Here is a 71,183-nt window from a genome sequence, read left to right on the forward strand (position 1 = left end):
ATGAATGTGGAATCTACACGACTTATATGTTTAATGGTAGACCCGTGAGAATATGCCAACCTGTAAATGGACTCTCGCACTAAAATGCAGCCATTTTTAGCTCGGCTTCTGAGGCTCACAGACACTATGAAGCCCAACAATGGGCCCAATGGGAAAAAAAAAATCAGGATTTGGTAGTATAAAGTGTTCCCTACTTATATTTCTAATTTCCTTAATGAAAATAGACAATGTTAAAATTTATAATTGTTCAAAAACCAATCCTATTCTGCATACAGCTTAAAGGATATTGTAAAATAGATTCATTGTACAGTAGACTTGTCAAAAAACCGACACCACTGGGTTAGAAATTATGACGACACAGGGCACTCGCTTTTCCCATCTGCAAAATGGAGTAATTAATATTAACCACGCACTCTGCAGCTCGGAACAGCATTTGCAACATTCTAATAGTTGCGAACTTCCAGGCCCCGTGGGGTAGTCTCTCATTCAGGTTATTGTTTCCTTACTTAGAGGCGAAGTAGATACAATGGCTCGGCTGTTTCTTCAGCTCTTCTGTTTTCTGGGAAGGAACACCTGCCTGGAACGCACCTAAGGAGCGATTCCTTTGTTTTCTGATAATTAAAGTACGGCGGTGTTGATGGCCGACATCTGGATCCACTTTTAGCGCGCTCGCTGTGTTTTTCTGGGTCCTCGGAGACTCGGGAGGTATAAAGCAGTAGATGGGAATGTGTGATGCGCTTCATTTCGCAGCGGCAATTTACTCCTGGTTTGTTGTCTCCCCGCCACGGTGAGTGGGGGCCCCGCCGTTGCCCTGAGCGCTTAAGGGAGCCGAGCTGAGCTCCGGAAATTTAATACGCTATATAATGCCTGATTTATTTTTATTCTGACTTTGACTCGACTTGATAAACTCGCCTGGGACCTTTGTGCAGAATCAATACCCAGGGATTAATTTTTTTTTTTTTAGTTTTAGACAGTTTTTAAAAAGTTTATTTTTGACATTTTTAGATTCATAGAGAACATTAAAGTTCACGTCTCCTGCGTCTAATTCCACTAGAGAAAAAAAAAGAAACTTAGGAAACCATTTTAATATTACATATCATTTCCACCAGAGCTTGTTTTCTTTCACTATACACCTTGGTTTCAAATGATAATTTCTTAGCCTGTTCCACACAATAGAACCTATTCTGACTATGTGTACAGAAAAGAGGGGTATTTAAAAAGTACCAGGAAACGCAGAGAGTCCCTGGGACGCCAGAGAAGAGTGATCTGATAAGCATGGTGACAGTCAACACTAACCAGGGTCAGCAGTACAGGGTCCTTCTTCTCCGTAATGGTGACCTGCAGCATTGGTTGGTGCCTTGGGTCATGTAAGAAGTCCTCAATTCAATCCTCAAAAAAATGTGGGAAGTTTATAGGCTGTGGATGTATGTAACTCACTAGTGACGTGCCTAAAAACACAAAGCCTCGATTCTAATTCCAGTACATGAAGGACAGAAGGTGTGAGAATACCATGACAGATTCCAGATGAGTCAGTTAAAGAATGAGGCCTCAGCATTCTGTGAGTTCGAAGCCAGCCTGGTCTATAAGAGCTAGTTCCAGGACAGCTAGGGTTATTACACAGAGAAGCCCTGTCTCAAAAAACCAAAAAGAGAAAAAAAATAGGCCATGCCCAATCTGCTTTCTTTCCTCTCTGCTCTGCCCTCTTCCAGGTGCCTCTGGAGCTTCTCTCTCTCACACTCACCACAAACCCTCCCGCAACAATGTAGCACTGGCAACAGCCGATTCCTCACTATACCCCCGACAAACAGCACTCCTCTACCTTCGTGTTCAAGCATTTTATTTGAAATTCCCCAAAAGAAATAACTGACTTGTGATCTCTCTACCTCTCCTGGTTTCTTTACTAGAAGCCCTGACTTTGGCAATCCCACAGCCCTGTGCCCCTCTCAGGAGTCATCTTCTTCATAACGAAGAAAACACGGGGTCATAGACATTTTATCTCCTGAACGTCTTTCAAGAATGTTGCTTTTCCTTTACGGCCTATTCCGATCCTAAACCACTCACCGAAACCACCTTGACGTGCGACTGGCTGGTCTCCCTTTCAGCCAGCAACCTCGGTTCATGCGGATCATTGTCCTTGAGCTGTTGGGGTCGTTTAAGAAGGATGTTATGAAATTTACTTGCTTCAGATGTACAATGCAAACTCTTCTGACTGGGTGTACGGAAAAGAAGTTAATTGAAAGAAGGTAGGAAACCCAGAGAGTCACTAGGAAGCCAGAAAGCAGTGATGTGATAAGTTAATCATTTTCATGCTCGGAAGCCTCCCTCGACCTGGCCAGTCACAGTGGCTGTCACCAACACCGAGTCTGCTCGAGGCTATTCCCGTGGCTCAGAAAGGCCGCTGCTGCACCTGCAGTTCAGCCCTATCAGAATTTCTAGCAATTATGAGATGATTATGGACATTGTGAAATTTACTTGAGATCTGCAAACGCCTCTGCTAGCAAAACGTCCCCAAAGATGCGGCTACATCTTAGTTCTTCAGTTGCATCCCTAAAAATGTTCTCAGATCCCAACACAAGTACTGAAAACTTTGGAAGTCTCGCCTGTAGAGTTCTTAGCCCTTCCTGCGAGTGCACAGGCTGCTAACTGAGCTGGGTAGCATGCACTGGTTCCCTTTCCAACATCCAAACAACGTTAAGTATGCTGGGCTCTCTGTTCTGTCCCACAGCAAGAGAGGAACTACAGGAAAAGGCTCGTTCTCTTGTCTGGCTCGCTGGCTCATAAGCTATTATTAAGGCAGCGGCTTTGTCTTTTACCTTTGGAACTGCAACACTGAGCAATATGTTGGGTGTGAATATTAGGTGATTAAAAGCCAGGTCCCATGTGCTGTATCAGTTGTGGAGAGGACAGTCTAGATAAACCAAATACATATAACCCAAACAGAAGGCATAGCATAGGATACAACCCCAGAGCACTCTAGGGCTCCTTCTTTTGTTCCTACTTTAAGGAAAGAATGTTTAATTCCAGTTTTAGGATATAATGGGGGCACACAATTGTGAAAAGTTAAAGAAGAAAAAAAACATGGCAATTGAGAAGATTAACAAGAGGAATTTTAATACTTCAAGATTCCCCCAAGTTGGAGGAACGGTTTGGGCTCCAACCCTGATCGCATAAAATGGAGTGTAATATAAACCTAGCAAGTGGTCCCACTGAGCATGTAATAAAGCCCTGGAAGAAGCTGACGATGCAAGCTAGGTATTAAACGCTGGCTAAAGAGACATCATTGCATTTCGTAGGAACTGCAGGAGGCGACAGGCCATGATTAGCAGAAGAGTACTTCAACAACAGCGCTGGTCCAGGTGAGAAGAACAAGGCCATTTGCCATCGTTCACCTTCAGTCACATGCAGTAAGCAGATGGCTGTTCAAATGCTGGCTCCATTAGTTATTACTGAGATGACCTTGAACGTGTTATGTAACCTGGCTAAGTCTACAGTTCCTTGCTTATTAAATTTATATAATGAGATGTTCGGTGTTCAGATAAATGACTGATTTATTTCAGCTGCAAAGAGTAAACATCCAGCCCAAATTAGCATAAATACATAAACTGTTACAAGATTACTGACTAGATCAATGGAACAAAACAGAGATGTAGGCTCGTACCAATGTAGTGATTGATCTCTGGTAAAGGGACAGGACAATGCAAGGGAAGAAAATCCATTTTTTTCCAAAGATGGTTGAGCATTTAGAAGAGCTAGCTGTGTATTCACCTGAGTGAATGTCAACATGGGACATACAAACTTCAGAAATGTTTTTTTTTTTTTTTGGTAACTCAGAATTTATCGGGGGCTTATATCTAAAATGCAAAATTATAAAATTCTTGGAAGATTATGGGGGGGGGGGCTACAAAACCTTTGGTTTGGCGATACCCTCTTGGTATCGAGATGATGTGTAGAAGAAAGAAGAGACCCCTGGTAGTCTAGTTTGCAGGGAGCCGGACAGAGTCGCCATTACAAGATGGCGTTGACATCCTGTCCCGTTGGGAGCTGCGTGTCCCCTGCTTCCCGCATGCATGGTGGATAAGGGCCCTTGGACCTATCCCGATGCAGTCTGGTGACAGCTGATGGTGGCAACCAATCACAGGGCGACCCGTGTGCCTACTCCCTATATAAGCAGCTGCTTTAGTGCTCTCGGCCCCCCTCGCTTCCTGCTCCCCATCAACCAAGAGGCACTCCAATAAAGCGTGATCTGAGAAGAATCCTCCTGTGGTGGTCCTTCTTCTGGTCGAGAAGTTCGCCGCACTAGTTAAAGTCTTCCACCTGGTGAAAGACGTTAATGTAACTGCAACATTTTTTTTTTTGTTTTTTGTGTTTTTTTTTTGTTTGTTTTTTTTGAGACAGTTTCTGCAGGATACTTCTCCAGTGAAGGACTGGTATCGAAAAGAATGAAGAACTCTTACACTGAAACAAGGTATCAGATAAGTCAATTAAAAACGGGCAAAATGTACTCTAAAACTGTACTAGGAAGTGCGCCACAAGCTATTTGTGTCACATTTTGGCCGCAGAGAGGCCACACACCTTGCACCTGTGTCCCTAGAACTTGAGTGACGCTCACTTAACTCAAAAGCGATGGATGAGGGATACAAATGGCTCAGTGAGTAAAAGTCACAACACCAGGGCAATCCCTGCAATGTATGGAGGAAGAGGAAAGCGACCCCTAGAAGCTGTCACGTATCACCATGGCACATGCGCACCTGTGCCTATATACATAAATCACACGCATGCATGTGTGTGCTCACACAATTTTTTTCTTTGTGTGTTTGCTTGTTTTTAGTGTTTCAGGACAGAGTTTCTCTGTAGCTATGGAGCCTGTCCTGGAACTAGCTCTTTTAGACCAGACTGGCCCCAAACTCACAGAGATCCACCCGTCCCTGTTTCCCAAGTGCTGGGATTAAAGGCATGCACCACCACTGCCTGGTCTGCACACCCAGTTTTTAAAGTAACAAGTAAATGTTTTGGTAGAGAAAGTTTTGGGACAGGACAGCATTCAGGTGGTGGCGTGGTTACCAGTCACAGCTCTTACTCGGGTTTGCAATGAGAACAGACATAAAACTACAGTTTGGTAAATAAAGGAGCATGGCAAGTTTTACGATCACAGACTCCATGGGATCAAACTATATCCATATATATATATATATATATACATATATATATATATATATATATATAGAGAGAGAGAGAGAGAGAGAGAGAGAGAGAGTAGGTGGAGTCAGAGAGAAGCATGTAACTGTCAAAGGAGGCAGATGCCATGGAGCTGTCCAAGAAGCAAGAGGTAACAAACCACGAGCCTCGTGGCAATACATAAAATAACAGAAATGGGTTAGTTTAAGATGTAAGAATTAGTTAATAAGAAGCCTGAGCTAATAGGCCAAACAGTGATGTAATTAATATAGTTTCTGTGTGATAATTCAGATCTGGAAGGCTGGAAACTAAAAATCAGTCTTTATTTACAGCCAGGAGCGTAAATGTCTCTTTAGGAAAGCTGCACACATGGTACAGAGCTAGACTAAGAGAAATTTCTTAACCTGAGGGTGGCAGAGCTGGAGGCGGGGACTTTGCAAGGCTGCTGGGGCCCAGATGATTCCGTTACAAGCCCCAGACGTTAGAAATGGAACTGAAGAGGGTGGTACTTGCCCTGTTAGATATCGGTCTTACTTTGACCTGGTATTTCTTTGCTATTCCTCTATGGCTCCCTCTTGGAATAGGAATGTTTATATTGTGCCAATGTATGTTGGGGTATGTCATCTTTAAAACAAGAAGCACTGAGATTGCCATGAGTCTCAAAGGAGATGGTTTTTAAACAGAGCTAAGCTTGTTAGACCATGCAGACTTTTGAAGTTGTAATGGATCTGTTTTATATTATCAGATAGTTGTACACTACTTGGGACCAGGGCTACCATGTTGCCATTTGAATGTGAAACATTTGCATTCGCTCCATTGTTAGAACACTGGGTTTCCAACATGTGATGCTGTTTTGAAAGGTGTGGAAGCTTTAGGAGGTAGAGCCTTGGCGGAAGAAGTGGGCCATTCCAGGAGGGCCCTGGATTTTACATCCTGGTCCCTCCTCCTGTGCATTTCTTCTTGATTGCGGACACAGTGTAACTGGCTGGATTGTAACAATGTAACCGGATGGACTGTAACAATGTAGCCGGCTGGGTTGTAACAATGTAGCCAGCTGGATTGTAACAATGTATCTGGCTGGACTGCAACAATGTAGCCGGCTGAATTGTAACAATATAACCAGCTGGATTGTAACAATGTAACTGGCTGGATAGTCATAATATAGCGGGCTGGACTGTCACAATGTAACCAGCTGAATTGTCACAATGTAATCAGCTGGATTCTCCTCTTCCTCTCTGCCTTTAGGAGCTATATCTCCTAAAACGGTGAGCCACAATAAGCCTTTCTGTTCTTAAGTGCTTTTATCGTGTTCTGCCATTACTACATATGGAAAATCTGTTCAGTGTTTTTTAAAACTATCAAATGTTCATCAAAAGCAGTTCCATCATTTTTATTAGCAACGCATGGGCCTCCTACCTTTTCCACACCATTGCCAACACTGGTTAGTAGATGTTGTAGCCCTACTAGTAAACATGAAGCAAAACTAGTAATGGTTTGGATTTGCATTTCCCTAGTGACTAACGTTGAGTGCCTGCTAACAGGATTATTGTCCATTTGTATGTCTTTTGTTAAATGTCTATGTAGAACTTTTGTTTATTTTTAAACCTGCTCTATCTTCATTACTGAGTACCAGAAATGTCCATGTTCTGGGATCGTCTTTTTCACATTTGACTAATATCATTTGAAATATCAAGTTGTTTTATATAGCTAAAATTCAGCTTGTCTATTTCCCCTTTTGACTCTTTTTATTTCGTATTATTTACAAAGCATTGGCTGGCTGAGCCCAGTAACTTTCACTTTCCTATGGTGAGCCTTAGGCCAGAAAGTCTGGTAGCTTCTAGAAACTTCAGGAACCAATGCCATGGCTTGTCCTCTCAGTCAAGGACACTGGTATAAGAAAACAGAAAACCAAAGCCACTTCTCCAGAAACCTATCTGCCACTCTCTTTTGCTGAATTTTCTTGAGCTGGGAATCCTGAGAGGGTGGGCTGGCCTCTAACTCTTCCATCTTTTAGCAGTCTCTGCAGGATTGGGACTCTCCAGGCTGGAATGGCATCCTGCCATCCTGGATCTTCACAGCAGGCATCACCTCCTCGTGGTAACTTGGGCTATGCAGAGTCACCAGGCTCTGAGAAGACCTGCTATCCTAACCCTCTCCATTATGACTGTAGACACCGCTTTAGTCAACACAGCATTGCTGTTTTGAAATGGAAAATTGTGAGTCTTCCAACTTTTTCCATCTTTCCCAAGAGGGATGTAGACTGTATTTTGAATCCCTGGTTCTGTGCATCCCAGAACCAGCAAAACAAGACGGGATTTTTAATGTGGGTGGCACTGAATTAACAGATCGATTTTGAAAGAAGCAGCAGCTTTAGCAATCTAACATCTTCTGAACATTAGCTTTGTTTCTAACAATCTAACATCTTCTGACCCATGGACATTAGCTTAGTTTCTACCTATTTACATTCTCTTTAATCTTTAAACAGCTCTGTGGCTTTTAGCATGCACGTTCTACATTTCTTTCATTAAATGTACTCATCAGTATATTTTTACTAGAGTAAATGAAATTTTTATTACTTTATTTTTAGATTTTCCATTACCAACAGCTGAAAAACACTTGATTGTTACATATTGATTTTGTAACACGGCTCAACTCATTTATTACTTTCAGTAGGTTCCTTAAGATTTTTCCATAGACAGTATCAAGGCATCGGCACAGATTTATGTCTTCATAAATCCATTTATGTCTGGATTCTTTTTTCCTTGCCTAATTCCTCTGCTTAAACTTACAGCGTGATACTGATTAGAGGCTGCAGGAATAAGCATTCTATCTTGTTCTATTTTTAGAGTGAAAATATTCTATCTTTTAGCCATTAAGTGTTACATTATTGTAGGTTTTCATAATGGCTTTTATTAGGTCGAGAAAATTCTCTTTTATTCCTGGTTCACCAAATGGTTTACATCATGAGAGTATGCTATGTTTTGCCAATATTATTTGTGTATGTCTATTAAGATGTCTATGGTATTTTTAGTTTTATGATATTCATATGGCATATAATATTGATTTTCCGATGTAAAACCGATCTTTGATTCCTAGAATAAATCTCAAGATTTATTCAAGGGAGCAATCTCTTTGTTGTGTCCTTTTGAGACAAGGTCTTACTGTGTAGCCAGACCGGTCTCGAACTCGTAATCCTCCTTCCTCAGTCTCGTGGGCACTGGGGTTATAGGTGCACACTACCATGCCCAGCTACACACCCCACTCAGTTATGATGCATAATTCTCATTACACATTGTTGGATTTCAGCTGATAATATTTTGTTGACAATTAACTTGTTTTTAATTGATTATATTTTCTTGACAGTGAGTCATGGGTAATGTATTTAAATACTGTTAGTTAACCATTATATGCAGGGCTGTGTACGTGTGACCGTGCAGGGCCGTGCACGTGTGACCGAGCAGGGTCGTGCACGTGTAACCGAGCAGGGTCGTGCACGTGTGACCGTGCAGGGCCGTGCACGTGTGACCGAGCAGGGTTGTGCACGTGTGACCGAGCAGGGCCGTGCACGTGTGACCGAGCAGGGCCGTGCACCTGTGACCGAGCAGGGCTGTGCACCTGTGACCGAGCAGGGTTGTGCACGTGTGACCGAGCAGGGTTGTGCACCTGTGACCGAGCAGGGCTGTGCACGTGTGACCGAGCAGGGTTGTGCACGTGTGAATGCACGTGTGACCAAGCAGGGCCGTGCACGTGTGACCGAGCAGGGTTATGCACCTGTGACTGTGCCACAGGGAGTTTGGCTCACTTCAGTTTGCTTCTTTGTTCTTCAGCTCTTCTTCTGTGTCTCTCAAAGGCCTCAATTATCTCAGAGATACTGAGACTCCTTTAAGATATTTAGTATTTGTTACAATTAATTTTCTTTCTAAACACAAGTACGTCCTGTTCCCTTCAACGTAGGACTGTTTCTGTAATCAGTTAACCTGGAGAACCAAACCATAGGACTCAAAAGCTACATTAGCAATACAAGTCCTACTTGAGCCTGGAGCCTGGAGCATAACAGTCCTCTGCCTAGTGAAAGGGACATGTGACTTGCAGAACTGAAGTCCAGACTGGCTTCCTTGGTGGGATTACAATAATCATTGTACAATTAACCTCCATTTCTTCTTAACTAGCCATTTTATAAAGCAATGCTTTGTAATAGCAATTGAATATTTTTTTGGTTTGTCTTACTTTTCTATTGCTGTGATTAAACAAATAAACAAACAAACAAAAAACATGACCAAGGCAACTTACAAAAGAAAGCATTTAATTTGGAGCTTACGGTTCCAGAGGGTTAGAATCCATGACCATCGTGGTAGGGAGCATGGCAGCAGGCAGGCATGGGGCTAGGGCTAGTGTAGTTGGTGAGAGCTTATGTCTTGATCCAGAAGCACGGGGCTGAGAGCAAACTGAAAACGTGTGGGCTTCTGAAACCTCAAAACCACCCCCATTGATGCGCCACCTCCATGAGCACACATCGTAATCCTTTTCCAACGGTTCCACCAGATAGAGACTAAGTGGTCAAATATGAGTCTATGGGGTGGTGCGGGGGGGGGGTCATTCTCATTCTAAACACCTGTTATATTTATTATGTCAGATGGAAGCCAATAGTTTATATCCAAGTCGATTGACAAATCACACGTCTCTGACGCCACTAAGAAAATGGTGGTTAGCGAAATTCACTACAGGAATTTTATTTTATTATTTGCTAAGTTGTTTCTGCTATAAATACATGAACTTTTAAAAAGCAGAATATGGCTGGGAGGTGACTTAGTTGGTACAGTACCCTGTTTCTTTCTCCAAAGTGTGTGAGGACCTGAATTGGATCCTCCATCATCCACAAAATACAGAGAGCCCAGCGACCCACATACATAATCTTAGAGCTTGCAAACCACTGGGCTCCTTGGCTAGCCCAGTGTAGTCCACTCCATGAGTTGAAGCTCAGGGAGCTGCTGTCAAACAAAAAGTCAATAAATAAAAAAGTTAAAAAGATGGAGACGGAGGACACAAGACACTGCTCTCACCTCAAAGGAGAACTGAGTTAGTGAGCTGAAGTTTTACAGTATCAACATAGAACATCTTGCATAAATCAAGTCTTTCCAATACATCGGTTGAAATGTCAGGTGGAAAAATCTCTTTTCTGGCCCCTATGTAATCTGTGAACTTTCTTAGCTTCTGGGCGGGTTGAAGCTGATGCCCTGCTAAGAAGCTAACAAATTCCAAAGGTCTCACCTGATATTTACCAGGAAGCTGGCCATTCAGGGACACTGGAGGGGCTAGAAAAGGCTAAAGGCAGCTCAAGATAGATTATAACGAGGCTCCAGACTTGCGACAGTATAACTTGTCCCCAGTCGCTCAAGTTCTAAGCAGTTTTTCACTCCTGCAGAAACTTCAATTTAAGTTTCGACTCCTTTCCAGAATTCTCACTCCTCACACCCAAAGTCCACCTCAGGCCTACACCGGTAAACAAACCCACGTTCACGGTCCGCAGTATGTGCGCACACACAGCGTTAAAATAACACTTCTTAATTTAAAAAGAAAAATGCATAAACTGGCCCAGTTCTATTCCGACACAATTAGACATCAGAAGCTGCTGTTCTCATAGCTTTCCTATCGTTTTCAAACTGGTTACAAAACCCTACATGGAAAGTCCTACAGGCTGTACACATCCGCTACAGTAAATGTGCCAGCAAGCAGGGCAATCCTCAGTCTCCCCGGTGCCCTGCTCCCTCTACCAACGGGAAATGAGCACACTCTTTTTGCAGGATAAAGGAGATTGCTTCCGCTAGGGGGCACGCGAAAGACTTCCAGAATTACCCTGCTCTGTCCCTGACCACATAAACCTCACCGTGAACTCCTACACCCTACTCGATCGCGCAGCGACCCCGAGCAGCCGCTACCGCGCAGAAGCCCGAACCGCAGCAGACTCCAGGCTCCGGGCTCCGCGACTTCACTCCGAACTTCCCGGCGGGAGCCTCGTCCACCAATCACAAGCGTCCTTCCGCGGGCCCCGCCCTCTCTCGCCCCGCCCCCCGACGCACGCGGCGCGCTGACGCCGGCGGCGAGCCGGGGCCGTTGGGCAGCGGAGGCCCCGCCCTGGCCGCCCGGTTCGCGGCCCCGGCGGCTCGACCTCCCTCCCCCTCCGCCCCCGATGAGGTTGTTCAGGCGGCGGCCGCGGTCCCCGGCGCTGGTGCTGCTGCTCCTGCGGCCGCTGCTCGCTTCCTCCGGAGCCTCGGTGCCCGGCTCGCAGCCCCAAGCCATGAACGCGGGCGGCGGCGCGCGGGGCTGCTGCCCCCGCTTGCAGCGCTCCACCGTGCCGGGCTCCGACCCGCAGCGCTGCAACGAGCTGCTGCTGCTGGCGGCCGGGGACGAGGCGGCCCTGGAGCCGCGGCACCACGTCCTCTACTTCCCGGGGGATGTGCAGGTAACGCGGGCCCGGCCTCCCCGACACGCCCACGCGGGTTGTCACACGGGAGGCGGGCGGGCGGGGTGGGGGTGGGGAAGGGACCGTGGAGGCCGCGGTTTGTCTGTCGGTCCCGGGGCCGCTGGGGTCGGGGGAAGGAGAGGCGTTGCAGGGAGTGGGACACGCTCGCTCAGCTCCAGCCTTGTCTGGGACAACGGTGTGCGTGCTAGGCACGGAGCACAGTTTGGAAAACGCCGTCTCACTAAAATACAGCCGTTGATCCGTTACTGAAGTGTGACCTCATCCGTAACCCTCAAACACGGGGTGGAAGAAATGGAATGGCCAACCATGCTAGGGATGCTGAGGCCCGTTTGAATGCAGCGCGGTGCGGTGTGCGTCCTTGGTGTTGCTGGGTTCACAGCTGCAGAGCTACGTCCACGCTGGAGCTGTCCTGGAAGCCGGGTTTTCGTCTAAAACTGCGTTGTGTGAGGAATACATTAACCAACCACGTGAGAGTATCTGACTTGGTTAACAGGAAGAGGCAGGGCTCTCTCTTTAGTTGTGTGCCAGGTGTCAGTCACCCCAGGTGACTTGTGTGTCCTATGTTGGACAGCGCAGATCGCAGATCCAGAGAGCCTTTCCGTCGAGCATCAGCCAGCCCAGAAAGTTCTGTTAGCGCTAGCGTAGACGTGCAAGTTAGAATAGAACAACCGGATGCTTTCCCCGTACTAGGATTTGTTCAAAACTATCATTGTTTTAAACTTGGTACTTGAGGATGATAAACCTAACGATCATAGTGGTACTTAGTATCTTCTCTTGCTCTCAAACTAATCCATTGACTTGACTGGTTGACTGCTATAATGGGACCTGGAAAAAGAACAAAACTCGGATTTAGATGTAAGGAAATCTACTCAGTTGGTGCCTTTGTACTCTGAATGCAACAGATATGTTGCCTCTGACATTAACTTGCAGAGATTTGCGACCAGCAACTAAATGCGTCTTAGTGGTGGTGGTGGTGGTGGTGGTCATGGCGGCTTCGTACTTTGTGGCGTGAGTGTGCCAGACAGAACATCCCTCTGTCTTCGAATGGGGCCCAAAGTGCTGCAGGTATGGTCTGAGTGGCGGCTTCTGTTGCGCCGTTAGCTTCCTGGACAACGACAGAGTGGTCATTGTGCTCAGTGTGGCATGTTTTAGAGGTTCCAAGGCCAAACTGCCTAGACCTAACACTCCCTTCCGTGCGCTTTAGCCTAAAGCCTGTGTGGAAGTCAAACCTCCCCTCTGTGGGCTTCAGTCAAGGTTAAATACTGGAAGAGCCCAGCGAGTGCCACCCCTCCTCCCCTTCAGGCACTGGAGTGCTCCAGGCGCGGACTTCTCTATGCCTTCACTCTTGTGGCTCTGTCTATTGTTCCCTGACAATATTTATTTCGTCTAGACATAAGCTGGATGTTTATGGATTCACCAATTGCATGCCAGTTGCTTCCTTTGATATTTAGTAGCCGTCTAGAACCGAAAATCTATTCACTCCTCCGCAGTCTTCCTCGTCCAAGTTAATGAAAATTCCGACTTAAGTCGCTCAGCTCAGAAATTTGAAGTCCTCCTAGGTGGATTTCCTACCTTATCTCTAACCCAGCGCTAACTGCAGCGCCTCCACCGTGCCTCTTAGTGCATCTAAAACAGTGGAGGTCTCCTTATACCGCCCCTTTCGAAACCCTCCATATGTATCTTCCTCCGTAGAAAGAGCCAGCGGCCCCGAGTACCAGGATCGCCAGTGTCATCAGATCTGGCTTTCCCGAAGAGTAAATGACCGTGAGAGTATGTCTTGACCTTATTCTCTGGGGTCATCCAGCCCTTTCTTAAGCCGTTCCCTTCAGCTGGTTCCTAGTCCCTGCTTAGTTGGGCTGTGTACTTTATTCCGCTGGTGCATCTTTAGAGATGTGCAGCTTCTCCTGGTGTAGCTCTCCTCTTCCTTCTCAGGTGGTTCAGAGGGTAGCTCATCAATGGCATGACTGTTTCTAAACTCTGGGAACCATGAAGTTTTCCGAAAAGATTCTTTGGCCCACTTCAGTGTAATCTGGGCTGGACCTCTGCAGTACCTGCAGGTCAGCAAGCGTCTAACTGGGCTGAGCCCTCCTAGGTCCACCTCACTGGGCATGAGCAGAGACGCAGCCTTTACCTACTTCCTGCAAGCATAGTGAATGCAGTTTATCCCAGTAAGACAAAGATTCGAAAGAAACCCCTTTTAGTCAGTTAACTGTAGTTAACAGCCTGGGTGCATAGAGAGTTTGACTATGGGGTGTCTGGGCCACATCTCAGGGTAGGGAAGCACCTGCCCATGGTTCTTGGGTCTGGATTTGATGTAACAGTAAGGATCCCAGTGTTCATTTTGCTGCTCAGGTCGTCAGTATTAACACTTTTAGCCCCTTTTTGATCATGTAACTGGAGCTGGTGGGGGCTGATGTTTAGATTTACAGCACCTGCTATGAGGCACAGCCTGAACTGAGTCAGCAAATCTGTTTCACTTGGCTCATTAAATAGTAATGCAAGCAATTGTATAGGTGTGGGACTTTGGAGTTCTCAATTATAATTAGCTTGCATATTTATTTGTTATTTCTCGATGGCTTCACTGTGTGTAGCCCAGGCTGCTCTTGAATTCTGGATCCAATCGGGCTCAGCTTCCTGAGTGCTGAGATTACAGGCATATGCTACCACACCAAGCTTATGAAGTGAACTAAGTAGGAGGCAGGAAAAACAGCTCAGTGTCTTTCTCAGCTACGTAAGGAGTTCAAGGCCAGCGTAGACTACCTGACACCTTGTCTCAAAGACAAGATGGCTTCGTGGGTAAAGGTGATTGTTGTCACGCTGGACATCTGAGTTCAGTTCCCAAGACTCACAGGGTGCAAGGAGAGAAGCTTTCCTGCAGACGTCCTGTGGCTTCCACACACACCGGTACACACAAAAATAATGTTTAAAAACAGTAACAGAAAGTAACAGATAAGCCCTTCCAGAGCTAAACTGCTTATTTTATGACGGTTTTTGTATAATAAACCTGGATGTGAAGAAGGTAATGGCAAAATCCATAAAAAGTCAACTTAAGAGCCGCTTGGAATATATTTCAAACATACACAGCTACTAATAGACATGTGGCAAATGATTAATGAAGTAAATTATTAGGAGTTGAACATTACAGTGAGGAAGTTATCAAAGGGCATAAGCATAGTTAACAAAAATAAAAAATAAAATAGCCAGCAAACAGAAAAATGTTTAACCTAACTTGAAATCCAATATGAAAATTAAATCTAGAACACTGCATAATCTTATTCTACCAGGATTTTAAAAATGAACCATTAGCATTGAAGCGAAGTAAGAGTGTGGAAACCAGTGTGTTCTGTGCATTGCCAGAGAGTGTGGAAACCAGTGTGTTCTTGTGCATTGCCAGAGAGTGTGGAAATCAGTGTGTTCTTGTGCATTGCCAGAGAGTGTGGAAATCAGTGTGTTCTTGTGCATTGCCAGAGAGTGTGGAAATCAGTGTGTTCTTGTGCATTGCCAAAGAGTGTGGAAATCAGTGTGTTCTTGTGCATTGCCAAAGAGTGTGGAAACCAGTGTGTTCTTGTGCATTGCCAGAGAGTGTGGAAATCAGTGTGTTCTTGTGCATTGCCAGAGAGTGTGGAAATCAGTGTGTTCTTGTGCATTGCCAGAGAGTGTGGAAATCAGTGTGTTCTTGTGCATTGCCAAAGAGTGTGGAAATCAGTGTGTTCTTGTGCATTGCCAAAGAGTGTGGAAACCAGTGTGTTCTTGTGCATTGCCAGAGAGTGTGGAAATCAGTGTGTTCTTGTGCCAGAGTGTGGAAACCAGTGTGTCATTGTGCATTGCCAGTGCAGACTTCACTGTTAGTTCCAGGGGTATTTTACTGGCATTCAAATACTGTGATGCAAGTCTGTATTGCTATAGAGTCATGCCTTTTAGAATATTTTAAGAGAAAATTATATCTAAGCTTATGGTTGCTTGGTAGAGACCATGAGGTAAGGCTTCTTCACTTGAAAGCCTTTCGCGGTTTGAATGTTAAGTGTTCTGTACATTTTTCCTATTAAAAATAGACTACTACCAAAATTAACTCTACCTACAAATATATAAAGAAAAAATTCTAAGTTCAGCAGTGTTAGAAATGATTAAAATGTACACAGCTAGCAGGTCAGTGTTCTCTAGTACATGTGTACATGCGTTATGTATATGAGGAAATACTGTATGGTCAGAACAAAAACACAGCATTACTTTATACAGACTGCATCTAAACAAACAAAATCTGTACAAAAGGCAAATGATGCACAGACAAGAGCAAAGATCTAGATAGTAATAATTTTTAATACATCTAAATTTGAGCTGTCCCATGCCTGTGAAACTGAACAAGTTCAAAAGAAAACCACGGAAGGCAATTTTGTAGTCTCGATCACCAACTTTAACTTGTGATTATTTAACACCTGGTGTCCCCTCACAGGAGTTTTAGATGTAGTTACGGATTCGCGTTAAGATTTTCTGTGCCATCCTGCAACTTTGCAAGAGAAATACTGGCGTCAGGCATAGCAGTCAGGACGCTGGGAGAGTCTCCATGCCTGTGACAGACTCATCCCAGAGAGCAGGACCACAGCTCACTGGGAAGAAAATATTCCTAAATTATGTCTTGATCAAAAGATCTGTAATCAAATTTATATTTTCAATTGAATTAGGGAACTTTATTACATATGCACTAAATAAAAGTTATAAATGATTTTTAAAGCTAAAATTTATCTTTCTAGATTGTTTTATTCAGAAATTCTTAATACTTAGTGCAAGTATTAAGTGCAATACCCTGTCTCTTAATGAAGTTAAGGCCAAGTGAAGTGTTTCATTCAAAATCTTAGAGCCAGAAAGCACTAAAAGGTTTTAGGTTTTATTTTGAGTACATTAACCATAGGTCAACAACCCTTGGAAAATAATGCAAAGCTTTATAGGTAAATACACTTTTAATGTGTGTTTATCTTTCTTTTCAGAATTACCATGAGGTCATGACTCGTCATCCTGAGAATTATCAGTGGGAAAACTGGAGTCTAGAAAATACTGCCGCCATCCTGGCCCGCCGTTTCCCCAACAGCTTTATCTGGGTGGTCAAGTGCTCGCGGATGCACCTGCACAAATTCAGTTGCTATGACAACTTCGTGAAAAGCAACATGTTCGGCGCACCTGAGCACGACCCGGACTTCGGAGCCTTTAAGCACCTGTATATGTTATTAGTTAACGCTTTCAGCTTATCTCAGAACGGCTCGCTGTCCAAGACGAGGAGTGTTTGGAATAAGGACTGTAAAGCAGCTAACTGTGAGTCTAATCCTTCTACTTCTCGTAATGGTGGCCAGGAGAACGAGAGGACCTGTGGAAACGCTGGCGTGGCCGCTGTGAGTTTTTCTCCACTGTCACTGAATGGCGCCTCGTTCACTTTGGTTGGATTCAGTAAAGGCTGCGTAGTTTTGAATCAGTTGCTGTTTGAGTTGAAGGAAGCCAAGAAAGACAAGAACATAGACACTTTCATCAGAAGTATAAGAACAATGTATTGGCTGGATGGTGGTCATTCTGGGGGAAGCGACACTTGGGTCACATATCCTGAAGTCTTGAAGGAATTTGCTCAAACTGGGATTACTGTCCACACCCATGTGACACCGTATCAGGTACAAGATCCAATGAGGTCCTGGATTGGCAAGGAGCACAGGAAATTTGTTCAGATCCTTGGGGATCTGGGCGTGCAGGTGACTAGCCAAATTCATTTCGCAAAGGAAACTCCCTCCATAGAGAATCACTTCAGGGTTCATGAAGTGTTCTGAGACCTAGCGTGCTTCCTCAGCGGGAAAACTGCGTCCTTTGTCATGACTACAGGTGACGTAATGTCAGGGTAGTTAGATGCATTGTCAGCTTGTGGGCTAAGAAGATGAACATTCCAGAACTCTTGAGTGTCTTACACAGTAGGACTCCTTGCTTGTACATGTGGGCAGCTTTAACTTTGGGTTGGATCAGAATTAATTTGAAATCCAGAAGGGTCGTGTGTGATAATTCTATGTCCTTTGAAAACGGAAGAAACTTGGTGTTAGTCTTAGTGTTTGTGTTGAGAACAGCCAATCTTTTGAGACCTCTTCTCCACTAACGTTGGTAATAACAGCAGTTCAGCCGTTGACCAGACATTTCATTCTTTCTCTGTCCAAGGGTCCTGGGGAAGACTTGCACCCTACATCCTCCCTCCCGGGAAAGTTTTGTGAGCCCCTGAACTCATTCTCAGTTCTCCCAAGTATTCGGTTTTTTTTTTGTTTTTGTTTTTTGTTTTTTAAAGTTAAAATATATTTATTCCTGCATATCCAAGATCATAGAGTTGTACAGTTGGTTTTTAAAACATAGTAGACTAAGCACTGTAACTTAATTCTTAATTGACAGTTTTTAATTATGTTAGTTTGCTGTCACAAGGAGACAGATTCCGCAGACCAAATCAGTGTTTCTTCAGAGGCATGGTTTTGTCTGCCAAGAGAAAATAGCTTTCTTTGGCCAAATGTAAAATTACATTGAGATAAGAAAGGTTACAAAGGAAAGTTTGAAGACACAAATAATTTAAATTTTGGCCCAGAAACTGAATTTGCTTAACACTGCTACATAATTTGGGTGAAGTTTCCTTCTGCCCATTTTTCTTTACTAGATAAATGCATTTTGAAAAAAAACCAAAATCTAACGAATTTCAAGCAGTACTGGAACAAAGCTGTGTGGCTATTGAAAGTGGCACTTTTTATTTATGAATAAATTTGGTTATTCCATGACCTCTAAAGTTTTAACCAAATAGGGAAATAACATGCTGCTTTGGGATCGAAAAGAAAATGTATCCTAAAGCGTAGTGTTAGTATGCAACATGTTAATTTCTTGATCTCTTCCAGAATTACATTTAAATCACTATTCTCAGTATTCACTCATGCCAGATGTTTGGAATGAATGTAGTTCTGTCGACTACAGATGAGTGTCTACATTTTCTCAGTAGTTGTCTGTTGTTTCACTTTGAATGTCTTTTGAGACTAGCACTTCCCACAGTAGACCAAGTTACCTGGTTCTACCTGATCGTGTATTTCCTTAACTTAGAGCCCTATGATTGGGTGACTGCATTCAACTTGTTTAACCATCATCAAAGGTACCACTCAATGTAGAACAGCTGAATTCGAATGGTCATATGGAGGGAAGGCTTGTCTCGGTCCTTCAGTCTCCACTCATGGGAGTGTTCCATTGTTGCGGTGAAGTGGACATTGATCCGAGGGACACCTAAAACTGCCATGGCCTCTGGAGACAGTGTTGAGTAGTACGAGTGCTTTGGAGTGGAAATGGTTGTTTGTCCCCACACAGGCATTTCTGTGTAAAACTACAGATTCGTCCTCTTCCACGTCGGTTTTAAAACTGTATGCGTTAAATCTGTTACTGTAAATGTGGGTCTTACTTGAGTGCCTTTGTAAAGTCACCGAGAGAAGCTGTCCTAGAGATGAGAACTTTGTTCGCACCGCAGCATGGATGTGAACCTGTATTAAAAAGAGTAACCCACAGAAAGGCCGTTTGGATGTGTTTGTCCACCTTGCTACTGGGTCTGCTTCAACTTTCCTGTCTTTTCCAGGCGAACAGCTGTCCTTCCACTGAGTACACTGGTTAGCTGCTCCATAACTGTCCGTAGGACACTAGAGGAATTCCTAAAACCTCTCCCTTTTCTTTGCTGCTCATCTTAGCTATCTATACTCCTTTATCCCCATAAACGACTGTTAGAGTATAGTGTGGTTCATTTCATTTCTGCAATGTCCAAGCACCCGCCTAGTCTAAGGAGAATCTAAGCCACAAGGATCTAACAAGTCCCAGCAACATGTTAGCGGTGAGACAACACAACAGACCAGAATTTAGGAAGGAACATCTTCTACAAAGTATCCCATTCGACGTCCTCTTAGAGGAAGGTGAATTAACAACCAAGGGGTAATGATCTCATGTGTAACTGAAGTGGACTTTGCAGTTCTCAGTGATGGAGACAGCGTCTCCTGGCATGTTTAAGAAACCCAGTGATGACTTCCGCGTTTGAAGCAAGGTTAACACCAGAGTGCCAGCCTGTAATTCCTCTTGACCCACCTGCCAACCAGCACTGGCGGAAGGAGTCACCACAGCCCGCCTTTCACCTCCCTGAACGACCTACCGTACTCCACACCTCCTAAGAGTTAACGTCAGCTTTTTGTAGGTAAGTAGATGTGCCTTGTTATTGGTTCTGTGTGTAGATGTTCACAGAACTGCTACAAAAGGATAAAAGAAACCTAGCCTTGTTGACTGTCTCTTGGTATTTCGTATACTTTGAAATCATGGAATACCTGCTCTTCATGACCTGGGCCAAGACAAATACTGAGTCATGCAAAGCTAACAGTGTTGAAATGTTTTGAACACGATGTACAGGTGTGTCTCCCACGGCCTCTCGGCCTCATCTCAGCAGCTGCTGTCACTAGGTTGGCTGTGTACCCAGCAGAGCTAATCCTGTCTTTGTAAACGTTTACAGAGCATACACTGTACAAACGGCAGAGGTCTAAAGGTTTTTGTGTATTAAACTGGACGAATTCGATGCCAACTCGTATCCGGACTCCGTGGTTGCGTATTTTGTATATATTCTGCCATCCTCCCATTGACTGTTGGTTTCATTTATGTTCATATCTGCATCTAGTAAGCTGTATATTTGCTTTGTTGGGAGACAATGAACTCGTTCAGCCCTGGACCAGCTGGAAGGATGGGGTGTGACTCATGGCCACCACCACTGTAATGTTTCTGTAGCCGCTCAGTTAACCAGAATCGTCTCTGCACTCCAGGGTGATTATGTGATTTCTAACACACATCCACTCAACAATTAAGTATTTTGAATCCAATGAATTAGTTAACGTTTATGTTATTCACTTGGCCTTAAACCAAAAGACGAAAGCATCTTTATTTAAGAATATGAGCAGGAGAATTGTCTGAAAACTTCTCACAGGATTCATTGCAGTGCTGTAGACTTCAGGAGCCAGCAAGTCTCAGAGGAAGATGGATGACTAGCCTCAGTCAGGTGCTGGTCCCTACCTGACTCTGTAGACTGTGTTATAATCGCTTCACTTTCAAGGTGAAGATGAACAGATCCTCCGGTTCCCTCGGCTACCCAACAAGGTTCTGTGTAGGTCAGTTGAGTCCTGGTGACACCTTTTCTAGGTGCTGGGTCTGAACACAGGTACCTGTGCTATGGGAGTGCTCTACCACCGCGTGTTCCCAACCCTCTATACGACTGGCTAGTTAACTCAAAGCTAACTAAATACTGTGTGAAGTCAGGGTTCACATCTTTCCCTTTCTGAGAAAGTCAGTGCTTTGCTCAGGCTAAGAAGATGAAAAAAGAATCTGATTAGACATGGCTAGTGTACAGCGTACTAAAACATTTTTCCCAGTACACATTTTACCTTTGCTCATCTCAGTAATTTCAGTTTTACTTCCAAAGATGACTAGGAAAAGTCATGATTCTTATATACTTTTCCTTTCTTTGTTCAATGCCTGAAGTTACTCCAGCTCTAAACAGGGCACTGGTGGATGAGCTTTAACAGTAATGGTTTCCTCTGTAATTAAAATGTGTTTAATTGATGAGCTCAGATTACTTTAGATGGACACATGTACATTAAAGACCATTGTTCTTCAATGGCACTGAGTAATAGTCATAAAGAATAGCACACACACAAATGGGTCATTATCTCCAGAGATTACATCCATTGGCATCCTCACCTGTCCAGCTATTGAAGTTTAGATGTAAGTACTAACTAAAAAGAGAAAGACAACATCAACGTGGCAGGAGAGGCCAGGGGAGACGAGATACACCATCAAATGTGTTCACTGTTAGCATCCTGTAAGCTTTACTAAGTATCTAACCCGTTCTGTTCTCTCATACACTTCGTGCCTCACGGAAGAACATCCCCCTCTGTTTAATCTTACAGCGTGTGACGATGGGCTCACTGACGGACAGGCTAAGCCACTCAGAGCATTAAGGCCACGGGCTTGGTAGGAAATGCTGGAAAGCGGCTGCGTGGAAGAAGCCTGTGGATTCCGGCCAGGAGACTCCACTGCACCACTGCATACAAATGAAGACACACAAGGCCCCAGCTGCTACTGGCAACCATCCAGGACCACGAGGGCAGCTAGACCTAGGATGATGCCAATCCTGCGGCTGAGTGGGGTGGGGGCGGGGCGAACAAAGGTTTCTGGTGGACTAATAAATCACTGCGAAACCAGGGGTCATTCCACCAGCAGACTTCATGTAGTGATTCAATACATTTTTTTATTAAGTAGGAATTTACTTCTTTACGTCTAAGAACTACAGAATGGTTCCACTAAGCACTCTCAGCCTGTACCAAGTAGAAATCAGATATGTATCTCCTTTTATACCACAGATCTGAGACTGATTTATCCAGTTTTAAAAAAAAGCATCTTTAAATGTTTATATATTATAGTTCTTGAGCTGATTTTTATTTATTTAAATTTTTACTACAATTAGTTCATTTTTCTTTTACTCCAAGTTCTTGCTGTAGGCTTTGTCTTGAATACGCAGGACCATTTGGCGTGCGTAGAAGTCCCTGTACTCCTCTGGTAGTTCAGCCAGTGTTTTCAAAGCTCTGTCCAAGATTTGCACAGCTCTGGACGCGGCCACAGGGTCTTTGTTGCCATAGGTGTCTGTTCTGTCGTAGCATTCCGATGGAAGGTGCTTCCAAAAGACATTCACTCCGACTCCAAACGCCTCAGAAGTCACATTATGGAACCATAAAGCTGTACAATGTTTTTTTTAAAAAAAAAAAAGTTAAAAATAAAACTTACAGTTTAAAAAAAAAATAGTCAGTGAAATATCACGACTGCACAGAGCAGGCTCCTGGGGCTGCAGACCCTGCTTTCAGTCAGAGTCACGGGCACAGCCCTGTTCTAAACCCCTTAGGGATTTTCATTTTCCCCACCTAGAATGAAAGACATAATAAAGTGTATTTGCTTTGCATTCTCTGATTGGGGCAGGCTTCTGTGTTACATGTTTACACTTCCTGACGCACACAATCACATCAGAACATGGAGTGTTTTGTACACAGAGCATTTTAGTTATGTGAAGACCATGCCTGGTCCTTGGTGATCCAATTCCGTCCTTGTTCTCAAAATCTTCCTGTTCCAAAGGCAGTCTGGTCCCCTGACTTAACGTAGCACACACTGTAGCTTCAGGTCTTAGATTCTAAAACCAGACATAGACCAGTCCTTTACCATAAAACTATGAAAACCACAGTCGGCCCTTTGGTGGTGAAGAAGAAACCTGACCACACTAGTTAGCTACTTTTCATTTTCACTAGCAAGTTTACTGTTTTCCACTAACATCTTCACAATGTACACGCTATAAGAGTATTAAAGAACACCTCCGTGAGCAGATGGGGCGCTTACTATGCCAAAGTGTTCAGTCTTATGAAGGAGGGTTTAAATCTTAGAAACACTTGTTCTAGGAGTGTTCATGGAAAAACAGTAATTTATAAAAGTCGTCTTCAACATTTTGGTTTTAATTATAAGGTCTTTCAGAATCTTTATTCACTTGTTAATATACCAGAAAAATATAACCATTCTGATAGGTAAATCTAAAGATGGAAATCTTGTTTTACATTAAAATATATGCAAATACTTAATTTCCAGATAAAATGAATATAGAGTAATAGAAAACTACATAGCTCTAATCATGTTCTAAAGACACAAAAAACAAATTTAATTTATTAAATGGCAATAGACTAGATAAAGGAGTAGCTGCTGAAAAAAGTACGGTACTAAGTCAGTGCATCACGGCCCTGACCAGACGTGTGAAGGGTGCTGCCTTGGAGGAGTACAAGACTAGCAAGGCCGTGGTTCCTGATGCTCACGGGACCTACAATCTACCCTCAAGTATGTCACCTGACTTTCACTGGTTATAGATGTTTCAAAAGTTAATACTATCACTGAATAAATATATAGTTTATGAACTACAAACTTATGAATTACAGCAAATAGAATTCCACAAGGAACCTTGGTCAATAAACCCCATTACTTAGGGTCTTTATAATTTTAAGGTATGCACGTAAATGTTAATTACAGATAATAACTATCACCATAGTTACTAACATGGAAATTTTATGAGCATCCAAATTAATGTTTATTTCTTGAAACTGTATACAGAAGTTTTCAGATGTTGATATTATAATATTTTGATATTTAATAAAAATTTATAATCTTCTTAGAAAATATTTACCATTTCTAAAATGCCTATATATTTCAGAAATAAAATGATTTTTAAAAAACAACCAGGTACAACCTTTTCCCAGATATAAGGTATATTAACACACACGGAGCAGCCCACTACATCCCTAGACAAGACGGTACAGCCCTGTGCAGCAGCAGTTGACTGTCCCGAAGACGGGAGGCAGCTGTGATCCAATGATAAGCACCTGTACGTCTAGACAAATAAACACAGCAAACACGCTGGTGTGATCTAGAGGCCTTACCAGGAATGAAGAGAACATCGCCGGCTTCCAGGGAGCACTCGTACCTCCGCGCCTTCGGGAAGAGTGGGTATTTATCTAGGTCTGGGCTGTCAATATTCAGCACTTCTGACTTAGAACCTAGTTCCCAAGAGAGATCACACAGATTGAACCAAGTCCGCACTGTTTAAAAAGTAATCACAAATATAAACTTGAAACTCAACTCTTTAATTATTGTATTTACACTGTGAGAACTAACTATTCTTCTGAAGCCTAAGATAATTTTCAGTGACCATTCTTTATACAAGACAACCAACATCCATCATCCATGCAATCCAGTGAAATCATCTGAAACCTTTCTGTGGTTTTCAGAGACAGGGTTTCTCAGCCCTGGCTGTCCTGGAACTCACTCTGTAGACTAGGCTGGGCTAGAACTCACAGAGATCCACCTGCCTCTGCGCTCGAGTGCTGGGGTTTCAGGTGAGTGCCACCCTGCCTTGTCTGGAGATGCATTCTTTATACTGCCTGTCGCCACTCCCACACCCTGAAGTGTGGTCTTCCTACATTATTAAAGACAACAGAATAAACTGTAGAAACATAAACTCAAGCCATACCTGATAAATATAAGTAGTGTGCATCTCGAGGACTGAACAGTGTGACTCGCTTCTTCCCTGTCACTTGTATTAAAAAGTTATCCATTACCTAAAGATCAATGAGATTTACATGTGAGCAGTATCTACAATGAGTCAACGGAGACAACGGCCCTCTAAAGAGTTAACTTTGGTGTCTACAATTCAAGTCAATGGAACCAACAGCACTCTAAAGAGTTAACTTCAGTATCTACAATTCAAGTCAATGGAACCAACAGCACTCTAAAGAGTTAACTTCAGTATCTACAATTCAAGTCAATGGAACCAACAGCACTCTAAAGAGTTAACTTCAGTATCTACAATTCAAGTCAACGGAGCCAATGGCACTCTAAAGAGTTAACTTCAAACCTCATTCTTTCCTTTTCTCTTTTTTATTGGGAGGGGGTCCACAGGGTCTCACTATGTTGCTCAAACTGGACTTCTGATGCTCCTGCCTCAGCTTCTGAGTAGCTGGGATCACAGGCATGTGTCACTGCATGTTAAACCCTATCCCTTCTGTGAAATTCAGCCCACATAAAACCCTTACAGTCATAACTGAATCCTAGTAATGAAAAGCTTGTGTTCCATGCACAACCGTGTCTTTATTGAGGACATTTCCCATGTTTCTGACATGGGAAAGACCAGCACTAGGAAACCAGGAAATGGAATAACAGCGCCCATGTACCGGCGCTGCCCTGGGTTAAGGTTTGTCTTCTAGGTTATCGAGCTGTGCCCTGGGCCAAGCAGAAATCACCCCTGCAGCTGCTGCTGACCTCTGCAGATGTGTCCACCCACAGTGTGGTCATCAACACCGCGATTGTGAGACTATTGTACAGGCCTCCCATGAGGCAAATTCCCACAGTACTTTCCAATGAACCGATGCTGACTTTCCCTGAGCATACAGACGGTGCCCTCTCTGCACTGAGCAAGATGTGTGCCTGGTCATCATATATTAATTATCAACTGAACATTTCTTCTTTCAGCACGAAACCTTTACTTAGCAAACTAATTCTGTAGTTACAATTACTATTCCTCTGACTTTTTTCTTTTTTTTAAGTTTTTCAAGACAGGGTTTCCCTGTGTAACAGTCCTGGCTGTCGAGGAACTCGCTTCCGCCTGCCTCTGCCTCTCAAGTGCTGGGATTAAAGGCGTGGGCCACGACTGCAGGGCTCCTCTGATTTATTGAGACAAGCATTATGTAGTCTATTGTAACTCAAGGTCAAAGGAAACTACTTAAAATTTAAAGCATGATCAATAACGTTAAAAATACATGAAACACATTATCTTCTCACCAATCATTCAAGCAGAACTTTTAAAATATGCTGAGATTCCATGTTTGTCTCATCTAATTATAGAGTTACTATCCTGAAATCCCCTGTAAGTTCTAAATGTCCTAGACGAAGTATGCACATGCCCCAACAGTCTGGCATGCTGCCACATGCTGGAATTCCTGCCAGCTGGGAGGCAGAGAAAGAAAGCTCTGAGGTCATTCCAGTCAGTGCTTCAAAATGTAGCTCCCGTTTCAACACAGCAAAGGCCTACGGAAACGCAACAGGTGTTACAGTTTCCTGTCTCTCCAGCCGCCAACACCGAACGACACACAACAGCATGTAAAATGTGCTTACTGTACTTACAAATACAGTCAGCAGATAGCCAACGAGAAGACAAGCAAGATCAAAGTCTGTACACCCTGCTCCTGTACGGACCAGCAAACAGTTCGTGTTCTCTAGGGGTACAGATCCTAAGGCCTTGAGGGACCCCAAATTCTTACTCTTGCAAACCATTCCCCACAGTTTCTTCCGTTGACCTAAGTAAGGACTTGGATGGCAGTCAGGTGTTTCACTGAGACGCCGTGTTCCCACATCTTCCCCCGCTAAACCACGACCCATCTCAGCTACAGTAAGAACCTGACCACAGAGGAAGACGTAGGACGAGGCTTTGCTCCAGCTGACACCACGGCACTACCGTCCTGCAGACGGCTGACTCTCTCAGCTCCATGTTCTGCCAGCGGCAGTGCTCAGGTCTCTAACGGGGCCCGTAAAGCTCAATCTACGAATGTCAGGCCCGCAAGAGCAGCAGATTTGTGAACCTTTCCATTTCTTACTCTGTAATTTACGCACATCGTAGTGAGTCCAGAGCTGCAGGCCAGGTGAACTGATTCGAAAAACACTGGAGAAGAACTGCTCCTCTTTGAAGAACGCTGGGAACTTAATATCTCCTCCTAGGGAGGGAAACTGCCGTCGGATATCCGCAACATCCTGCATCAACACACACACACAATATTTAGATTACGAACAGTATCTGGGAAGAATTTCAACAATAGCACCGTTGGCGTGATGGTTCCTGGAAGGACAAAGAGGCAGGCGTCTCTCGAGTGCTGTGACGCCCCTCGCCAGGGCTGCTCAGCCTGTGTCTCAGCACTCCTGTGTGGTCACATCAGAAGTCACAGCACGTTCCTAACAGTAGCAAAGTTACAGTCACGAAGGAGCGACGAAAATCATTTTATGGTTGGGGCCAGCACGGCGTCAGGAAGGTTGAGAGCCGCTGCTCTAACCTTTCTAGTGAAGGGAAGGAGAAACGGACTTGAGTATCACTACTGTCAGCTTCAATACAGGCAGTGAGATTCTGTTGTGTTTTAATGAACCTTGTCTGAGGATCAGACTGCAAAGCTAAGCCACTAGAGGTCAGGCAGTGGTGGCTCACAACTTCAATCCCAGGACTCAGGAGACCTCTGTGAGTTAAAGGTCATCCTGGACTACTTGGGATTGATCCAGTCTCAAAGAGAAACAGCCAGACCGTGGGGACCCACAGCTTTAATCCCAGCACCAGGGAGGTGGAGCGGGAAGTGACGTGGCTGGGCGGAGAGGAATGTAAAGCAAAGCGGGAGGGGACAGGAGCTGGGATGCAGTCTGAGGATTAGAAGGACAGGACGCTCCTCAGTCTTAGCTCTGGTAGCAAAAAGAACTCCCTGGTGGCAAGCTGCACCGCATCTCTGACCCTCGTATCTGACTTCAGGCTTTCATTATTAACACAACTAGAATCTGTGCTACAAATACCCTCACTAACACAGACTCACTAGCACTTTGAGCAAGAGTCACAGAATGCATATCTAGTCTAGCCTTATAATTTGCCTCTGAATACATAAAGGCTCATCTAATGAATCTTCGGGACTCTCAGGTAAGTACTGTATTAGCTGAACGGCCATCTGTAAGCTACATAGCAGTAGAGACTCTTATTGCATAGAAATTAGATGACTGAGATTCTTCAGTCCTGAATGACTAAATAATCATCTTTTAAAGATTCCTCAATCAGGGACACACATCATTAAAGAAACCAAAAAAGGATGAAACGGGTTACAGTGTGAAGATGCTCAGGGACATTTTAAGTAACTGCTTTAAACCACAATTCTTACCTTCCTCGGGTCTTCTCCAAGTGACCGCAAGTAGTATTTCTCATCCTAAACATCCCAAAGAATAGCATCAGTATTGATTAAAAAACAATGAGAGATAAGAGATGGAGTAAATCTTAAAATAGGGCCGAGTCAAGTCATGTAAAAATTCAATTATCTTACCCTTCCTACTGATGCCCCCTGGTGGCCACATAAAGGAACGTTTTTATATGCTGCTCAGGACTGGATCTAAAGGGCAGCAGAAGCGCGCGTGAAGCCACCGATTAACTGGTACTTCAATGTACACTGCTTTAACATTTGGTAAACCAGATGTGAATCCAACAAACAACTTCTTAATACAACTAAGAAACGAGATAAAAACCTTATGCCCGGCAGTGGTGGCGCACGCCTTTAATCCCAGCACTCGGGAGGCAGAGGCAGGCGGATCTCTGTGAGTTCGAGGCCAGCCTGGTCTACAAGAGCTAGTTCCAGGACAGGAACCAAAACAACTACAGAGAAACCCTGTCTCGAAAAATCCAAAAAATAAAATAAAAAAAAACAAACAAACCTTATCCTTTAGCACATTAAAAAAAAAACCCACAGGGAGACTGTATTACACCAGACCATGCGTAGCCCAGCAACCGGCATTCTCCCACCGCAACCTTAGGGTCAACTCATGAATGAATTTTTTAAAAATATTTATTTATTTACTTATTGTGTATACAATATTCTGTCTGCATGTATGCCTGTAGGCCGGAAGAAGGCACCAGACCTCATTACAGATGGTTGTGAGCCACCATGTGGTTGCCAGGAATTGAACTCAGGACCTTTGGAAGAGCAGGCAATGCTCTTAACAGCTGAGCCATCTCGCCAGCCCCTCATGCATGATTTATAAGAGCGGAATTACATACGAAGTTTTAAAGTCAGCATTCACACTTCTGACGACCTGAGTAGCTAAAGAAGAGAACGGATTATAGATGGGTCACTGCAGGGCTGGCCTGTGACACCCAGCGCTGTGTGCATTTCCCAGAGAACTGAGATTTAGCAGGTCAAGTAAGGCACGGCACACTCCAGAGCGCTGCCTTCCAGAAACCAATGCAGATGCCTGAATTTGATATCTCATTTAACTCACAATGAACAGCTTAGCTGTTCTCACATTTTTGGTGCCACACTGAAATGGTCCTTTAGCTAGACTTCAAAGCACATTCTTCAAAATCTGAACTGTCACTCAGCGAAGAGGCACAGCTAGCTGCTTCATCAAGAAAGGGCTCTTTGCTTATCTGCAAAGAATGCATCTAATTTGGGGCTGCAGCTGCCGATTTCTTCAGGTTCACCTTAGCATCTGACCCAGGGTCCCGCTCTGCACACAGGACAGAGCCAAGCAACAACCAAAGAAGATGGAAAGCGGTCTGGAAGCTGCCATCTATGCAGGACCCTCTAATGGACAATGTTTGCTCAGGGTTCCGTGAACTGGCAGACCGCCAGGTGTGTATAGTTGTGTCTAATGGACACATGGGCCCGTGCACATGCACACACACACACATGCATGCGCACACGCACACATAAACACACACACACACGCATGCGCACACACACACACACACAAATCCATTTAGTATATGTCTATTAAAGGTTTCTAAAAAAATTACCTCTGAAATAAAGAATTCTTTATGCGTTTCTTCGGCTGCTCTCTGGACCAACTTGTTAAACGGTAAAGTTCTGAAATAAACATAACAGAATCCTGAGACATAAAAATAACATACCAACTAGCAATACCATCATGATGCACGCGGGCCTGGCGCAGTTGGGCACCATGTGCTTTGAAGTACCCAGCTATTAGTATAATCCATGTCGACAGAATTCTGAATATTCAAAATTTATTTAGAAGTATATAAATTTGACCTGTTACCTGAAAATTTAGACTTAAAGATTTTAAATTTATGGTTCAGATGGCTCTTCAAAGGTCAACATCCTTCTTCACAAGTCACTGAGGGATGCTGCCATGGTATCAGGTACTGGGCTAAAGAGTGGGATCAGCGGTAAGAGTACTTGGTCCTCCTGAGGACAACGTGCACTCAGCTCCCAGTGCCCATATGTGCAGCTCAAACCGTCCATAACTCCGGCTTCAGAGGATCTGACGCCCTCTTCTGGCCTCCATGGGCACTGGACACACATGCGGTGCACAGGACACACATACAATCAAAGTACAGTCATAAAGTAAAATACATGAACTTTGAGGTTCTGATTGCCACCTGTCTTTATGTGCCAGGGCCAAATAAACCTGGTCAATGGGACAACCATAGCCTCAAACTAGTATTGAGGAGCAGTGAGATTACTGGTGAAGACACTCCAGCCCCGCTGCTGCCTGTCACCTCCTCAGCACAGGAGGGGCAGTACTCTCTCAGCTCCTGCTTTCCCTGCCGTCTTATGGCTTCTGGAGAAAATGGCAGGACATTCTAGAAACAATGTGTGCTTCCATTACCACACTCTTCAAGTTAGAGAGTTATCCTTGCTCTACTCATCCGAGTAACTAAAAGCACTTCCTACATGGGGCTCAGGGGCAGAAGGCTTCCTAGTTCCATTCTCCAGTCATGAAGATGCTACTGTATCAGTAGCCGACAAGGAAATCCTCCCAAGCTTGTGTCCCTCACTGGGAATTTGTCCATCTCATCACCAAGGATATGTAGGGGAGGAGGAGGGAGAATGTGAACTCTCCTCCTTGAGGAGCTGACCTTGGCTAGCTAATGTCCCCTAGTACTGCTCTTTCCCTAAAAACACACGGAGTACAGATGAAGGTTTAATCTTAGCTAAAATACCAGGCATCACAGTTTACTGGACGAGAAAGTGGTTTTCCTGGGTACAATGTGTGAATATGCCCCCATGGCCTATTTCAAGTCACTAGCTTTGGGGGACACTGACCTAAGCTGGGGTTGTGTTTCAGTACACCTCCAGTCTTGTTCTGTTGTAACTAAGCTGCCACTGGTTGACAAAAATGACTCCTGAACCACACAATTCACTGATAACATTCTCCCAATATGCTGCTTCCTGCCTCGTATTCTGTCACACCCGGAGAGCGGCTCTCGTGGGTGTGACCATCAACCTGAACAGAGGCTGTTGCGGGACTGGTGCAGAGAATGCAGGAAGGAACCAGTCCACCACGTACTGAGACCTACGCAGGGCCCTGTCTCTACTCCAGCCTCTGGTCTAGCGTTCAGCAAACTTCTCGTCACTCTCCTATTCAAGGCTCCTACCAAAGGTTCACCATACACACACCATTCAGACCTGGAGGCTGCTGTGCCCAGCTACCGGTGTAACTACTGCACTGCCCACAGTAGCTTCTAGGAAGAACAATGAAGGCCTGGAACTTCTTCCCCAAAGCAGCACTGACCAGTGACCCTGAAAGAGCAAGATAAAGCAGCTCCGAGCTGTCTGTCTGCCCACAACCTGCCCCTACACAGCAGCTGGGAACTCCTAAGCCTGAGGCTTTCTCTGTCCCGCCTGTTCTAAGCAGAAGGTCTTCTATTACAGAGCCTCTTCTCAGGACCAGCACATAAAAAAGTGAGACAGTATCAGAGAAGGCTTCTCATGGATTCTGGGATGAGCAAATTTGAATATACACCCTGGGTTTTATCATTTTAAACCGCACAATCTCAGACAAATTGTTTAATATTTTAAATTTAATTAGTGTGTGGGGGCCTGGATGTGTGTGGAGGTCACAGGACAACTTGCAGGAGCCGGTAGATCTACCACGTGTCCAGGGCACTGGACTCAGGTCACATTAAAGTGGCAACATGCACTTTATCCTCTGAGCCATCTTATGAGGCCCAAGGGACGTTTTTAAAAACCTTCATTTCTCATCTGTAAAATCACTATAAGCAATATCTACGTTAGACTATCTTATAGTTTAAGTGGGGAATATAACTTAGTGTTGGCACAATATCTTAGATGCTGTGACAGTGGCAATGCACCTTTACAACATACATTAAAACACCATCACCAGCCCTGAATTTAGCGCCCAGGGGTCTGTTTCTGGAATGGCTGCTTCCCAGAGAGAGACAGTGAGAAGAGGGTGCGGACAGAATCAGGTGCTGCAGTGAGTGGAGTCTCCAGCGTAGCTCACACGGTGCTCCTTCTGAGAGCATCCTGGCTGGGGAAGAGGCAGGAGCAGCACACAAGCGACCAGAAGATGCTAACGCTAGTGAGTTCAGGCGCGACCTCTGGACAGCCGAGAGAGGATAAGAACAACCAGAACCGACGTGATTACATATCAATACATGTTATGGACATGTTATCTACACAATCTCTGATGTTTCAATATCTCTAGGTTAAATTCCTTCTGTACTTAGTAAATGCTAAAACAAAACAAATTAAATTTACTTTTATCCTTGTGCAAAAATATTTTTTCCTGTTTTTAGTAGCTCTAATGAAAGGCTTTGCAGAAGCTGCGATAGAAATTATTACATAATATATGTGTTTTAAAAGCAAGTTTTGAAAAGTTTAGAGGACATGAAAAAACATCCGAACCATTTGCGATGAAGTTTCAACACCCACATACTATGGACTTTGTCTGGAGTATAAATAATCCTGACCGCAGGCCGAGAAACACTCAGCCCTCCAGTACTTTCTTCCACTTTTTTGACTGAATAAAAAGTGCAAAGTTCTTACACTCGGAAAAACTTATAGCAATTAAGTTCAGTCCGTGGCCTGTTCAGTAACCCGAAACTACAATGGTGAGCGCTCAGCTGGAAACAGAGAAATGCTTTGGCGGTTACTACACAGGCTTGGACCGCACTGGTGAGAGAGGAATGGCCCCGACACCAGAAACCCCCGTTTAGCTCATCTCTAACCGAATCTGTGAACAATGGGGTCTTTCAGTAGATTTAATTTGCTGGGAACTGCACAGGCTCAGAATGTGAAAGTTGTGTGTTTTTTAATCTAACATTTTTAATGACTCTCGGGGGAATGAACAACACACGACATCTGCAGGATGACATTTTCAGCTTCCAAACGTAGACGTTCAGCGGCCGATTCACCTGCTAGAGTGCAGAGCACACAACCAGCACGGAACTACCAGCACTCGAAGCTCAGCATGGGTTTAAATGCTACTGAGTGGAAGACGGTGTGCAGAGACAGAAAGAGACGCCAGCCTGAGACAGCGTCTTGCACCGGGCAGTAAAGACTGGACGAACACCGCACACAACTTAAGAGGCCACCTAACTCCAAGAATAGAAATTCTCTGTTCCATGACTCCACAGGCTACAGGGCGCACCCTATAGCAGAAGAATAAGACTGTGGAAATGTCTCTGTACAGTTATATAAACTCGGAATTCTTGTCTTTTAAGCCACTCATGAAAAAGCAGTAAGCTATTCCATGATTACATAAACTGGATTAAAGATGAGACACAGAATGGTCTTATATAATGATGTAAAAATATTTTCAAAGGTTTAAGAAAGTTATTTGTGTCCCCAGAGTAACCTCAGAAGAAAATACCTATACACAAAGTTCTTACTAATGAAGTCCATCTGTGCGACGGCAGCGACGTGAATCTTCACCTCTTTCGCCCCCCCAGTTTGGCTCAGGTAGTCCACTGTCCATTTGCTTGTACAGGGCCCCAAGTCGAGTCCTTCCAACACAAGGGGCTTCCTCTATAACGAAGGGAAAAACACAACTGTGAAAACAAACACTCCACGGGGGCTGCCGTGGAGTCAGAAGGTGGCTCTGAGCAGGAGCTCCGACTGAAAGCATCTAACAGTTTGTGCTCTGACTCAGACACGCAGATCACCTGGTCACACACCCAGAACAAACCTAAGGTCAGGAAAACAAACAGCCTTGTCAGCAGATAAATTCAAATATGAAATATTTTCATGTTATTTATGGCAAAATATACTTAAATTTTACTTCGTTTTTGTAGCTTTTAATTTTGCTATCACTTAGCACTTCTGACAACAATGCACGAACGTGAGAGCGTCCATCTGGTCTACCTGACTCTCCAGTGTGCAGCCCGCCTGCGCTATCAGCTGCTAACTCACAGTTTTCCTGAACCACTTCACAGTGAAATTGTTAATATCACGTCCTCAGTCTAAAACTGAAGCATGTTTTCTGAAAACGGGCTATTCTCTTCCAGAGCAATTACCCAAGATGCACCTCACGCTGACGCTATTACGTAACACCACACACGTTTAAGTCTCACTAATCATCTCTCCTTCCTTTCCCTGACCCAGAATCCAGGCTGAGAAGCACTCGGATTCAGGGGTCACAGCTCTTCTCATCTGGTTCATCAGCTTTCTTTGTCTTCTTTTCCCTGAATATTTATGAGCACATGGGCCAATAATTTTGTTGGAGTCCCCTGGATTTGGGTTCATCTAGTTTCTTCATGGTTAGATTTTAGGTTATGCAATCTGAGCAAGGACTGTCCCAGAGAGGAATGGAGTAGTCCCCCAGGGCACAAGGGGGCACATGACATTCTGCCTAACATTTACTCAGTCTCTCTTGCCTCCAAGTTTACTGGTATAATTCTAATGCTTAAATCATCACAGATGTGACCAGTAGGTCTCTTTGGATTGGTTCCTGTGACTTTTAAAACTTTTAAAAACCTCCTTATTTTATAACAAAATAAAATAATCCAGGTATCTTTTGCATTGAGTCTGTCCAGCCCTGCAATCCATCATTTCTTTGAGCAACTCTGGTTTCTCTGAAGTGAGAACTCTTCTTTTGACATTTTAATTATGCGCAGAGTGTATTTTTATTACATGTATCTACCATACAGGGGCTCTTTTTCATTTTGTATCATAACTTCTGCCTTCTCAACAGTAAGAGCTGAGAAACATGTAAGGGCGTGTGTATACCCTTCAAATACACAAATCTAGACACACAATCACATATCTTTTTCTCTCATCATCTATGTACATGTACATATGCATAAACTTAAGGTATTATGGATAATACAAGCATCAAGGTTAAGTCTAGCCTTTATTGTTTGTAATTTTTGTTCAACAATGAAAAACTTATTTCCCATCATCGATATTTAATCATCTGCAAAACTCCAGACTTTTTTTTTTTTCCAGAAAACAGTTTCAGAACTGCTATTTTGCAGGGCTATAAGTAACTTACCCCATAAAGCCACCAAACAGGCTCACTTGTTACTTATTTCCTTTCTTCCCCCCCTTTTTTTTCTTCCTGAGACAGAGTTTCTGTGTAGCCTTGGTGGCCACTGGAACTCACTCTGTAGACCAGTCTAGTCTCAAACTCAGATAAGCCTGCCCCTAAAGGCACATGCTGCCAACCATGCAGCTATTTCTACTTTAGGGTTATTTTGTTTTTAAATCATTTCTCACTTCTGTTGAATTTTTGTTTTTGTTTTGAGACAGTCTCACTAAGGAGGCACGGCTAGCCTAGAACGCACTATGTAAACCAAGCTGACCATGAACTCACAGAGATCCATTTGTCTCTTCCCAGCCCGGTCACAGCTTGTTGGTTTTTTTTAATTATTACTTTAGAATGTAAAATACTAATCTGAATCCCCTCAAAGCCAGCTCTATCACCAAATTCTTCCAGCACATCCTCACTCATCCTCTAAAGACAGCCGATTAACTACTTTTTTCTTTGCTTTCTTCTTTTTTCTTTTCAGTTTTTCGAGACAAGGTTTCTCTCTGTAGCACTGGTTGTCCCAGAACTCACCCTGTAGACCAGGCTGGTCCCAAACTCAAAGATGTGCCTGCCTCTGCCTCCCAAGGGTGTAAAGACTTGCACAACCATTGCCTGTATTTCTTTTATTGTTGAAGTGGCCCAAACACACATTTGTTTTGTCCTCCCCATCTCTCAAAAGACTACATTTCCTTTTAAAAGTTTAAAAACATATACTTTGAAAATTATTGCTATCAGTTCCCACATTATTCTTTTTATTGCTTCGTGTATCAAAGACTAAATGAGCAAAATGTATCTAATTTCCCTCTTTGTCAAGGAATACAGATAAATAAATTTTAAGAATTGCTGAGTTATAAAGTAAACACGTAGCATGTGAGCTGTAACAACAGTTCAATCACTTGGTCTAAATCACTTGGCTGCTAGTTCAATACACACCCCCACCAAGGGGAAATTATGTCTTTAATCTTAGGCAATGTAGGTGGTAAGAATTAGTATCTCATTGCGGGAATGAGAACCCTGCCTGGTTCACAGACATAAATGTTGATTTAAAAACTTCTGTGTCTTACTGTCGGTTCGTTTGGTTCTGCCTCAAACACACTGTAACTGAGGCTAGGCAGAAAGACGGGGAAAACAATGGGGGACCTCCGCCCTGCAGTCTGAAATCTCCCACCAGCTGAGAGTGAAGAATTCAGCACAGCTAGACTGGCACTGTGGTACACACCTTTAATCCCAGCGCTGGGGAGGTAGAGGCAGGTGAATTTCCTCTGAGTTCGAGGCCAGCCTGGTCTACAGAGTTAGTTGCAGGACAGCCCGGGCTACACAGAGAAATCCTGTCTTGAAACCTCCCACCAAAAAAATTCAAGCACAAAAATTAACAAAATTCGCTGGGAGGTTGCCTACATGAAGACAGTATTCCTTTTTATAAGGAAATACTTCAAATAAAAACATTATAGCAAAAATCATGTCTAAGGCCAAAGCATATATAACCAGGTATGGCTTTTCTCCTCTCCCAAACCTGTAATCCAGCTATTTTCTAGGATAGTAAAAGGCGGGTCTTAACCTCCGTGTGCAACTTTAGTGATCCACGGTTTTACCCGATAAGACTAGATCATCCAAAGTATCTCTCTGTTGAAGCAAACTTAAACTCTGCCTCACATGGACTCGATCAGAAACCCTTCACTAGAGTGTCGTCAGGAATTCTGTGTTCTGAGCAGAGAGCTCTCAAAGGTGCACACACTGCGGGCTGGTCCAGCCGCACGCAGCAGATCCCACGACACTGCCACGAACGACCTTAGAGACCTTTTCCCTTTGAATATTCGCCAGAATCCTTACTGCTTTTCCTGAAACTTGGACTATCTTGCAACGTCCTGAAAGCAAACCTTTTTCTTTTCTTTTCATTTTAAAAACTACTTTCTGCTAGTTTTTTTCCTTCTTTGAAAGCTAATGCTAGTTTTCCTTTTTTTCTTTAAAGGCTAAAGGGCTTATTAAGCCTTAATCACGATCCAAGTTAAAATCAAAGACCTGTACCAGAGGAAACGTCCGGGGAGACTCCCATTGGTTTCCCTGCTGCCCGTCTCTCATTGGATTCAAATGTGGCGCTTCAAAAATTTATTATCTCGAAATAAAGACTGCGAGGATCGGGGGTGCGGGGAGGAGATCCTATGCTAAACTTTAGAAAACCCCATAGAAGAGGAGCAAGCGAGGCCAGAAAAGTCTCACACTCGGCGTGTCGCGGCCGTCCCCGCCCTCCACACTGGGGTCGCAGGAGAGCCGACGGGAGCCCCGGTAGATCTTCCCGCCGCGGGCTCCTCACCTGTGGGTAGAGATGCTCCAGGAACTGCTCCCGAGAGACTCCTCGAAGCCGGGGTACCGGAAGGCGCTCCTCCGCCATCCTGGGCCCGGGCTGGTTTCCCCGGGAGGACGTGTCCATGCGCGAGTGATCCTCCCGGAAACACAACCCCGCGAGAAAAGGGCCGCCAAGGTGATGGACGCCAGAGGGCGGCTGGTTCGCAACGCGGGTCGGGGGAGCCCGAGGCCGGCTGCCGGGGTTGGCTGCTGTTTGGGCGGCCTGTGACACAGCCGCGATGGGCGGACTCACCAGAGGTGGCGGCAGCAGGCGCCCTTGGCTCCCTTTTCCCGGCACCGCGGAGCTGGTTTCCCTCCGGCCTCCTTTCGGGACTGCACAGGCGTGCAGAGGTGAAAGGTCACAGACATGGCGCTGGCCGCCCGTCTCCTGCCTCTGCCCGGCCGGGCCACCCGACTCCGGACTCTCGGTGCCGCCGAGGTGAGGCTGTCGCTGGCTGAGTTTTGCTGCTTGTGCCGCCGCCGCCTGGGCTCAAGCGCGGCCGCGATCCCTCGCTGCACTTGGGTCCTGTCGAGCCCGGCTCTGCGCCCCTGGGGCCCCCGGAGGCCGCTGCTCCGCCGGGCAGAACTCCCTCCGTCCCTCGCTTCCTTACCCGCTGCTCCCAGCCGCAGCTACAGCACCGAGGAGCAGCCCCAGCAGCGCCAGAAAACCAGGATGATCATTCTGGGCTTCTCCAACCCCATCAACTGGGTCCGGACTCGAATTTACGCCTTCCTTATCTGGGCCTATTTCGACAAGGACTTCAGCATCGCTGAGTTCTCGGAGGGGGCGAAGCAGGTTGGTTGGCTTCCCCTGACCTGGGCGCCTCATGCGTTTCTGCCCTGACATGCTCAAGATTTTAGCTGTGAACGACTTCGTGGCAGCCCGAGTTACCAAACGATGGTAGGGACCCAGACGCTGAAGGTTTCAGCCTCTTCTTGACGTTAATAAGCAGCTAGGTGTGTTTGTGTGGTCGTCAAGAAGGAGGGGCTCGGTTAAGTTTGAATCCAGACTCTGTGTGTGCGTTTCTCTTTCAAGGACGGAAGGCTATTTTAATTTTCCCTTCAGCTTTCTTGGTCAGTTCGTGGCATTTCAGAGAACTATTGATGGACAACAAAGGGAAAAGTCATAGTTTATCCCCCAGTTCATATTGCCAAAGACCAAAACTTATTAAGCATAATTTAATAACACTGACTATAATTAGCTATATGATGGTATTTATACTTTTACTCCTGACCTATTTCAGATTTTCTTTCATCTCGTAGCCATAGATAACGAACTCCCATGTGATATATTAGTTAGAAATTAGTGTTTTCAACTTCCTGTAATCAGTGTCAGCGTTAACTTTAGTGTCCTTGAATCAACTCTTGGCTAGTACATGTGTTTACACAAAAAATAAAAAGGAACCAGCTTAAGTAATATTGCCCACCCCAACATTAGGATGAAGGATACATTTGCTAGTCCGTGTGCTGTGTCCGTTGTGCACGTAGAGGTACATCGGTGTGATCCTGCACTCTGCAGTGCCCATGTGTGAGTCTACCTGATCGTCCGGGCACGACTGCACTAGTGCATGCGTGTGTCAGGGATGGACATCCTCATATAACGTGAAATTGAAAGGCCCTCTTGTCTAATCCTCTTTTAGACACTATGAAATCAGGTTTTAGAAAGGTTAAATTTAGTGTGCTTGTCACCACACTGAAAGAGCTCACTGGTTAAAGAACGCAGGCCACTTTTCCAGAGATCCCAGGTTCCATTCCCAGCACCCACGTGGCAGCTCACAACTGTAATTCTGGCTCCAGGGAATCTCACCCTATCCTCCAGCCTCAGAAGATACACTGTGCTCACGTGGTACACAGACGTACATGCAGGCAAAGTATTCACACACATCAGCGTTTCAATGGGAAACATATAATCTAGGCAAGTGTTTATCATGAGATAAGGGAATACATATTCTAATGCACCCACTAGTTGTCCTTACATTAAAATAACTTTGTCTTCCTAACTACTGTTGAGCCATGCACTGTTTCTTAAAGCTTTCTTGTACAGTTCAGTGCTTTCAGTGAAAAAGAAGGCTGTTTCCAGAAATATTTTGAGGTAGACATTCCCATGTCTGAGATCTTGCAGGGTAGACTCATGATTTTTAATGTTTAGGGCAGTTTCTTAGGTATGATTTTGAGCACACAGACTAGAGATGAGTGTTTTGCGTAGTGGTGATAGTCCCTTTTGTCCATAGTTCCAGTCATATTGCACACACATTAGAGATTTATCCAGTCACATCTTTAAGGGGTTGTCTCCAGATGGAGTCACAATCCCAGGGAGAATTCTGGGCTTCAGCATAAGCCTGACAGGGAGGACAGCTGAACCAGTAATACTATACAGTGCTTCTCATGCCCACTCTTCTTGCCCTCTGGTAATTCCTGAAATTGTCCTCTCGGCAGACTGAGGGCTCCTGAAACACAAGCAGAATCAGAATACGCCAACTTCCCTCATTGCCGGGAGTGTACAGAGTGTGCTTTCTCTTCCCGCCTTAAATCAAGACCTCAGAGTGGATGCTGAGGTTCCCTGGCAGAGATGAGAGACTGGTTCTTCTCTCCCCCTTCCCCTAACCTATGTTATATCTCGTCCAGGGGTTCTGTCTATTGTTCAGCTCTGCACTTCCAGCCTAGACTATAGAGTGCCCTACTTTCTCATCATTGACTATAAATGATTAAGAGGTAGATCATAGTTACTTACATCATCATTTTAAAAACACACAGTAATTTTTAATTGAGATATCTACTATATATATATTTGCCACACACTGTCATTTCCCAGGACGTAAAAAATGGGTTCATAATTAGTAGTTTGTTGACTGAGGTTTTCTGTCCTGCCCAGTCCTGCAGCTGTTAAGTCCCAAAGAATCACACAGAGGTTTACATTAGTTATAAACTGATTGGCCCAGTAGCTCAGGCTTCTTCTTAATTAATTCTTATAACTTATATTAGCCCATAATTCTTGTCTGAGTTAGCCACGTGGTTCGGTACCTTATTTGGCAAGGCAGTCACATCTTCTTTCTCTGTGTCTGGGTCACTACTGCAGAATGAAACTTCCCTCTTCCCAGAATTCTTGTTGCCCCTCCTCTACTTCCTGCCTGGCTACTGGCCAGTCAGCATTTATTTAAAACACAAGTGACAGGGTACAGACCCTTGCCCCACAGCAGTAGTGAGCTCATTTGCAACTATGTCTGTGGCTGTACCATCTGAAGAGTAGTCAGTCCCCTCACAATAGCAGCCAGACCCAGCGTTACTGCAGTAGTCACCATAGAGCACATCTTTGTTACAGTAATTACTCAAGTATGTATGTTGTATGGTATTTCATATGATTTTTTGAAATAATTGTCATCTTTACCCTTCTGTTTTTTTTTTTTTCAAGGCTTTTGCTCATGTATCTAAGTTGCTGTCACAGTGTAAATTTGATCTATTGGAAGAACTTGTAACCAAAGAGGTAAAGTTTCCTTTTAATTTAAAAAGTGTATGATTCTTGCAATAGAATGATACATAGTCTCACATTCTATCAGTAATTATCGAGTTGAATAACTTTTATTCTTGAGGATGAGTAGATAAGGCAGAATATTTTAAAATGGGTTTTGGAGAATTCCATGATAAATACCACTTTTTAAAATGCTCTAAAAACTTAAATGGATAAACTTCTGGTTTTTTTTTTTTTTTTCCCACTCAGGTGCTTCAGGTATTAAAAGAAAAGGTCACCTCGCTGTCTGATAACCGTAAAAGTGCCCTTGCTGCCGATGTCGATGACATTGTCTACACTTCAGCAGGAGACATCTCTATCTACTATGACGAGAAAGGTAACGCTGGCCGAGACAACTTTATGACCGTCAATTGTTCAAGTAAACCGAAACAGTGGGTGCCACAGGACAGGGGAGTTAGGTCTGTGTGAGCAGATGCTGGTAGTCTTTCAAAGCCTGTATCACTTTTCTAGTTTGTAGAACCAATCATGTATACGTAATAAATGAAGAAATAGGAGTTTTAAAAGAAAGAAAAACTATACCATATTTGCTGTTTAAATACCTAACTCTGGAAAGAGTTAGTCCCTGGTAGCAGGTTCTGGCTAGATCTCTGCCTGGTTACTACTGTTTACTATACAGTAGGAAGGCCCAGGGCCAGGTGTGATGGCTCACACCTTTAATCCCAGCAGAGGTGGGAGGATCTCTGAGTTGAAAGCCAGGCAGGATTACATAGACCCTATCTCAAAAACAAAAAAAAAAAAAAAAAAAAAAAAGAGAATTCTCACATATGTTGATGAAAATAGTTTGTTTAGAATAGGCTGCTCCCAGCCAGGCAGCGACACACACCTTTAATCCCAGCACCCAGGAGGCAGAGGCAGGTGGATCTCTGTGAGTTCAAGACCAGCCTAGTCTATAAGAACTAGTTCCAGGACATGCACAAAAGCTATAAAGAAACCCTGTCTCAAAAACACAAAAAAAAAAAAAAAAAAAACAGGTTGTTCCATGTTTCAAATAAAAATATTTATATATTGGATTTCCTAAAGTGTAGAAAACACTTGAGTATTTTACATTTCTAGCTTCTAGCTGTGTGTTATAAGGAAGGAATAAAGTATAAAACAAAACCAAAACAGCATCAGAAGATAAAGACGGATAAGAAGATTATAAAACTCCCAGATTGAATTAGGCAACAGTGGCAAAGCTGGAAGAACTCTGGTTCTCTTCCAGTACATGAATTTTCCAATAGCACACCCAAAAGTTCATTGACTCATTGGTCCAATTACAGCTTTCCTATGTATGCATCCCAAGGCAGGCACACGGAGGGATAACCTCTGCTCATACCCTTTCAGGCAGTGACAGCACAGACCTTTCATAGATAAACTCGCATGCAGGTTGATTGGAAATACGTGGAAAGGTATCTGGGGTGATATTTTATCCTTCCTGACATTTCAGATTCCATGTTAGCACCCTTGTTGTTAACCGAGTTACACAGACACTGTGAGACTTAGGGCACAGCAGAGTCAAAGAACAGAGGCCTTTGGAACAGTTGAAGTCGGGACAGCACTGTAGGTGTGGGGTGGGGCAGGCATTTGCCTTAAGATTGCTTTAGTTTAGGAAGTGGTGTGAGTTGAGAATGATCCGTCTGCTTCACTCAGTAAAGCACGTGATTAGCAGACAGTAGATTGGTTATTGAGATGCAGAGAGGACACAAGAAAAAGAAAATGGCATTTACTCACACATCTGGAGTTATCTGGAGGACGCATAAAGGCTGATCTGCCTGTTTCTGATTTTGTTATGGCTACGAAGCTGCTAGATTATTCTGATTTGTATGTGTGCTTGTGTGTGTGTGTGTTTTCTCTCTAAGGAAGGAAGTTCGTTAACATCCTGATGTGCTTTTGGTATCTGACTAGTGCCGACATCCCCAGTGAGTCCTTAAGTGGAGCCAGTGTGTTCCAGGTGAAGCTGGGGGATCAGAACGTGGAGACTAAACAGCTGCTTAGCGCCAGCTATGAGTAAGTACGGCCGTGCATGTCGTTTTCACTGCAGAAAATGGATATTAAATACTTGTTTAATTTAAATCTATTAATCACCTCTTTTAAAATGACTGTTTATAGTTAAGATCTGTGTCATCAGTACTAAATTTTGTTTCTTGTAATATTCCTTCTAAGACCAATGTGGCTCAAAAATGCTAAGACTGGGGCCTGGAGAGACTGTGGTTAGGGCACACCCTGCTTGTGCAGAGGACCCAGGTGCAGGTCCTGGCCTCACAACCGTGTGTGGTCCACGAGGGGAGCTGATGTCTCTGGCCTCCGTGAGCACCCTCATCCACATGCACACACTCACACACAGAAGCATACACACATACTTCAGAATAAAATAAATCTTTTTAAACCTGATGCTTGAAAGATTGATTTGATGTATAGGAACTGAATCAAATTCCACTATTTTCCACTAAATTGAAAACAGTGTGGGTTAAACAGTCTTTTCCTATATGCTGATATTTAAAGTGAGTTTGCATACCCAGAGCCCAGTTTGCTTCTGCTCACTTTAGCATGTACTTTAGTGAGTATTTAAACAACAAGATCCAAGCTTGTTAGGGCTGGTGGGTGTTGAATAAAGAACAGACCATTAGGAATGCGGAATTAAGACTGCACTTCAGTGCTGTGGGATTGTTCTGTCTAAATTAAGAGTAAATATTTTAATTGTGACTTATCATTAACCATTAAATTAGCTTCTTTTTAAATACTGCTTTTAATCCATGCTTGCGAGTTGTTTTTGAACGTTTGAGTTGATGGAAGATCGCAGTATTTGTTCTGTTTTTCCTAGATTTCAGAGAGAATTCACACAGGGAGTAAAGCCCGACTGGACAATTGCACGGATCGAACACTCGAAGCTGCTGGAATAATCTTTCTGGAAAAAAATCAGGGCGTGAACTCTTAATAATTGCTGTGGAAACTAAAGAAGAGATGTTTCTGGATCATTTGAGTTTCACTTAATTAAGTCTGTGGATGACTTTTGTATTTGGAAATATTTCTTGCAGTATATAGACATACATGATACAATAAAGCATTTTCCACAGATTGGTAGCGTTCTTTAAAGAGGGTCAAAGTAAATCACAGAATGGCAGCTCCACATTGGTGTCGTGTTCATTGTCATCCCAATGTCACATATGTACACATGTAAACATAACAGCACCACATTGTGTTCAGTGTCATCCAGTGTCACATATGTACACATGTAAACACAGCACCACATTGTGTTCAGTGTCACCCAATGTCACATGTGTACACATGTAAACATAACAGCACCACATTGTGTTCAGTGTCACCCAATGTCACATATGTGCACATGTAAACAACAGCACCACATTGTGTTCAGTGTCATCCAATGTCACATATGTACACATGTAAACATAACAGCACCACATTGTGTTCAGTGTCATCCAATGTCACATATGTACACATGTAAACACAGAACTGCAGCACCACATTGGTGGTGTTCTAATGTTTTATATGTACATTTGTCACAGACCAATTTTTTAGACATGAATTATTGGAACTACTTACATGTCTCTAAATTAACAATCCAGGTTTCTGTAAGATGTTAGGTCTCATTCCTATCCAGATTGACTGCTCACCACAGTGAAGAAATGGAGCCAGCCCAGATGTCCACCCACAAGAGCACATGAAGAGAACGCAGTACATACACACGAGTATGTGAAGAACATACAGTGGGATTTTATTCGGCTGTAATGAAGAATGAATTCACGGCACTTGAGAGAAAATGGAACTGGATGTCGTTGTCTCGTGAAATAAGACTCAGATTAAAAACACATCTTTTATATGCGGAGTCAAGGTTTAAATCTGTGTGTGTTGGCGTAGGCCATGGAAGTAGAAAGGGTAGTAAAAGAGGGGAGGAAGATGTGGGGAGGAGGATAATAGAACACACGTGATACACACGTGATAATAGAACACACACGATACAGGATGTCAAACTGAAAGGGAGGTTTAAGATGGGGAAGGAAGAGGGCTGGAGAGGGTACAGGAGGGTAGGGGCAGAGATGAGTGTGGATAGAGTGAAGTGTGTGTGTATACGTGTGTGTATCTGCTTGTATGTGTGTGTGTGGTGTGTAACTCAGTACTTGATATGATAAAACATTAATTTACAAAAATGAACCAAACATCCCCTAGGGAACTTGAAACCTAGAAGCACAGAGTCCAGGGTGGAGCAGTGTTCCAGCCAGTGCACGGAGACAGTCTTATATGCTTGGCTTTGAACTAAAGGCTAAAGGCTGGGGTAGAGAGACAAAAAAAAATAAATAAATAAAACATGTTAGGGAAAAATAGCTACGGGTTTTCCTAATCGATGAAAACCATAAACCAACAGAGCCAGGAACTTCAGCAAGCACGGTAACACATTGTTAATTCTTTTTCTATTATTTCTGAGGTTATGATGCCATTGTTTCTCCCTCCCCTTTGTCCCTTTTGAACTCTTCCCATTTGCCCCTCCTTGCTCAAATTCACAGCCTGGTTTTCATTGATTGTTGCAGTCTGTATAATGTTACTTGTATGCATGTTTCCAGGACTGACCACTAGGCACTGGGCAATGGATTGAGAGGCTCTTCCTTGGGGAAGGCTGTTTCTCCCGTTCAGCGTTTCTCAGCTGCTTGTACATTTTAAAAAACAATCTCATCTGGTTTATCAATGACACCATCAGAAACCAGGCAATACTGCAGGAACATCCGGAATGCAGGAGCTGGGGGTTGGGGAGCGGATATTCCATACACACCCCAAGCTGGAAGTGAATACCAACTTCTCTCCTGCTGCAGGGAAGATAAGGGGTGACACCTTTAAACACTGGCACACAGTGCTACCTTTATAAACAGTGGAGCTGACCGAAGGCTTTCGGAGGGAAACTAAGAACAAATGTGTTACTAACAGACACGTTTCCTAAGAACTGCTGTGGACCACTGGACAAAATGAGTTCAGAAATTGAACCAAACACACTTAGCCGACTGATTTTACAAAGGTATCAACGTCATTCAGTAAGGAAAAGAATTTTTTTTCAACAAATGGAACAATTGATGTTCCTACAGGAAAGGAGATTAAACTCTTGGTTCACAATTTTGGGGCAAAGTTCAGATTAAAAAAAAAAAGGATGATGATAGCCATAAATAGAAATTCTAGAAAGAAGCAAGAGAAATTTTTGCTCTATGTGATGGTAAACATAACTAAGAAAGAGATTTTTTTTTTTTTCGGTTTATCGAGACAGGGTTTCTCTGTGGCTTTGGAGCCTGTCCTGGAACTAGCTCTGTAGACCAGGCTGGTCTCGAACTCACAGAGATCCGCCTGCCTCTGCATCCCAAGTGCTGGGATTAAAGGCGTGCGCCACCAGCGCCCGGCCTAAGAAAGAGATTTTTAATCTTGAATTTAATACGCTGAAATTGCTCTTAGACAGCAGTTCCCGGTTGAAAGGAATTGCTTACCGTGCACGAGTCTTGCAAAGGCATGACGGGAATGAGCAAATAACCCTTTGAGTTCAATAAGGAACCGGTGACCAGCGTGGCAGAGTTGAAGAAGTCAGCACCAGACATCCTGAATACCAATAAGACACAAAACACTGCAAACCCACCAGGATAGCTTGCAACCACTGCCGCTTCGCTCTTGATTTCTGGGCATGGCAACAACCAAACCGGGTGAGACCTCGGGCTTTACTTTGGGCAGTTTGGCAGGTCAAGGTTGAACAGCTACACCCTGCGGCGCCCATGCTGTGCGGTGCACCACGACCTCACTGTCTAGAGGGACAGAAGCAACCAGATGAATGTGTACCCCTTGTTGTAGGGATAAGTCCCGCCCCTTAAGGGGCGTGTTCGCCTCGGGCTAATGTCTGCCTATAAATTTGGCGAGCAAGCTCCAAGCTCGCTTCTGCTTTCCTGGTCTCCGCGGGAACAGTGGTTCTGTAAGTCTATTTCTACATTAAAGCTATATATATATTTTTACACTCTGTCTGCATTCATTTACGCCATTACATTTTGGCGTCCAACGTCGGGCTATTTTGCCCCCGACTCAAGCGGGTAGCCCTCTAGCTAACACAGCACTCTCCCGGGTGCTGTTTTTCAGTTCGTGACTCCGGCCCCAGTGCCGAGTCCGAGACACACTCGGCGACACAGGCCCATTCTGCCTGCCTTGGCTAAGTTTTGCAGCGGAACCCCACTGCCTGAATTAGCAGAAGCTCAAGTACTTGCGGTTTTGCAACAAAAGCTGCCACAGCGTCAGATTTGGTCTGTTACAAAGTGACTTGGCCGGTTGTGGTGGCCCACGCCGGTAGGATTTGCTGAAAAAGGCAGAGGCAGGAGGATCACAAGTTTGAGGCCGGCCAGGCAGTGGTAGAGCACGCCTTTAATCCCAGCACTTGGGAAGCAGAGGCAGGCAGATCTCTGTGAGTTTGAGGCCTGCCAGGCCTTGGTAGTGCACGCCTTCAATCCCAGCACTTGGGAGGCAGAGACAGGCGGATCTCTGTGAGTTCAAGGCCAGCCTGGTCTACAAGAGCTAGTTCTAGGACAGGCTCCAAAAACACAGAGACCACCACTGGCAGGAACCGATCATTGCAGGTAAAAAAATTTTCTTTTATAAATAAAATGTCTGAACACATTACTGTTCAAGAATTTAATGATTTTTTTAATTGTACCATGTGGGAGATTTTACAAGAGGTGTCTATCACCCCACATATATGGATCCTTCTGGGATTCGTAGTTTTCATTGGCACCAAATGGTTTGATAATAGAAATATGATAAAGTCTTTACGAGACGAATCCAGGATTCTTAAGGTAGAGATTGAACGCTTAAAAACAATTGAGAATGACAACAATCTTCTCAAGAATCAGTTTGAAGTTCTCCAGGCTGATAACAATCTTCTCAAGAATCAGTTTGAAGTTCTCCAGGCTGATAACAATCTTCTCAAGAATCAGGTTGAAGTTCTCCAGACTGATAACAATCTTTTCGAGAATCAGTTTGAAGTTCTCCAGGCTGATAACAATCTTCTCAAGAATCAGGTTGAAGTTCTTCAGGCTGATGTTAAGGAGAAATTCATTATTATGGAAGAGGGAACAGCTGATCTGGACCATAAGATTCAGTCCCTTTCTGTAGGAAATGAAACATTAACTGAGAGAATCAAAACTGCTGAATGTGACAATCGGATTTTGTCTAAAGCTTATGACAGATTGACGGAAAGATTGTCAATACAAGAAGGCACGGTTTATGCCATAAAAATTATGTCCAAAGATGAGATGTTATCTCTAACGGACAAACTTCATACTTTAGAATCCTCAATGAAGGCTTTGGAACATAATTCTGGACAGGAGATTCAGACATTGCAGAAGGCAATGGTGAATAGAATTGAAAAGATTGAGGAATTTCTAAATTCTGATGAGGAAGAGCAAAGGGTAGAAAGGCAAATTTTAACTACATCTGTGGGTAAGTCTCTCCGGGACAATTTCCACAAAGCTCTACCTACAGCTCTACCTGCCTTTCCAGTAATAACAACAGAGAAGGTGATTGGTTCCAAAAACCCTAGGGTCATCAAGGAGGATACATGGGAGCCTGTGCGTATGAATGATCTCAAGGAAATAAAACAGGCTGTCATGACTTTTGGGATGCAAGCCTCTTTTGTTAAAGAGATGCTAAGATCTTGGGCCACGACAAGCAGAGCAACCCCCTCAGACTGGCTCCAGCTGAGCTCTGCGGTACTCGAGAGTGGACCGCAATTGAAATGGAAATGCTTATTCAGGCAAGAGGCTAGACTCTTAGAACAGCAGGAAAAAGCGAAGGGAATTGACATTTCCCTAGATCAAATTCTAGGTGAAGGGCCCTTTTCCGATCCTCAGGAACAAGCTAATTTGGATGAAAACACACTCTCCATGTGTACTACAGCAGCCTTAAGGGCTTGGGACAGGGTACAAGACCCAGGACAGAGAATGGAATCATTTGTCAGAGTTAAACAGGGTCAGAGAGAACCCTTTAGTGACTTTTTACAAAGATTAACTAAGGCTGTACAAATAGGAATATCTGACCCAGAAGCAAGACGTATAATGATTGAGTCTTTGGCTTATGAAAATGCAAATGTGGAATGCAAAAGGATTTTGGGTCCTTTAAAGCTCAGATCAGCGCCGTTGGAAGAATGGGTCTTGCATACACTCAATGTTGATACATTTGATTATGGCACTGAAGCATGGGGTAGAAGAAGCAATTTCCAATGGTAAAAGGAGACACCAGAATACCAAATGTTTTAATTGTGGCAAAATGGGTCATATGAAAAGGAATTGTAGACAACGGATTTTCAGAAATAATAATAATAATGCATCTTTCAGAAATAATAATAATAATAATAATGCATCTTCTAGAAATAACAGAAATAGGAAAACTCAGCCTTCAGGTGTAGGTAGAAGATGTGGAAAGGGCAGACATTGGACGAATGAATGCAGGTCTACAAGAGATAGACAAGGCAACCTGATACAGCCGGGAAACGTGAGAGGGGGGGCCTCACAGGCCCCCATGGCAAACATGGTTCAGTCATATCCAGTTTCTGCAGAGAACGTGCCTCATCAGGACAATTAGGAAGCCCCATGCCTACTGTTACAAGCAATAATGATCAGAAAGATAAGTTACATGTGTTTTGGCAAACTTCTATAAATGATCAAAGACCTAAACTGAGAGTGTGTGTAAATGGCATTTTTATTACTGGCCTGCTGGACACAGGTGCTGATGTAAGTATCATTACCCCAGAATCTTGGCATCCGTATTGGCCTCTTCAAAATGTAAATGTTCAGCTCCTGGGAATTGGAACCCTATCTCGAGTAAGGCAGAGCACGAGATGTGTTGAATGTATAGGGCTAGAGGGACAAATAGGAAAATTAAAGCCATATGTAGCCAATATCGCAATGAATTTATGGGGTCGTGACCTATTACAACAATGGAATACCGAAATTAACATTCCTGCTAAATCTAGAGCCTATATTTCTGAGAATAATATTAAAAGATATTACAAACTGAGAAAACCGGCCATTCGGGCTGTAAAAGAACAAGCAATTGATGTCCCTTCAGAGATACCAACAGCCTTGCCTCTAAAATGGTTGACTGAGAAACCAATATGGACAAAGCAATGGCCTTTAGCTGAGGAAAAGTTACAGGCTTTAGAACAGCTGGTACAAGAACAATTAGATGCTGGACATATAGAAGAATCTACCAGCCCTTGGAATTCTCCTGTATTTGTGGTTAAGAAAAAATCAGGTAAATGGAGAATGGTGACAGATCTCAGGGCCATCAACAAGGTTATTCAACCTATGGGCCCTCTGCAATCTGGAATTCCTTTGCCCTCTTTATTACCAAAAGGATGGCCTCTCATAGTTATTGATTTAAAGGATTGTTTTTTCACTATACCTTTGCAAAAAGAAGATAGAGAAAAATTTGCCTTCACAGTGCCTACTTACAACAATTCTCAACCTTCGAGGAGGTACCACTGGACCGTTCTCCCCCAGGGTATGTTAAATAGCCCCTCCCTGTGCCAATATTTTGTGAACCAACCATTGCAAATAATACGCAAGAAATTTCCCAAATCTATAGTATACCATTACATGGACGACATCTTGTTATCCGATTCAAACATGGATACCTTGAACAGACTGTTTGAAGAAATAAAGATACTTTTACCTAAATGGGGATTGCAATTAGCTCCTGAAAAGATTCAGAAGGGAGATTCTGTTAATTATTTAGGTTATAAAATAGGTTTGCAAAAAATTAAGACACAAAAAGCACAAATTAGGAGAGATCGCCTACGGACTCTTAATGACTTTCAAAGGCTGTTAGGAGATATTTCCAGTCTACGACCAGCTATTGGAATAACACCTGATTTAATAATTCATTTGAACAAAACCTTGGATGGTGATAAAGATTTAAACAGTCCCAGAGAATTAACAGCTGAAGCAGAAAAGGAACTGACAATGATTGCGGAAAAATTACAACAGGCACATGTGGACAGGGTGAATCCAGAGCTCGATTGTATTCTCGTCATACTACCATCAAAAATTTCTCCTACAGGAATTTTAATGCAGAGAGATGATATTATTTTGGAATGGATCTTTTTACCACATAAACCAAGTAAGAAACTGAAAACTTATGTGGAAAAAGTCTCTGAGTTAATTATAAAAGGCAAGCTGAGACTTCGTCAACTAGCAGGCATAGACCCAGCAGAAATTATAGTGCCTTTCACTGCTGATGAACTAAAGAAATTATGGGAAGATAATGAACCATGGCAAAGAGCTTGTGCTAATTTTTTGGGAGACATTAATAACAACTATCCAAAAAGCAAGAGGCTTAACTTCATAAAGAGAACTTCTTGGATTCTTCCTCGAATCGTCCGTGATGCTCCAATAACTGGAGCCCGTACATTCTATACTGATGCCAATAAATCAGGGAAGGCAGGTTACAAATCAGAAGACTTGGATAAGGTGGAACAAAGTCCGTATACTTCTGTCCAGAAGGCGGAATTATATGCCATTCTTATGGTGCTAAGGGATTTTAAAGAACCTATTAATATAGTTACAGATTCACAATATGCAGAAAGAGTTATTTTACATATTGAAACTGCTGAATTTATACCTGATGATACTGAACTAACCTCATTGTTCCTCCAGGTTCAAGATTTGATCAGGAACAGGCTTTGCCCTATGTACATAACACACATCCGATCCCATACGGGTCTGCCAGGTCCTCTAGCACAAGGTAATGCAGAAATTGATCAATTATTGATTGGTAGTGTGCTACAAGCCTCTGAATTTCATAAAAAACATCATGTTAATAGCAAAGGTTTGAAGAAAGAGTTTTCAATTACATGGCAACAAGCTAAGGAGATTGTAAAGAAATGCCCTACTTGCTCTTTCTATAACCAAACGCCACTGCCTGCAGGGGCTAATCCAAAGGGCACCCAAAGGAATGAAATCTGGCAGATGGATGTGTTCCACTTTGCAGAATTTGGCAAATTAAAATATGTACACCACACCATAGACACGTATTCAGGTTTTCAATGGTCTACTGCCCTGAGCTCAGAAAAGGCTGATTCAGTAATCACACATTTATTGGAAGTTATGGCCATCATGGGTATACCTGCGCAAATAAAGACAGATAATGGTCCAGCATATGTATCTAAGAAAATGAAACGCTTTTTTGAATATTATAATATAAAACACATTACAGGTATACCAAATAATCCTACAGGTCAGGCAGTTATAGAAAGATCAAATCGTACTATAAAGGATATGCTGAACAAACAGAAAGGGACTGAAAATACCCCCAGAAATAGATTACATAATGCTTTATTAACCTTGAATTTTCTTAACGCTAATGAGAAAGGAACGACAGCAGCAGAAAGACATTGGATAATGGAAAAGTCTGCTGAACTAAATCAACCGATTTATTTCAAAGATGTGCTGACCTCTCAGTGGAAGCCAGGAGATGTGCTACGTTGGGGAAGGGGTTTTGCTCTTGTTTCCACAGGAGAAGAAAAATTGTGGATACCATCAAAATTAATAAAGTTTCGATTTGAAGAGGAGAAACCTCTTGGAAAGGAGAAATGACAACTCATCCACAACGATGATATTCATACAGGTGGTAAGAAAAACATATAGAATGGGGGCAGGGTTCTGTTCTTATCTCCACAGGAAAACACTCATCTTTGAGAAATTCAAGGGACCCTGGATGTTTGGATACTGACAGATGGAAAAATACCTGCCCAATAGGAAATATCAAGAAAACTGAATGGGTTGTGTAAGTAATATTAAACCATATTTCTAAATTTATAAAGCTGGTTTTGAAGTTGGACTCTGGCTCAGTCCCTCTCCAATTCCAAGCCTGTTAGTAAGAGAAAAACCCAGAGTTTCTGGAGTTTCTGTCTCATGTCAAGAGCCATGATATGGGACAGAAAGAAATATGAGTTTAGAAAACATCTTTGCTTTTCTTCATATCTATCATACTTTTCATTGAATATATCTATCATGTCTTTCATTGAATATATATATATATGTCTATATATGTCTATATGATTAATGTTTAAGTTTTTCATAATGAACAATGAGTTTTTCCTGAAGTGACATTTGAAGTTTCCAGGAAGAAGATGGGGCCCCATAACAACAACTCCACCTGGTTGATATGATGTCATGATACTGATAGCGCTACTACAAGACCTGCTTTGGGTACCAGCTGCACAAGACAGTTCCAACTTGGTTAGCTGAAATGGTGCACATCTTATACAACATTTTGGCCAGACCTGCACGAAAATACTCAGAGACTATTTGCAATTTTAAAAGACATTATCTTGAAATTTAACCATCATTTTACTTTCACAGGATCCCCCAGAAAGAACGTCGCCCCTATGACAGCTGGAAGTAATTCTAGAGAACGACGTCCCCTCTCCCAGTAATGTTTGCCCTTGGGTTTAGGGACATCATTTAGGGGTTGATTATAATTAGTATATGATTGAGGGTTGGGGGAGGAATTTTATAAGCTCAGGGATCATTTTGAAAAAAAAAAGAGGGATGATGGGATAATAGACAAATATATTGGTATAGATTGACTATTGTACGCATGCATGTTTCTACCTCTGTTTAAAACATTTTTATGTATTGACATATATTGTATTGATATATATATATAGTATATATTTACCATATTGCAGTGTACATGTCTACCTCTGATTAAGATACTTATATAATATTTGTGTATTGATATATATTTACCTACTGCAATGTATATTTGTACATTGTTTATATTTGGAGGTCATTGTCCTCATTTGTTTCACAGTCGTTTATTGTCTTAGTCTTTAAGTTAGATAGATATTGAGAATTATATAGACTAATTGTCATCTAAGTTTGTCATTTATAATTAGAATAATCAGGTTCTTTAGATATATAGAGATTATACTCAGTATAGATAGATAATCTTCAACCTCTTCAAAGAGCTGTAGAAAATGGCCTTTAATCTAACTCAGAGTTTCGTGATAGTGAGACACAATTGCTCCTGGCAACACCGCTCTATTCCCGAGAGAATGTTGAGCACCAAAAACACTCCACCTGGAGCCTTCCTATTTGGCAGAACTGGCCTTTGGGCAAAGAAATGCCCATACCTCAACCACTGACACAGATACAGAGCGTGCATCAATGGATAAAACAGGACTGTCATATCCTGCCAAGACAGGGTAAGATAGTTTTGAAAAGTTCCTTGCCTTTAATAATGGTATGTCAGTTATGTTAGGCCTTAGCCAAAATTGGTTGACTCAACGTTGCAAACGAGACTTTGGGTGATTGCCCAGGTAGTCAGTTGTCTCTGTCAATTGTTGCACATTTTGGATATATCTCGTTTGTTGAGTAGTGTTTATTCCCTTCTCAGATCTTTGACTGAGTTGAAGATTATATAATTGTAGTTACTCTTTACATTATTTGGACTTCTTGAGATAGAATGTTTAGCAAAGCTTTTGTTCTCAATATTGTTCGTTGTATTTATTATTTGTTGTTATTGTATGTAGTTGTATTTGGTTTAGTTCTGTCTTATTTAGACAAAAAGGGGAGATGTAGGGATAAGTCCCGCCCCTTAAGGGGCGTGTTCGCCTCGGGCTAATGTCTGCCTATAAATTTGGCGAGCAAGCTCCGAGCTCGCTTCTGCTTTCCTGGTCTCCACGGGAACGGTGGTTCTGTAAGTCTATTTCTACATTAAAGCTATATATATATTTTTACACTCTGTCTGCATTCATTTACGCCATTACACCTTGTCAAACCACCAGGCAGTCACGCGGGGTCCACCCAATGACCTACGCGGGGTCCACCCAATGACCTACGCGGGGTCCACCCAATGACCTACGCGGGGTCCACCCAATGACCTACGCGGGGTCCACCCAATGACCTTATTCAAGGCCCTCCCTCCAAACACCAAACACTGTAGGTCAAATCTCGTAAACTACAATAGGGATCAGGTTTCTGTACAATGAATGCTTAGACCACATGCCAAACAACTAGACCGCTGATACTAACTGTTGAAGACCTGGAGTAATTGGAGTTCTTGTACATTGCTAATAAATAGACAAAAATAGGGGCTGGAGAGATGGCTCAGCGGTTAAGAGCATTGCCTGCTCTTCCAAAGGTCCTGAGTTCAATTCCTAGCAACCACATGGTGGCTCACAACCATCTGTATGAGGTCTGGTGCCCTCTTCTGGCCTGCAGACATATACGCAGAAAGAATATTGTATACATAATAAATAAATAAATTTATTATTACAAAAAAAATAGTGCAGGCACTTTGGAAGAGAGATTGGCAGCTTCTTATAAATTAAATACAGACTTACTGTAAGGTCTGCAGTAGAGAAGTCTTCCTGTGGATTCATCTACTAAGCATTCGATCTCTGGTTGGTGATATCTGTAAAGCTATGGAACAAATGTTTGAAAATGCTTGTTCAGCTTCCCGCTCTGGCTGCCGGCTGCCATGTCCCCCTGCCCCTGCCATTATGAACTCTCCCTCTGGAACTGTGAGCCAGAATGAACTCCCGTGTAAGTCTCTTGGTCAGAGTGTTTCAAGACAACAATGAGAAACAGTCAGGGTCCTTCACTTCTATCCTCAGACGTTTACCCAAGAAAAGTGAAAACCAACTCTCTTCTTCATAATTATTCGTACAGGGTTTTTGTTTGTTCGATTTGTTTTTGTTTTTCTTATTGCCTCCAAACTGGGAAGGCCTGAAGTATACAGCAAATGCAAGTCCAATATCTGCTTATTTTAACTGTTTGATTGTAATGGCAACCCGGTGAGTGCTTGGGACTGTGAAACCAGAGAAGGGGTGCAGGGGCAAGTGTGGAGCTGTGATTTTAATGTATCCAAAGCAGGTTTGGGGGTGCAATAAAAAGGGTGTATATCAGCTAGTGGTGGTTACGTGGCTCGTCAAAGTCAGCCTAAAATGGGAGAATTGTGCTGTGTTGTTTGGGTTTGTGCAAATTATAACTTTATATATATATATATATATATATATATATATATATACATATATACATATATATGTTTATAGAAAGCGTTTTATACAAATGTAAGGTGAAAAGATCCTATTTTTGTAAAGTATTAAAAACCTAATCTGTATTCCCTCAAAACTCAGATCTAATCTTCACGCTATTGCATTACTACACCACAGACGAACTGCACCTCGATGAAATGGAAGTGGTAACAGCTAAATTAAAGTGGGCAGGACTGAGAATCGCAGCCCGCCATCACTCACTGTCAAGCTTTGAGGTGCATCCCCAAAGGTTTCAAAATGGATGAGGACAGCGAGTTACAGCCACGGATTTCTACTGACAACTGGCAGATGTCAATTATACTTCATAAAGCCGGGGGCAGGGGGAATAGCTAGTGCCTAGATCGTGGTCTTTGTAATTTCAACGAAATAAGGAATCCTTTAGGATCAGTAAGTTCCTACTGTGCAGAAAATCTTACCCGTGATATATTTTTGTATGAGAAAAACACCATCAAGCATACCTAGAATATCGTTCAAAGGACAAAGAAGCCAACGTGAAAAGGACACACGACTTAAGATGGACCATTGTGGGCGTCCGTGAGATGGGGTCTCAGACCACAACACAATAGTTTTCAAAAGTCATCTGTTTCTTTCAAATACAGAAACATTTTTTGAATACTTGGGACGTCATTAGGTGTTTAACTTATTATAAAATTGTTCAGGATTAAAAAGCATTTGTGGTGGTTAATATTGTCGTGTACTTGGTAAGATCTGGGATCATACTGTAAAGAGCCTCTGGGAACATTTGTGAAGGAATTCCTAGAGTAGATTTGTGAAGGTGAGACTATTCCCTGGGCTGGGGTCCTAGACTTTCTAATGTTTTAAATAAATGTACTATCAATTATAGTTATTATTCATGTTGATGCTTACGTATTCCCCAGTTTTCCAGGGGAGGCTGGAACCTCTCTGTAAACACATTAAATGTTGATGTGATCTGATACTGGATTTTTTTGTGTTTGGTTCTATGTTTTCTGGCATAAAAACACTCCACAATATTCTTTTCCTTCTGTCACAGACTTGGAATAGGTGATTTCTCTAATGAATCCTAGATTCTGTTCAGTGTGGGAAACTTTCAGAACAGAGATAAACACATCTCAGTGCCATTTAGTCTTTGAAGTCTAAGAGAAGAAAAGCTCACAGGGAAAGCAAAATGGGGACGAACAGATGCTATTTCTGTTAACTTGGTTTAGAATAACCCTGCCCCCATGGTTACTTGTACTCTGGTCCTAATTTTATCATCCCATCGTCTCTTTTTTTTTCCATTTTTTTATTGAGAAAAGGAGAAAAAAAAACAAGTTTCCACCTCCTCCCAGCCTCCCATTTCCCTCCCCCTCCTCCCACCCATCTCCCCCTCCCCCCACTCCTCTCCCTCTCCCTCTCCAGTCCACAGAGCAGTCCGGGTTCCCTGCCCTGTGGTAAGTCCTAGGTCCTCCCCTCTCCGTCCATTTCTAGGAAGGTGAACATCCAAACTGGCTAGGCTCACACAAAGCCAGCACATTACGTAGGTTCAAAACCCCGTGCCATTGTCCTTGGCTTCTCATCAGCCCTCATTGTTCGCCATGTTCAGAGAGTCCAGTTTTATCCCATGCTTTTTCAGTCACAGTCCAGCCGGTCTTGGTGAGCTCCCAATAGATCAGCTCCACTGTCTCAGTGGGTGGGTGCACCCCTCGTGGTCCTGACTTCTTTGCTCATGTTCTCCCTCCTTCTGCTCCTCATTGGGACCTTGGGAGCTCAGTCCAGTGCTCCAGTGTGGGTCTCTGTCTCTGTCTCCATCCATCACCAGATGAAGGTTCTATGATGATATGCAAGATATTCGTCAGATCCCATCGTCTCTTTAACTGAGAGGCAGGAACTTGCAAACCGCTGGAGTCCCAGGTCCTACAGAGTAGAAATCTGTCGATATTAGTTGAACGTATAAATTGTGACGCTCGCTTTCTTGAACGTCCTTGTTCACATGAGATGAATAATTTCCCTCTTCCTCTTGCTTTGGCATCCTAGAAAACCAGATAGGATCCCTAACATTACACACAGTCCTTTCTCAAGAAGGATAGGGTACTACTGGACATGCGATTCGTCTGCGACGGGCAATAAATGTCATTTATTCCAAGTAACCACAAGGTGGAGCTCACTGTGTGTGGAATCCAAATGTCAGCATTAGAGCTAAATTTGGTAGGTTCCAAAGTCATTGAAGATGACACATGCCTTTAATCCCAGCTCTTGGGAGGCAGAGGCAGGTGGATCCCTATGAGTTTGAGGCCAGCCTGGTTTACAGAGTGCGTTCCAGGACAGTCAAGGTGACACAGTGAAACCCTGTCTTAAAAAAACAGAACAAAACAAAAACACAAAGAAAAAAGGTAGTCAGCCCTTAACCTTCACCTGCATCTCTGTAGCAATTAACCAATCATGTATGACTGTGAAGTCCAGCTTCCACCATTGCGATGAGACAAAGACAGACGCCATTCCGGCTGAGTGTGTTGGTTAGCACCCTTTTTACAAAAGGAAAGTACTTTGCTGAATTACTCTGTTTTGTCCATGCTTTCCTTTTGTGTGACATGAAGACGTCCCTTTTCCCAACAGTAGGAAGCAGCATTGTCTTATAGGCCCCGCGCCTACAGTACTCTAGGGTCTTCCCCTCAGTATTTCCAACAACCATTACCGAGGAGTCCTTGTTATCTTCGTTTTACAAATAGGAAAATGGGGGGCATCAAGTGATCTATAAACTCGTCTAGGTTTGTGCCATTGGTAAAGTCTGGGCTTCAAACCAGGCCACGGGCTGTGGGACACAGTGCTAACGGGAGGGGGCACCGCTGGGAGAGTATTTGCCTGCTCACTAGTGCAGAGACCGGGAAACAGCCAGGCTCCCCAACCCATGCGGCCACTCCGAGTGATCGCGCCCACTTTCCTGTCTAAGCCTTGGTTAGCGCTCTCGGCCCTTGTTATAACAGTAACAAGCAGGACTGGGTCGGGGTTAAACACCACTGGCACATGTGAAAATACTTAGCTGCTTTCTGGCACGCGGCTCGTTTTGAATTCATCTTCCTTCCTCTCCACATGGCTCCAAAGCCCCGAGCACTGAAAGCAGATCCTAAAGACCTTGGTCAGACAGGTCCGTTGGGAAATCTAACCTTCAAGCAATCTCTACTTCACTGTTAGGGTTCAGAACCGAGGAGGGGGCAGCCTCCTCAGAAACATCCCGCCGCGCTGGCATCTTTTCTCACCTTGCTAATGGCCAACAGTACCGGCCATCAGCACTTGCCCGTTAAGCCAGAGGGGCCTTTAAAATCTGTACTGATTGGATGTCATGGGGCCGGGTTGACAAGACGCCTCCCGCTCCATTTCTTGGTGGGAATTCGTAGCCTGATCCATTGTTTTCTAACACAGCCAATTAAGTGAGCAGCCTGAATTATTTTGGCCAGCAGGGGGCAGCCTTGGCTAACCTAACGGTTGGCGCTCTGCTACCTGGCAGAACCCCACCAAAACCTGGTGGCCTGTGAAAGTTTACCACAGGGCAGCTTTGAAACTGGGGCGGGCCACAGATCTCCGTGGACAGAATTCTGCGTACTCCAATGGGAGGAAGCCCCGTATTGATTTTCATTCGCCAGCAGCTGAAATTGAGAGTTTGATTTCATTGTGAAGGTCGCGCGTCGCAAGGCAAGCAGGATGTTTGCAGGTCCCACTATGGACAGCTAGAGAGACCACGCATGTTTGTGGTTGCTTTAAAACTGCAGTGGCAGCAGAACCTGCGGCTGGCTCGTGCTGTTTAGCGCATTGATAAAAGAAGGAAGCGTAGGTCCGTATCACAGATCTGTTGGTTCCATTTCGACATTTTAAGAATTACCTTTTGAGATCCTCGGCTCGCTTTGCGTCGTTACAAACTGTTTTATTGCATTTTTAGTGTATTTAATTTGAAGCATTTCTACGAGGAGAAGGCTATGGACCTCATCACACTGCCAACAGATGCAAAATTTACAAACAGGAGCGAGAGCATCCAGCTACCTAGGGCTGCCCCACTGTCTCAGGAGAAAAGATCTTGGGAGGATTGCTCCTATCCTGCCTTTTCCCACCCATGTGGCCATCCCTGTATCAACACTGTTAGCCAAGATGCTGGAAGAGCACAGTGTACCTCAGGGCGAGCATTGGCTGTATTCAGATCACATTACTAACTAAAGCTCCAGCATCTAGGCCTTCCTGGCCTGGGGAAGGAAGAGGCCCAGCGCTCACGGCTGTTTTCACATTTTCATGTTCTCCTAGATTTATTGCCACGACTCAGGAATCTCCTAAAGTCGCCGAGAGCAACTTCCTGTCCAGCAAGAAGCCCTGGGCACGCTGAAAGTGTTGCTTCTGGAATCGGCTTCCCTCCTCCTTTAAGAAATTCCGGACTAGGTTTAAGAGGAGAGGAAGAAGGGGGAGCTTCAACACACTTTGTTTTTCTGTCTTCATGTTTCCTTTCTCCCGAGTAAGGGAAACCACACTAATTGGGCAGACCCAGTCCGGGGCCAGGTGCAGAGTCCATTTTCCTAACACTTCAGCCCGAGTGTTGTCATGGAGACTGCTGGAACCAAACAAGTCGGCTGGAGGAATGTTCCCCAACTCTTTGTGATACTCCCTTTCTGAACCCTGTTCTCAGCCATGTCTTCCCGCTGTCTCTGTCCCTGCCGGTCCCCAGCCTTACCCTCGACCCCCAAGGAAAGCTCCAACTCTCTTTTGCTGTGCTAAAGACCCGACCAAGGCAACTTAAGGGAAAGAGTTTGTTTTGGCTCAGAGTTCCAGGGGCCTAAGAGTCCCAAATGGCAAAGGGGGGCCATGCAGTAGGCAGCAGGCATGGCCAGAGAAGCAGCAAGCTGAGACCTCGCATCTGGAGCTGCAGCCATAAGCACTTGGAGGGAATGAGGAATCTGCATGAGGCTAGCTTACCATTACTTCCTCCCTCCCTTCCTCTCTGCCCCCTCTCTCTTTGTGTGAGTAACTTTTTAAAAATTTTTTCTTTATTGATTCCTTGTGAATTTCCTATCATGACTCTAATCCCACTCATCTCACCCCCACCCCCGCTCAAAGAAAATAAAAACAAACAATCAAAAACCTGTGCTAGGGAAGCAGCTGGGAGTCTCGATGTGTCTGTCACTCAGCATCGCCTTTTGCCGGAACAGCCTTACTTGCAAACGTTCGTTGCAATGAGTCATTTGGTCTGAACCAAGGCCTCTGGCTTCTGCTACACCATCAATACGGGGTCCTCAGCGGGACTCTTCCTGAATATCCTGTTGGTGCCCAGTGTCATGGAGATCCTGTGGCTATGGTTGCAGGGGACCTGTCCCTCATACACTCTAGCAGTTTGCAGATGGGGTACGTGTTGGGGTGGGCCAACTCCAAGCCCTGGACCTGGGCCTGGGCAGTGGCTGAGTTGGTCAGACCGCCAACTTCCCTGCACCTACACCCCATCTCTCCAGCACTGCTGAGGTAGGGCCAGCTCTCACACCCTAGCGCCCTTAGGGCTGGCTTTCCAGCGCCCATGCCACCTGGCCCAGCTCTACTGTGCTGCTCAGGTGAGGTGCATGGCCCATTCTCCCCCGTGCTGCAACTGATAAGGGGTGGAACTAACTCTTCCATGCCCGCACCACGAGGCCAGTGGGGGGCGGAACCAGCTAAACACACCCGTGGACATAAACATGGCTTCTGGTGACAGCCCAGACCACGGACAACCACTTGACCTTGGTAGCAACGCAGGTCACAGTCATCAACACAGATCCTGGCCACAGGAGAGCCACAGACCCAGGCATGGCCCTAGGTGGCAACACAGGCCGCTCAGATCAGTATGGCCCTCAGACATCAACATGGCTCCAGGGGGCAGCACAGGCTCCTCTAACAGGCTTGTTCCTCACGGCCACATCCCCAGTTCCACCCCTCTCCATCTCCCATCTCTCTATCATCATATACTCTGTCTTTCTCATCTCTCCGTTATATGTTTGTTCATCATAGTGACACCTGTTACCCAAAGCCCCCCCCCCAAAGTGATATACTCCCTGGAGGAAGGCCACACCTCCTAAACCTCCCCCAACAACTGGGGACTAAGTATTCAAATGCCTGGGATTACGGAGCATATTGCCATTCAAACCACTGCACCCCCTATTCCCTAAAAAGACACTAGAAGCACCAACACCAGCAAAGAAACAAAAGCAGTAAGATCCCCCCTTTATTTATCAAAGACTGATGAGGAGCAAGGCCTGCATGGCATGGCGTGTCTCTAACTGTCCCTTTCCCACGTGTCCACTCAACCAGCCATTGTGTGATGGTAGCACCTGCCAAATCCGCATCCACCTTTAACCTGAGAACTTGATCTTTTGGGGGCCTTTGCATATGTATCACATTTTTTAAAACAGGAGAGCATCTGAATTAGGGTGAGTTTTGAGTCCAGTGGCTGGTGTTCTTTTGAGAAGGGAAGACACAGCGAGAAGGCTACCGTGTAAAGATGTGGTAGACCCTGACATGAGGCTGTTGTGTCCTGAGAAGGCTTGGGGTCACCACAAGCTGGAAGAGGCAGAGGATTCTGAGGACACATGGCCTGCTATGTGATGATTTCAGACTCCCAGGCCCCCAAACCATGAAGGGAAAAGATCCTGCTATTTTGAGCTCCTAATCTGTGGTACTTTGTTATGGCCTATGGGGGAAAACCAACACAATGAGATGCACACAGTGAAATGACAGCCAATAAAATGGCCATCATTCCTTGACAAGTGAAGAAATGTAATCAGATGATTCTCTCCCACCCCCCCCCCCCGTTCCCAAATACTCACAGCCACTTCCCAAATCACCACACAGAGACTTGATATTATTTATATTTATATTTATAAATGCTCAGCCAATAGCTCAGGCTTATTACTAACTAGCTCTTACATTTTTAAGTTAACCCATATTCCTTATTTATACTCTGCCACATGGTGGTACCTTTATTAGCATGGCATGTTTAATCTTCTGCTCTCTCTGCATCTGGCAGGCAACTCCTGACTCTGCCCTTCTTCCCATCATTCTAGTCTGGTTGCCCCGCCTATACTGCCTGCCTGGCTACTGGCCAATCAGCGTTTTATTAAACCAATTCAAGTGACAAATCTTTACAGTGTACATGAGGATTATTCCGCAACAAAGGAACCTAAGCAGATGGGCTGAGTGCTTAGAGTGCTGGGATTTGAGTAACCCTAATACCTTCCACTGCCCCTCGCTCGGTGTTGGGTCTGGTTAGCTGACAACTGTATATGCTGATCAAACTGATTTATATTCAAGCGTGAAGGGTCATTCGACACAACCCACAGTAGCTGGGCTGTCAGGGGGAGTAAGGAATTCCCAATGGACCTGTTGCTCACCTGAGGAAGGGAAGATTGAAAAAGGGAGCTTCACCCATCTCCTACTACATGCCGGGACTGCCCTCCCTTTCTCCCCTCACTGCCATGCCTATTCGGGCTGCTGCAGGATCCACAGCTGTGCCAATGAGTGGCAGACATCTCATCTTCAGAGACAGCCTCCTCTTTCCCAGTGGAGCATATCAGGAACATTTTCATAAGCCAGAGTGGCTCTAAAACATGCTGACGTAGGCATTGCTCAGGAAGGGCAGAGGATACTGCTTTGTTCTGGTGCATAACTGCCTTTATTCATAGGGACATTTCTAATAAAAACAAAGCGTTGTCCTTATGAAACTATTCCACTCCCTGTGGCTCAGGTCAGTCCTTCTCACACCACACACCCCCTCCCCTGGTGTTTGGGTCTCAGAGATCCCCCACTACGGTCAACTTCAAATTATGTCCCCATGCTGGATGGCTGGCCTGTGACTCGCTAAGGTAAGAGTGTCAGGGAGTCAATGATGTCAGGTCACACGGCTGAGGGGCTGGAAGTCTATCCATGTCCCTACCCCAGGTTTGTCAAACGTTACCTGCTTCAAACTGACAGCGGGGTTTTCGTTTGAAAGAATAGGATTTCTGAGACAAGATCAGCGATGGTTGTGACATTCCTGATACTGTCACATTACGTAAAGCTCATGCCAGTTCAGATGGCTGCTCAGGTCTCACCAGGTGGGTGTCCTCCAGCAAGTCGCTGAGCTTCTACCATGATAATATTAGCTCATTTTAAAGGCTTTTTCCAGACTGAAAGTTTCAGTCAAACAGAAAATACAATAAAAATGAGAGAAAGCAGAGCAATAAAAAATGTGTTTTCTTTCTCCAAATTTAATACAAAGAGTTGTAATTGGATGTGGATATAGCTAGAGAGCAACTTTCCCTCAACAAGAAGCAACAGATTTTTCCTAAATGAAAAAAAAAATAATAAAGCAAACAAACCAAAGAACCTGTTGGTTCCATTTTTCCAGTTCCTATCTAATGCTTAAACACACATAACACTCATACCCATCTTTAATCCACCCTCACCATTCCTGAGGGTGATCTCGCTGAGGACCTCCACTGTAAAACTACACCAGTTCCGTTCCGTGCTCTACTCTCTATGTGCTATGGGAACTAGGCTGAAAATTTAAAAACATACACACACAGACAGAGACAGACAGACAGACGGGGGCACAGGAACATCCTTGATACAAGAATGCCCACTTTATTGTGCTCAGGGGCAGCTTATATAGGGCTCTGGCCACGCCCCAGCTCTCGGGATTTTTCAGCTGCAGACTCACCAGAACCCATTCCCCTGCCATCAGCGTCTCGTGCTCAGAGCAGCTGCAGGCTGCTCAGAGTAGAGGAAAACAAGTTGTTTACAAGAAATTCAGGGTCTAGTGGTCCCCAAAAATAGAGTTTAAAATAAAGCCACGAAAAGGTGGAAAATATACACAGAGTCTGGATACTGGATGTTATTGTGTTGTCTTTGAATGGTTTGACTGCTGAGGGAGGAGCAACAGCTGCTAAAAGACATTTGATTATACATGCTGCTGGATTCATCCAACCTATATATTTGAAAATGCCCTGACTTCAAAATTTAGGTCAAAAGATATGTTACTTTGGAGAAGAGGTTTTGCTTTTATTTCCACAGGAAATGGGAGGCTGTGGATTCATTCTAGGTTAAGAAAAATCAGGTTTGATCAAGGAAGACCCCCCCCCCTGAAAAATCTCCAGTAGGAACAGATGGCCCAGATATCTGAGTTATACATCCAGAACAGATTCAAGACTGCTGGCTAAGATGATTCAGCCTCACAGAATATTCCATTCAGGACTTAACCATAATCTTAAATTTTCTTTAGGTCCCCATAAGACTCTCAGTACCTCCAATCAGTAGGAAGTAGCCTGGAAACTATGCCCACATTTCCAAAAAATAGATTATGGATGCTTTTCTTTGTTTAGAGTGTTGATTACAAGTTTGTATGGATAATGGTCAGGAAGAAAGCTAAACAGAGAAGATTAGATTCAGAGTTTTTGTTTTGAAAAAAGAGGAGGAGTGCTGTGGGACAATGGTCTTGTACCCTATAAAAATTTGTCACTTGTGTTGGTTTAATAAAATGTTGATTGGCCAGTAGCCAGGCAGGAAGTATAGGCAGGGTGATGAGAACAGGAGGATTCTGGGAAGAGGAAAGGCTAAGTCTGCAGTCATCACCCAGGCACAGAGGAAGCAAGATGAGAATGCCTCACTGAAAAAGGTACCAAGCCACGTGACTAACACAGACAAGAATTATGGACTAATGTAAGATATAAGAATTAGTTAATAAGAATCCTGAGCTAACAGGCCAACCAGTTTACAATTCATGTAAACCTCTGTGCATTTCTTTGGCACTGAAAGGCTGTGGGACTGGGCATGACAGAAACCTCTGTCAACAATGAGCTGCTTCTCCTCCTCTTCTACTTTCTGGAGCGTTTATTTATTTATTTATTTATTTATTTATTTATTTATTTCTGTGGTGATGGGGCTTGAACCCAAAGCCTCATTCATGCTAGACAAGCCCTTGACCACTGAGTCATATCTCTGTCCCATTTTTAAAGTTTAAATGTATACCATATGGGGAGAGGAGACACATGCATGTGTATGTACATACATGTGGGAACAACCTTGGACATCTTTCCTCAGGCACAATTCACCCTTTTCACTTTTTCGAGACAAGGTCTCTGGCCTGAAACTCCTGAAGCAGACTAGGCTGGCTGGCCAGCAAGCCTCGGGGATCCACACTAGTCTTAGGGTGCACGTATGTCACCATGCCCAGATTTTGAAAAAAAAAAGGGGGGGGGGGTTCTGGGCACTGAACTCAGGGCTTTATGTTTATGAAGAAAGCATTTTATTGAGCTGTTTTCCCAACCCCTAGGTTTTTATTTTGCTATACAGTCTTACTAAGAGTTGCCCAAGCTAGCTTCAAACTCACCACATAGTCCAGGCAAGACTTGAACTTGTGGTTCTCCATCCTCAGGTTACCTGGTGGCTGAGATTATTGGTGTGTGCTGCTGGACCTGGCTTGAATTGTCTCTGTCATCTTCAATATTGGTGGCATTTACAGCACAGCTTAACTGGGTGGTTCACCAATGTACCATGTCTGTGTGTCTGGGACTGAGAGGGCAACACAGTTGTTTGTCTCCCTTGGGGAGGCAGGGGGCACTGTGTACCACAGGAGATGGTGGGGATGGAGAGGAAGGATGAACTGCTTCCAGTTCCTACACAGCAGAGGCAGTGTATTCCAGATGGCAGTGTGCAGGGTCTTCCCCGAAGATAGAGTGCACCAGAACTACACGGACTCTCTCCCAAGCCCCTTCGGTTCAGCCCTGCCCACCCTCATCCCTGACCTGAGGCAATCACTATTTTCTGCTGTCGTTTCTTCTTGATACTTCAGTGACCCACTTTTGCTTTTTAAAAATCTTTATTGCCTAGTTAATGTTCTTGATACTAAATTCCCATGGGTGAAGTAATGGGACGAGCTTAGCTTTTTTCACTGGCATCCTGGCTGGTATACACACAAATATAAAATTATATTTTTATATTATATATGGTTTATATATTATGTGAAAATAGAATAATAGAAGTCAAGGCAAGTTGAAAGCCATCAGTGATAGCCCCTCCTTCTCATATGCCGCCCTGTGTCCATTAGGCCCCTTTTGCTGTGCCCATCACTTAGTTCTTTCTCTACAACACATCACAGCTGACATTAGGTATTGGTCCCTTCAGAAACTTAAGCAACAACATTTACATACGTGTGTCTGGGGCCGACAAGGTGACTCAGAGGTGAGGAGCATTGCCTGCTTTTGCAGAGGACTCGGGTTTGGAGCCTGGCACCCACATGGAACCCACAGTCATCTTGAACTCCAGTTCCAGGGCGTTCTGTGCCGTCTTCTGACTTACAGTGGCACCGAGAACACAAGTAACATATGCACACATACATAGTACATACATACATACATACATACATATGTACAGGCAAAACACTTATGCACATAAAACAAACAAAAACGTATGTGCGTTTGTAACGTCTGATGCCAGGCAGTAACCCTTTACATGTTTCTTTTTTTATTTTTAAAGATAACTTGTAAGCATTTTCAAGTCTTAATTAGAGTAGTCCCTAGTTCTTTAATCTATTCCTGTTTCACTCCTCGAGATACCATGCCCACGTCTTCTCTCTTTGTTTTCCTGGCTTTTAATATAACTTATAAATATTAGATGCACAATAAAAGACATTCAGTGTTATGACAGCATAGCCCGTTGCCTGACTTGCTCTAAAAGTCAACCCCTAGGAAATTGGGTAAAATGAGTTCATTATAGGATGCTTGCGTGAACTTCATGAGTCGTGAGTCCCTTACCGAAGTGTACAGTGAGAGGAACAGAGGAAGACACGCAGGGCACTGCCCCTGCTCTGAAACAGTTCACCATCTAGCTGGGGACCCTTCCCGACAGTGAAGTGAATGGGAGAGAGAGAAGAGTTCTCACCACGTGGGGAAACTAGAAAAAAAAAACTTTGCAGAGGAGATCCATGGAATTTGTCCTGGGCCTTGGAGGGCGGCTTGGGCTTGAAATAGAAGACACAGAGAGCGTTAAGAAGCCTAATTTATGAGGTCCAGATCCAGTGGAATGAGCTACTTCCTGCTTCTTAGAGCAGTTACAGGAATTCCCCCTCTGGGGTGCACCCGCGCAAGCAGCGATCAAACACGGTGTCTCTCTGCAGCCTGGGGAGCGATGCTTCTTGAATGTGTGTCCAAGATGCTCTACAACAGACGATCTCTGCTTACCCTCTGCACAGAGCCAGCCAACGCTCACTGTCCCCTTCCCATTCAGCACTGCCCAAGGCCCCCTGCCCCACCTCAGGGGCTCCAAAGCCCCCCTCAGCAAATGGAAAATCTTCTTACTGTTCTGTTGCTGTAGTTCTTTGCCAGAATGGAATCTCTAGGCCCTGATCTTACATTCAAAGCCAAGCCCTGTTGCATTATCGTTGGTAATCCTCTTAGAATATTTTTCTCTCTCTTCACATCTCAATGAAATTCTCTCATAAACTGCCTTCTTTGCTGACCAAGTCAAGCACGGTTGCTGATTTTGCAAGATCCGTGCTAATGTAAAATACGTCTCCGCCGGGGCCCCTTTATCACTCGGCTGCTCCCTGCTCCACCGTCTCCATATTTATGCCCTTTATCGGAGCTGTGCACCGTATATCAAGTGAGCCTCGCTGTTCTTCCTGCCATGCCCTGAATATTGACTGGAGCATCATAGCCTATCTCAGAACTGGTTCGCGGGATTCCTTCTCTTGTTGTAGTTAAAATAGCTCGCCTTGTAAATGCCAGAATATATTTTTGCCGATTAGGGCTTTTATGAAGAACAGTGTCAAATGCCTTCCAGAAGGGTGTTTACATTATTTCCACCCGTTAATGTTTTTCTTTGCAGTTTAACCTCACAGGTCTGTGGGATGGTGTCCCCGACTGAAAAAAAAAATGGTGCCGTTTCCTTTGTAATCAAACACAGCTTCCTTGGAGACTCTTGTGTTCAAGCTGTGCTTTAGGGCTTCAAAACACGTTCCCCTGCTGCTGAAATCATGAAGTCCGTGGCCTCCCCGTCTTTTCTGAAAGCCTCTTCTTTTTTTTTTTTACAGAGCAGGAGCTTTCCCAGCGCCTGTCCTGTTCAGCTGTGCCGCTGATAATTTCAAAGGCGCATTCGGAGTCTGCTCTGCGTCAGGCAGCTGTTGTGTGGCTCCAGAGTGTTTGCGGCGCTGCGTGTCCTTTCAAGTTTCCACTTCCATATGGGATTGTCCGCTCAAGAGAGGCTTTGGGCTTTCCAGCGCGCTTCCTGTTTTCCTTGGGAGAGCGCTGTACTGTAATCATGTTTCCATTCCAAGTTCTCCTGGACCGATTTGCTTAACCGTTCTGACGCCTTCCCTGGGTCTACATTAGCAGGACGCTTTCACCGTTTGCTTCTTATGGGAAAGGAGCATCACGCTTCTGTCTCTGTTTATCTGAGAGCCTGTCCCATCCTTCCATGCCTGAGATCTGAACCGCAGTTTGGGTTTTCTGGAGCTTGGATGCATGTCAAGATGATTTATAAAGTGCTCATGCCCAACGCCATGGGCCAATGATACCATCAGGTGCACAGCTTCTCATCTGCTTACCCAGCCTTGCTTATCGATTAGGACCACTGCGAGATGCAGCTCTTTCCGCACGTTCCTGGCAGGGCTGGCTGACAATCCGGTCATTTTTGGTGAGCACCACGTCAGCCTGCGTTGCTTAGCTAGCCTTTGGTGCTTTTTTGATTCACATCTGTAGACCGGAGTCACTTGCAATTAAATTCTGCCAGTGTTGCACAAATTATTTTATCTGGTCATATTTAATTTACCTCCTTCTTCTCTTGGCGCTCTCCAGTGATCTCCAGGCTTCATCTCGTAGATTTTTTGTCTGTTTCTAAAGTTGAAGCTAGACTGATTACATTTTGGGCCTTTGGGGACACTATGCTGTTCTTTACAGCAAATGAATGCCCCCTGTTACCAAGCTAACTTTCTTCTTTTGGTGTTGATTCTCAAGGGCTGTCCAATCATGAAAGCCACCTGAAGATGCTAAATGTTCCATTAGACCTAACCAGAGTTCCTTTGTCCTCCAGAATCTCTTTGTCAATTTCTGAAGGCATTTTTAATGGTGTCTCTTTAAAAACACTTTTTTAATTTTGTATATATGTGTTTGGGTGCATTTATGTGTGTCACATGTATGCAGGAGCCCACAGATGTCAGAAGTGAGTGTCAGACTCCCCCTGGAATTAGAGTTACAGGTGTTTGTGAATCCCGGTATGGGTGCTGAGAAGCAAACTCCAGTTCTCTGTAAGAGCAGCAAATACCCTTAACTACTGAGCCATCTCCCAGGGCCAACATTTAATTGTTCACAACTGGAGGCTGGGTGTTCCTGGAATCTAGCGGGTAGAAGCCAGAGCTGCTACTAAATTTTCCTCTTTGGGCACGGAAGACCCCTCAATGAGAAGTTATATACCCTCCTATTACGACAGCGTTGGAGTGAATGAAGGAGCCCAAGCGTGAAGCTCGGTTTCTAGAAGGGTCTGCCGTAGCCATTCCTCAGCTAGTGAGGCGAAGCTGTGACATTATCCAAGGGTGGAGAAAAGGAAGGGCGATGTGTTGTTTTTAAAACCACGAAAACAGGTTTTAGTCGAAGCAAGTTGGAGTCATCATTACCAATGTGATCTTCATCAGTTCCCTTCCCCTCCTGCCTTAATCACCGTTTCCTCTCTTAGGCATAGACAGCCCCCACCTCCACCCCATAGAAAACCTGTGGGGACCAAGCAGTGAGGTAGTTTACTGAACCCTTGAAGACCCTTCCGGTTAGTGCAGAAAACCGGGAGAACAGGAAGACTGAGGTGGCTTGGCCCTTGTGACAACTGCTCTAAGCTGGTGTCAGTAGGTAGAGGGAGGACCTGGCACGACTCAGTGAGGCCTGTGTGTTGAATTTGGAGGGAGTTAAGACTAAGAAGGAATCATACTCTTGCCGGTTCTGCAT

General features: G+C 44.0%; 3 protein-coding genes across 5 annotated transcripts; 2 read left to right on the forward strand and 1 right to left on the reverse strand.

The window, feature by feature from the left end:
- The first annotated feature begins 11,336 nt into the window (after positions 1–11,336).
- On the forward strand, positions 11,337–21,979 carry CUNH2orf69 (chromosome unknown C2orf69 homolog). 2 transcript variants are annotated; one of them, XR_005975890.1, is made up of 3 exons: positions 11,337–11,635; positions 16,639–19,871; positions 21,625–21,979. XR_005975890.1 is itself a non-coding variant. In XM_041668320.1 (2 exons), the coding sequence occupies exons 1-2, from the start codon at positions 11,363–11,365 to the stop codon at positions 17,458–17,460; spliced, it is 1,095 nt and encodes a 364-aa protein (XP_041524254.1). In that variant the 5' UTR covers positions 11,337–11,362; the 3' UTR covers positions 17,461–20,242. The 2 variants fall into 2 exon arrangements, 1 of the variants encoding a protein (XP_041524254.1); XM_041668320.1 differs by lacking the exon at positions 21,625–21,979 and having other exon boundaries at positions 16,639–20,242.
- Positions 21,946–37,727, reverse strand: Tyw5 (tRNA-yW synthesizing protein 5). Its single transcript, XM_041668321.1, has 8 exons — positions 37,632–37,727; positions 33,665–33,819; positions 29,823–29,892; positions 28,198–28,242; positions 26,906–27,043; positions 24,771–24,858; positions 24,181–24,297; positions 21,946–22,450 (listed from the first exon to the last, which is right to left on the reverse strand). The coding sequence occupies exons 1-8, from the start codon at positions 37,707–37,709 to the stop codon at positions 22,194–22,196; spliced, it is 948 nt and encodes a 315-aa protein (XP_041524255.1). The 5' UTR covers positions 37,710–37,727; the 3' UTR covers positions 21,946–22,193.
- Positions 37,728–37,881: 154 nt separating this feature from the next.
- On the forward strand, positions 37,882–45,012 carry Maip1 (matrix AAA peptidase interacting protein 1). Of its 2 annotated transcripts, none has more exons than XR_005975894.1 (5): positions 37,882–38,459; positions 41,073–41,144; positions 41,379–41,505; positions 43,074–43,175; positions 43,990–45,012. XR_005975894.1 is itself a non-coding variant. In XM_041668428.1 (5 exons), exons 1-5 carry the CDS (start codon positions 38,031–38,033, stop codon positions 44,066–44,068), a joined length of 855 nt encoding a protein of 284 aa, XP_041524362.1. In that variant the 5' UTR covers positions 37,886–38,030; the 3' UTR covers positions 44,069–45,012. The 2 variants fall into 2 exon arrangements, 1 of the variants encoding a protein (XP_041524362.1); XM_041668428.1 differs by having other exon boundaries at positions 37,886–38,459; positions 43,028–43,175.
- Positions 45,013–71,183: the final 26,171 nt, after the last annotated feature.

The sequence above is a fragment of the Microtus oregoni genome, unplaced genomic scaffold, assembly GCF_018167655.1.
Source record: "Microtus oregoni isolate MIOR12 unplaced genomic scaffold, Mior012 000018F_ref0000195, whole genome shotgun sequence".
Classification (NCBI taxonomy): Eukaryota; Metazoa; Chordata; class Mammalia; order Rodentia; family Cricetidae; genus Microtus; species Microtus oregoni.

Excerpts from the sequence above, each read along its gene's own strand:
- CUNH2orf69 (XM_041668320.1), top strand. The coding sequence starts at position 11,363 with ATGAGGTTGTTCAGGCGGCGGCCGCGGTCCCCGGCGCTGGTGCTGCTG. Across the intron at positions 11,636-16,638 it reads ACTTCCCGGGGGATGTGCAG|AATTACCATGAGGTCATGAC; the intron begins GTAACGCGGGCC and ends CTTTCTTTTCAG.
- Tyw5 (XM_041668321.1), bottom strand. The coding sequence starts at position 37,709 with ATGGCGGAGGAGCGCCTTCCGGTACCCCGGCTTCGAGGAGTCTCTCGG. Across the intron at positions 27,044-28,197 it reads TTGGAGAAGACCCGAGGAAG|GATGTTGCGGATATCCGACG; the intron begins GTAAGAATTGTG and ends GTGTTGATGCAG. Across the intron at positions 24,859-26,905 it reads AGCTCTGGACTCACTACGAT|GTAATGGATAACTTTTTAAT; the intron begins GTGCGTAAATTA and ends ATTGATCTTTAG.
- Maip1 (XM_041668428.1), top strand. The coding sequence starts at position 38,031 with ATGGCGCTGGCCGCCCGTCTCCTGCCTCTGCCCGGCCGGGCCACCCGA. Across the intron at positions 38,460-41,072 it reads TCTCGGAGGGGGCGAAGCAG|GCTTTTGCTCATGTATCTAA; the intron begins GTTGGTTGGCTT and ends TTTTTTTTCAAG. Across the intron at positions 41,145-41,378 it reads AAGAACTTGTAACCAAAGAG|GTGCTTCAGGTATTAAAAGA; the intron begins GTAAAGTTTCCT and ends TTTCCCACTCAG.